Source organism: Lynx rufus, unplaced genomic scaffold (genome assembly GCF_022079265.1).
Source record: "Lynx rufus isolate CCGP_SWC_20201006 ecotype Redwood Valley unplaced genomic scaffold, mLynRuf1.p SCAF_6, whole genome shotgun sequence".
Lineage (NCBI taxonomy): Eukaryota > Metazoa > Chordata > Mammalia > Carnivora > Felidae > Lynx > Lynx rufus.
The window spans coordinates 136,757,014-136,829,102 of record NW_025814878.1 but is presented as its reverse complement, the minus strand read 5'-3'; the positions used below and the strand labels follow the sequence as shown (position 1 = coordinate 136,829,102).

Below are 72,089 nucleotides of genomic sequence, written 5' to 3'. Positions count from 1 at the left end.
AGAAATAACACCAAATCCTAACAAAGTATTCCAGAAAATTTAGGAGAAGTGACTACTTCTCAACTCATTCTATGAAGCCAGCATTACTGTTACCCAAATCAGAGAGAGATGTGAGAAAAACCGACCAAGCAGCCAAGACCATTATCATTCATAAACATAGATGAAAAGCTTCTAAACGTTTTAGCAAATTGAATCCAACAATATATGAAAAGCATTATGATCAAGTGGGGTTTATCCCAGGAATGTGAGAATAGATTAACATTCAAAAGTCAATGTAATTCACCATCGTACCAAACTGGAAAAGAAAGACCATAGTGTCTTCTCAATAGACACAGAAAAAGCATTTGACCACATCCAGCATCCATTTCTGATAAGGACTCTTGGCAAAACTAGAAATAGAAAGTAACTTTCTCAACCTGATAAAGGACACCTACAGAAAACTTACAGATAACAGTATACTTAATGTAAAAGACTGAATGCTTTCCCACCAACATTAGGACCAGCACGAGGATCCCTGCTTTACCACCTCTATTCCACACTGTAGAATAGATTTTTTTTTTCTATTTTACTCAAGGCAACAGGCAAGAAAAGCAATTAAATCATCCTTATTGGGAAGGAAAAATAAAACTATCTTATTCATAGAAGACCCGATTTAACAAGGTTGAAGGAAAACACGATCAATATATAATATGCAAAAGTCCGTATGCAAGAATCAATTGTGTGTCTATATCCTAGCAATGAACAATCCGAAATTGAAGTTGAAATTGAAATTGACGGAAAATACTTGTATGCTGAAAACTACAAAATGGTGTTGAGAGCAATTAAGGAATAACCTGAAGTAGAAAAATAAAACAAATGAATAACAAGTACAGTATGCTCCAATTGTTAGGAAATGAATTCCGTTAATCGGTCACTCCTTTGTGTGTTACCTGCAAGAGAGATGTCTGGTAGGAAGGGCACAAAATGTTAGTCAGCTCTTTCTGAGTGGTTGGATTTGAGGTCTTTTGTTGATTTTTTTTATTATACTTTACAGTGTCATTTGCTTTAAAAAAAGATGCACAATCTTTTAAAAGAATGGTAATTTTTTAACTTAAAAATTTCTAAGAGAAATTAGAGTTGGTGGAAAAAATTCAAATAATTATAAACAACGAGTTGATATTTACTCTATATATGGTATATCTGAATTCAAATGAGGCAACTATCTTTTTTTTATTTCTAAGAGATCTATAAAGAGATATTATGGAGGTTATTTGCATTGCCTATGGCTAAAATGTGGGCTAATTTCACCTAGAACCTTATAATTTTGTTACTCTACATTGTATCTATTGATTGTGAATCCAGTTGATTTTGAATACATACTTGTGTCTGCAAAGAAATTGAGTCAACTCAATCATTCCAATGAAGAAGGGGAAAATTGGCATGGATCATCAAATATGACAGAGATATAGCCCAATCGCAAGATGGCACATCGGCAAGGGGAGTTGCGCCACAGGTCTGACAACTGCATGCTAAGGTCTGAGCACCGCCAAGACTGAGAGCACATTGCTACCCTGAACATTGTGAAGTTAAAAAACAGGAATCAGATGAGCAGATCAAAGATGAGTGATTTTGTCCCCAATTGGGATAAGACCCAAGCCCCAAATATTTATCCAAAAAGTGAAGATTAACTGAATGCATGGCGGAAGACCCCCAGCTACATATGGTTATCAGGTGGCAGTCGCGTGCTGATTCAGCTTCTCCCCTTAGTGGAACTCTTCTCTTTGGTACTTTGTAAACACCTGGGATCTTAGTTAAATATTTTAAGCTCGCAGAAAGTAAATAAATAGGCTAAGAACATCTGGCTTTGAAGTTTTTAAATGTATATAGATATTTAGTATGACTGTTTCAATTAATGGGAAGGAATAAATGGCAGATCACTCAGTCAGTTGGATTTCCTGTAGGAGCTTATGTTAGACAAAGGCAGAATGAAAGCCTGGGTAGTGGTTACAATATCACACCTTTGGTGTTAGCAATGTATCACTCACTGCAGTGCTGAAAGCAGCTAATTCCCTCATTTCTGTACATCTGCTATCCATATGTAACGTACATCTACATCTATATCTATCCATTTCAGTATCTATCTATAAACGTTAATGTCAATTTAGTAGCAAAGGAGATTTGTCTCCGTAGTTGCTTGGGTCCATGGAGACCAAACTGATTGACTATTTCACTGTTCAGCTAACAGTTGAAGATCTAGGAGAGAATTAGGAAGACAGAAGAACAGACAGATGGATGGACGGATAGTTAAAATTGTTTACTTGCCTCTCTCAAGCAGCCCAAGATGTCTGGATAAATCTAGCAGCTCCATTCATGTTTGGATTAAAAAGGCTGGAGCAAGGAAGGTGTTGAACCGACCCAATCCTGCAAAGGTTGTGGGTACATAACTGGAGAAAAGGGAAAAAATTTTTAATTGCTACAATTTGTGTAGATGGGGGTTCTTAGCTGCAAACAATAGAATTCACTGAAGCTACTTGAAGCAGACAAGGAATTTATTGAAGGATCTTGAGTAAGTCCCAGAAGACTCATTTGGACCAAAAAGCCAGATTTTGAGGCTATACAGCCATGAGTGATGCCAACCACACTGAAGCAACTCTCGTGAAACATGCCCACTGGCTTCTGAGCAAACACAACTCTTAGCACTGGGCACTGTTACTCCAGAAGAAAAAAAATATTCCTTACCCCCAAATCGATATCCCTGTGCAGCCACTCCTTCGTGATGGTTGGTTCTGAACCCAAGTCTGTCATCAGTGTTCCAATTGGCTGAAGGCAGGATAATCATTAATACTAGGTATAAGGCATTAGGGGAATATGAATTCTACATAGCTTCCACCTATGTAGAATATTAACAAAACATGAGAAGGTGCTGGCAGCCAAAAATGATGAATGTTTACCCCACTAGACAAAATTTTCCAGGTGACTTCTGTTTCAAGAAGCTATTCAAAGTCATCTCCAGTCATCTATTCTTCTATGGAAGGTAGCAAATTATTTGGTAATGTCTATGAAGTGCTGGAAAAGTGTTACTTATCTCATCTTCTCTGCCATTGGATTGGCAAAATACTTATGAAGATCTTTCATCAGGTCTCTCAAGGGTTTCTAAACAAAGTTGAGCACATTTTCAGCAAATATGACAGATGAGTACATAACCAGGTGGTTCAGCCTATGGAGAGAATCCAACTCACCCCCCTCGGGTATATACTCTTCAGCTCCAGGTTAGAACTACTGTGTTCACTTTGACTTACACCTGGAATACTAAAGTGAGCTGGCTTTGTTAAGGATAGGTAAAAGATGCTAGTTTGCAAAGCCATTTTCAGTCATGCGTACAATCCCCAAGTTGAAGGCTTTATCCAGAAACACTTGAAGTTTTTTCAGTGTGACCCAGAAAGGTGAATGATAAATTTTCTTTGCCCATGAGCATCCATAGGAGACAATGTTTTTACAGATACTGCTCATCTCTTCACCTACCGAAAAAAAAATTCGAGAGTAAGTTGCCCTCAATTGATTAACGATTGTAACAGCTTTGTTAAGTATTCCTTTTAAATCTTCATTCATGCCTCAGGTGACAAGGACTTCCTTGCGCATTCAGAAAAAGAACAGATTTTGCTTCTGGGAAACATTTTTAATACCTGGAACTAGTCCTCATTTTAAACCATCCTGGCATGATCACATTTCTCATCTATATTATTCTTATCGATGTTATTATATTGTCCATCTGATTTTTCACTAAGTTATCAATATCATCTATTTTCAACTTCTCTTAATGTTATCATTTTATATAATCATAGTATATTTGTCAAAACAAAGTTGTTATATTGCTATTCACTAAACTCCCAATTTTATTAGGATCTCATGACTTTTTCCACTAAAGCCCCTTTTCTCTTCCAAGATCCCATCTGGGATGTCACATCACATTTATACATCATGTCTCCTCTGGTCTGTGACAATCTATTCAACTGTGCTTATTTTCCTGATCTTGACTGGTTGCGTGTGGTAGAATGCGCATAGATTTGGGTTTGATGTTTTTCTCATGATCAGATCTGGTTTATGAGTTTTAGAAAGACTGCCACAGGGAGAGGTGCCCTTGTCATCACAGTATATCAGGAAGTATATGATATCAACATGATCCGTCACTGATGGAGTTAAAAATGGTTAATTAGTTAAAAGAGCATTTGTCAGTTTTTTCCACTGTAAAGTTTCTATTTTCTCCTTTCCAAACTCTACTCTTTGAAAGCAAGTACTAAGTCCTCTTGCCTCCTGGAGGAGATGTATGTACATATGTTATTTGGCAATTATTTGGCAATTTCTCTAGGGAAGATTTATCACTTTTCCCTTATTTATTTATTTATTTATTTATCCCTTTGTATCAATATGCTGTCATGTATGTTTTATACTTTAGATTGTATGTAATTCAATAAAATGCTACTAATTTTTTTTTTTTGCTCAATTTTTTCTTGCTTTGACCTTGAGATATTTTTCAGGCTGGCTCCTATCTTCCTTTACATGCTTCTACCATTGTGTTTTGCTTTGACTTGGGTGTTGTTGTTTTCTTCTGTTTTTTTGAGCACTTTCTTATTTTCTGGCACTAGACCATGCTCCAAGCTCACCTTGTATTTTCCTTGACCTAACTCTAGAATCAGCCATTTCACGAAGGAGCCTTGGTTCCCTTTATTGGAGATTGGTATTTAGAAACTAAGATATGAGTGCTGGGCACATGAATCAATAGGTTTTTAAAGCACAGAGAACAAAATTATGCAACACAAAATGTTTTGTTAGACTTTTTAAATTATACAAACACCAAGGTTAGCCAAGTTCAAAGTAATTTTGAGTTCATCAGTTTGCATTGAATAGCATCTGGTTGGTTGTACTTGGGATAATAACCATTACTTATATTTTCTGCAATGATTTTATTACATGGAGACCATAGGTTAATGGGACAGAAGGGGAAGAGTGTAAGAACCCTGGGTGTCAGTGGGAGGGGAAGTGTAGTAACCAAGGTCAATGGAGAGAAGGTACTCTCCATGGGGACAGCAAGGTTGCCCCCTTCAGCCGTCATGCATATTACCTTTTTTAGACAGGGCTAGCCCTCATGAATGCAGTGGGGATATTTATAGGCAATTCTAGGCTTGTCCAGGGAAACTAATCAATTAAAATTTTGGCTTTTAGCCTATATTAAATTATTAGTTACTTTTCATTAGTATCAGGTGGTTAAGACAAAGAATCAGTTTACCAGTAAAGAGCCAGTTATCCTTACTTCAGCTCTACTATGAGAGTCTTCTTTGTTTCGAGCACGTCTCTCAATCATTCAGCATTTCTGGTGTCACAGTAACGTATCTGTTGGCCTGTGACTCAGGACCATGTTGCTGAGTGTCGAAGGAGACAAAGAAGAAGGCTCTGCAACTTGCAAGGTGTGTGAACCGGGGCAAATTGTTTCCCTTTTTAAATCCCCCGATTCTCTACTTGTAAAAAAAAGATCATAACAATAATATTTAACTCATAGAATTGTTGTGGGGATGAAATTAAAGAATGTTGGGTAAGTGCTTAGTAAAATATCTGGCACATAATAAGTACCAATAATAGAACCAATAAGAACCATAGTACATAATAAGAACCAATTTTCATAGCTATATGAAAGAGAGAGAGAGAGAGAGGTCACAAGCAGGGGAGGGGCATAGAGAGAAAGAGAGAGAGAGAATCCCAACCAGGATCCCCACTGTCAATGCAAGGCCCAACATGGGGCTTGAACTCATGAACTGTGAGATGATGACCTGACCCGAGCTGGTCATCAAGATGATGACCTGAGCTGATATCAAGAGTCGGGCGCTCACCTGAGGGAGCCACCCAGGCACCCCCTAGGTACAATTATTAAGGTTAATTTTTTTTTCCATCTCAGGGGTTCGTGTTATGTTATAGGGTATGTCATTTTGGTCTTCCTGGTCATTTTGGTTCCTGCCTTCCGTGCTTCCTACAAAGATGTGAGGGCATAGTGCTCACTCTTTCCTGGGCGGATAAGGTGGAGGCTCTACGCCTTTCAGATGGACTCTCCGATGTCCCTCTGCCCCTTTCTGCTGACAGGAGCCGCGAGTTCTCCCAAAAGTCAAATACTGAACCTGAATTTTATGCAGAAAACATCCGCTGGTCCTTCAAGATGAGTTACTGTATAGTTTTCAAAATATCATGTGACTGGGCTTAAAATTCAGTCCATTCTTCCATAGCAGTAATGTCCAAGGATGGGGGTGGGTGGGATTTTCTAGATGGTCAATTTGAGCTGCTACAGTTCTAACATTTATGATAGCTACGGTTCTATGGGTTTTCTTCTGGTATAGGATAGTAACTCACTATGGTAATAAACAGAGAAGTATCTTGCTTTTTTTCCCATCGCGTCGGAAAGCTTATGGGTTATTTTGATCTTTTTATATGTTCCGTGTATATATGTGTGTGTGTGTGCGTGTGTAAACATTTATGTGTGTGTGTTTCAACATCTTCTAGTCCACTCTTAAAACCTTTCCACTTTTTGCCTTAGGAACTTTGGCTGGTACTGTAGGGGTGATGGGTCTGAGAGATTTGCAATGCCCTCAGGTAGGTCTGCTCAGGCTGCTTCCTACACATGCTAAACACGCTTTAAATCCTGAGAGCGAATGAATGCATTGAGTAGCTATCCAATCCACATTCCGTCTGAAAGTGTTTTACTTCAACATGTTAGATTCAAAGAGACAACTGCTCTCTGGCCTAGACAATGTCAAATAAATTATATGCTTGAACCTGCCACTTGTCAACAGCTCATTTGAGTGTCGTACAAGCTCCGCCATATAGTCTCGAGAGGAAGCAAGCACTTCGAGTCCATTCTTCACTTCTAGGAGGGCACCGTGGGTGTCCTTTGAGAAAACAAAGAAACACGATTCCGTTTGTTATCTTTCAGATTTTCTCTTTAATCTAGACATATGCCAGATTCTAGAAGGAAAAGTGCTAGTTGCCTTCTAGGTTACTGATCGAAAGAAACATTTCCCAAATCGAACCAAACTGGCTTAAACAGGCAAAACTAATATATGATACTAGAAGTCAGGATAGTGGGGAACGTCTGGGGGGCATCGACTGGAACAGGACATCAGTGGTCTTCTGTGCTGAAACAGGTTGTTTCTGGACGTGTGTGTTCATTGTGTGTTTATGTTCATGGGAAAATCCATCAAGCTGTGCGCTAATTATTTGTGTGTTTCACTGTAGGTATGTTATGCTTTATTCAAGAGTTTACTTTTGTGGTAAAACTAGACAATGGAACATTATTCAGCACTCCAAAGAAATGACCTATCAAGCCATGAAAAGACATGATGGAAACTTAAATGCATATTATTTAAATGAAAGAAGCCGACCTGAGAAGGCTATATACTACGTGATTCTAACAATATGACATTCTGGAAAAGGCCAAAAAAGCCCGAGAGGTCATAAAAGGATCAGTTGTTGCCAAGAGTTAGGGGGTAGGGAGGGATGAACAGATGGAACACGGGATTTTTTTTTTAATGTTTATTTATTTTTGAGAGAGAGAGAGAGAGAGAGACAAAGCATGAATGGGGGCAGAGCAGAGAGAGGGAGACACAGAATCTGAAGCAGGCTCCAGGCTCTGAGCTATCAGCACAGAACCCGATGCAGGGCTCGAACTCATGAACCATGAGGTCATGACCTGAGCCCGTCAGACGCTCAACCGACTGAGACACCCAGATGCCCCATCACAGGGGATTTTAAGGCAGTGAAATTATTAGAAGATAATTTCTAATCTTGTGGATAGATACCACAAGGGTGGATACTTATCATTATATAGTTGTCCAAATCCATGAACGTACAACCTTAGGAGTGAACCCGAGTGTAGAATGTGGAGTTTGGGTGATAATGATGTGTCAATGTAGGATCATCTATCATGACAGAATTACCACTCTGATGGGGGATGTTGATAACGAGGGAGGTCTGGTGGGGGTAGGGGGGCAGAGGACATGTGGGAAATCTATGTACTTTCTACTCAAGTTTGCTGGGGATCTAAAACTGCTCCAGACATAAAACTTATTTTTTTTAATCATGCCCACACACATACACTTTACTTTTAAACCAGAGGCTTTCTTTTTTATCTTAAATAGAATTGCCTACTCATCATCTCCCAAACATCTAGGTCGTGCTGTACAATGTGTTAGGAGGGAGATGGGGAGAGGGTAAAAAGAAGCCAATCAGTAACTCTTTTTGGAGTGCTGACCTATTACAAGTGAACAGACATCTTCTTTTTTAATTTGTAAGTGTTTATTTATTTTTGAGAGGGAGAGAGATAGAGAAAAGAGAGAATGAGAAGGGGAGGGGCAGACAGGGAGAAAGCGTGGGGCACAGAGGATCCCAAGCAGGCTCTGCTCGGTCAGCACAGAGCCCGATGCGGGGCTCGAACCCATGAACTGTGAGATCATGACCTGAGCCAAAGTCGGACGCTTAACTGACTGAGCCACCCAGGCGTCCCAGACATCTTTCAAAATAAGCATTATTTTGCTATTGAATGGCTTACTAATACTTGTTATTCAGAGCAAAAGATTGGGTCAAATCGACATGTCTCTGTATGAATTATTGGATACAGAATCCCCAGAGCTTTATTTGCTTTGTAATTACTTAACATAGTTTTAAATTGCCTGGAAGACAAAATGGACAAGGAAGTCACTACATATGCACATGATCTTGAGCTCTTATGCCTAGTGAAATGTCAGGAAACTTGAAGACCTATTTTTAAGAGCTGGTGGGAAAATGTAGCAGATGACTTTTACTGTGGGTGAATTTTGATGGAGTATGGGCCATTAACTCTTCATTCATTCGTTTAATATGTACAAATGCATAGTATATGTCAATTATTGTCGAAAGTACTGGGGTTCCCGTCCCAAGAACTCACAACCCTTGGGGAAAGTCAATAACCGACTGATAATAGCGATAGATTATGATATGTACGATGACAGGGCAGGGTGTTCTGAGAGCCATTGGGCCCCTGAACTAAGCTGGGAGAGAGGTCTTGACAAGCCCGTGGGGGGGTGATGGCAGCCGACGTGGGCCTTGGCATAGAGAAGGATCTGGGGGTAATTGCAGGCTGTTCCCTCAAAATACCAGAGCAGAGGCCTAATGACTTTGCGGGCACGCAGTTGATGAGAAAGCAGGAAGTCCTGAAAACCAGCAAGTTCCCCTGTGTGTGGCTCCAGTCGGCTCAAGAACGATACAGAAAAGCTGGAGACGTGTCAGAGAAGAGTAATTCAAATACGAAAAGAGATTAACTCCCCTTTGGGGACACTGCATATTTCAAAGTATGAGTCCATCGCATGGGCTACATCTGTGTATTTGACCCCTCCTCCCCACTTCCTCCCACCCCCCCCCACCCCAATTACCAGTTGTTGCTGCTGCTGTTGCTGCTTCAATTACCCACGGGTAAATATCAGCTAGCTGTGACTTTGTTTATGCAACGTTCTGGGAGAAGTCATCCATGGGTCAGGTCCTAGTGGCAAGACTCGTGTTGATCTATGTGGTGAAGAGAGGCTGCAATCGGAAATTTCAGGTTTGAAATCTCACGTCCATCTGAATGTACCATGCATCTCATGATGTTGTGCTAGAATAAAAGGAAATTCATGCTGTTTTTAATCTGACGCTTTTAAAATGAAGGTGTCAAGGGGAGATTTGGGTTACATTTTATGAACATCACGGAGAAGAAAGCTAACCTGTGTTTCCACGTGGCACAACTCCAGTGGTACCATGCATCATTTGCATTATGATCAGCACTCCCCGGCCGCTGCAGTATGGCGCCCCTGGAGATGGCACGCATTTGGGTAGCAAATCTCAGAATCCTAGCACTGCGGCAGCCATTGAAGCTGCGAAAATATAAATTTAAGATAGATGAAATAATTTCTATCTAAGAGAAAATCCTAGATCTTAGTTTCTGAAAAAGTGTGCAGGCTGAACATATAAATAGCACAAAGTAAACAATGATCATATTGGAGGATAGCCCAAAGAATAAAATAAATACCCGTGATTCTACAACGATAATAATAAATGATGGTCTAGTTATAGAAGTAGGAAGGAAGAGACAAATCTTGATGCTTTCTCCCGTTGAAAGGGGAGTTTATGAATTCTCTTCCTCTGAAGTGTGCATGGACTCAGTGAGTCACTTCCAAAGATTAAAACGTGAAGGATGACCAATAAAAACTCCACAGTGGAGAAAACCGGCAGACCCAACCTTAACTAAGTGGTCAAGGTCAACAACACCAGTGATAAGCCACGATGACATCATGTGCCTTTAATACGACATGATGAGGTGGGCACCTTGCCCTTTGGTATTTTTTCCAGAACCTCACAACTCTAGTCCCACGTGAGGAAAACATCAGAGAAACCCAAATTGAGGGTCATCCTACAAGGTATTTGACCAGTGTTCTTCAAGACTGTCAACGTCATGGAAAACTGGCAAGTCTGAGAGACTCACGGGTCAGAGGACACTAAGGTGACCTGACAATTAAATGCAATATGGTATCTCAAATGTTATCCTGGAATAGAAGAGGGGCATTGGTAGGAAAACTGGGGAAATCCAAGTAAAATCTGGAGTTTAGATAATAGGTCTGCAGCAATGTTAATTTCTTAGTCTTGACAAATGTACTTTGGTCATAATAAGATGTTAAAATTAAGCCAAGACGAGTGATGGCCATACAGGCTATTCTATGCCGTCTTTACAACTATCCTGTCATCTAAAATTATTCCAAAATAAAAAGGATATTTGAAATACATAAATAGATTCTAGAAGTATTTAGTTGGGTTAGTAAGTGATGGATCCACCAGGTGGACATTACTGGAAGCCAGAGGTATTTGATGCAAAGCTTTTAACTTTGGGGTATTTACCAAGATTCGAAATCAGCCCAATCTATCACTTACTAACATACGCTCTTACACAATTTATGCTCTTTCCCTGACCTCAATTTCTACATCTTTAAAAACTTGAATACCGCTATCTACTTTATCGGATTAAGTGGCTTAAATGAGATAAGGTATATAAAGTGTTTAGCATAGAGCCTGGCATGTAGTAGTCACTTAATAAACAGCGCTTTCCTCCTTTTTCATAATACCTATCTTAAGCAATCACTAGCAGAGAGGATATTAAGTTTTTTTGTATGATATAACTAACCCCAAATGACAATTTTTATAGAAGAATATTTTACCTGTTGGGAAAGAGATCAACACAAAGAGGTTTAGTCTTTGAAAAAAACCTTTTAGTAAGACAGACTGAATATACACACAAATTTCATTTAAGATGTAAGTGGAAATGAACAGAAAACCAACTCAATGATGATATGTCAAAGACATGCATTGAAAAATAGACTAAGTCAAAGAAAGCTTCCTGGAGGAGGTGAGATTGGGACACAGAAGAGAGGGATGCGTTGGTGCAGGTCTTGGGGAGGATCACGCTGGAGGATGGTGAGTCGCTTCTGACGCAAGAGGTCTTAGGTGCTTGGGCCGATACCCCGTAGACAAAATTGCAAACAGTTGAATGTCACCCTAGTTTTTTTTCTCTTCTTTAACAAGGGCCTTCCTCAGTCCCCCCCGATCGGGCCTTTCTCTCCCCTCTTAGTTTGAAGATCTCTCTTGCCACCTCCCACTGCCAAGGACCGTGCCCCATGGAAAGTTATTTTGCTTTCAAAAGCCATTCCACACGCAACCTTCCCAGATCTCTGGCCATTCATCCCAAATTATCAGCCAGGTATCCCATTCCCCAGGGCTTTTCTGAACGAACGTTGGAAACCAACCTTCCTCAGGAATCCCTGGGAGCGGGTGACTATGCTTTCCTGTGCAGAGAGCACATGTCTTCAGTTGTCGTTTTTGTGTTGACCTCCAAGCGTGATTTAAGCAGACCTTTTAGCCACTGTGGTATAGCCAGAGGAAAAAGCTTCTGTGCAGGGACCGAATGTGCATGTACGCACGGAGTCTGGCTGAAGCCTGGATGGAAGAATGGAGAAGTGATGTGGTTAACGACAGCAGGAGCCAGGGAGGGAGGGAGAGAACAGGGGCAGGAAGTGAGTGGAAACTTAACCAGCTAGTGAGTGGAGCTCACCCAGAGGAGGCTTTCCCCTCCTCAGCGCTAATGACCTCTCGGGCTGGATAATTCCTTGTGTGGGGGGAGAGGTGTCTTGTGCACCACAGGATATTCAACAGCATCTCTGGCTTCTACCCACTAGACGCCTGGAGTTCCAACGTGGGACAGGCGGAGGTGTCTCCAGATATCGCCAAATGCCCCCTTGAGAACCACTGGGTTAGAGGGTCAGGCTGTTGTCACTGTGGGTGTTTGTCTATTTGTTCTGCGGATAACGTGGAGGCAGTTTCTGACAAGATATCCTGCTCAGCTAGGTTGTTTCTTGCCTCGGTAGTTTTAATCGTATAATCTTAGTTGATTGCACGTACTCATGTCTTCCTAGGTAGAACTAGTCAATAAAGAGGCGTGAGGCGATTGGGGAGCCTGGCTGGCTCAGTGGGTTAAGCACCTGAGTTCAGCTCAGGTCACGATCTCGAGGTTCGTGAGTTCAAGCCCCGCTTTGGGCCGGTTGCTATCAGCGCAGAGCCAGGTTCTGATCCTCTGTCCCCCTCTCTCTCTGCCCACCCCCCCACTCGTAGTGCTCTCTCTATCTCTCAAAAATAAACATCTTTTTTTAAAGAGGAGTGAGGTGTTGGCAGCTTTCCCATGCTAACGGGAAAGTAATCGCACGAGACCTCTCGTTATTTTCCTCCCCAGAAGGGAGAGCTCCTGGCTGCCTCGTGGGTGTGGACGAGCTGTGTGTGGAAAGGACTAGAGATATGTCCTGCTAAAGCAGGTCTTTGCTTTGGTGTGGGGAGTTTCCTGAAAAGCATTCTCCGCAGCTCCACGGAGGACAAACTGTAATCTGGTAAATCGAGGAGGAAAACACTCAGATTTTGCAGTGAACAAGCAGACCCGGATTGGGGGACGACACAGGTTTAGGGAAATGCTTATCCTTTGCTACTGAGATCGTGACGTTCTCATAAACAGCGGACTCTCTCCTGCCTGGGGGACAGGACGGGACATCAAAATGGAGCCATGGCCACAGCATCTCTCCGTGGGTTTTCTCTTGCCAGTTACCATCTTGTCTTCCTTTACTCCCATCAATATCCAGGAGACCCGTCTTTGAAGTGGACTATGAAAAAGTGGCATGACATTTGGAGATGTGGGGAAGAATTTTCAATTTATTCGAATTCTTGGCAGGTAATAACTGTGGTAACACCTACCACCCTATCTCCTAGTGACCTCTGTCCACCTTTTATGCCTTTCTTCTTCTTGTTCCCTATCTCTTTTCTTTACTATTGTCACATTAGTTATTCAAGAGATAATTATTCAGCGTCTATTACATGCAGAGCCTGCCAGACCAAGAACGGCCAGTACCCAGGGACTCTGGGCTGCCCTCCGGCCACCAGGTGGGACGGGTCACCGGGGCAGGTGGTAGCGGCTGGAGAGGGAGGAGTCCAGGTGAGATGTGCAGAGGAGGCTGGCCACCGGACGTGGGCAGAAACCCCAACCTCAGTTCTTCAACCTGAGCTGGGGCCCCTGAGCTCTAGCCCCGCTATGGGGAAAAGGACCTGACAGGGACCCCTCCTAAAATAACCGAAGTCCTAGGCAACTTATCCCTGTACAGACTGAGCAGAACAAACCAGATCCCAGTGACCAGGACCGGATGGGGCCAGTGCCCAGCTGGCCGAGACCGCAGCTCCCTGCCCGGGGTCAGGACACTCTGGCCAGAGGTAAAAGTCCTTCCTGTTTCTGCCCCTGCTCACTAGCCATCATTGGGGCTGAGTAATACTGAATTCCATCAGCTGCTGGCCTACGCTTCCTCTCATTCCGTTGGGTCGGGAACAGGACTGGCCTCGAGCCTTCAGGAACGCAGCGTTCAAGTGTACCCTTCCCTTCAAGGTAGAAGAGGAAAACGGTGCGGAACAAAACGGGAGAGAGAAGGAACACTGATGGCTTGTGATTCTCAAAAAAAACCTCTGCTGTCTAGCTCACCTGTGTCCTTACAGATGATTCTTGGGTCATCCCGTGCGCATGCGCGTGGGCGCGCACGCGTGCAGGTGCGTGTGAAGGGAAGGGCTGGAGTGATTTGTCCTCGGTTCTCGGGAACGAGTGTCCTTGCCTTGGGGTCCATGGTGGGCTTCAGGAAGTCCGTGACTCTGTAAAACGATACGCACCGGTGAATTTTCTTGTTCTTAGCAAGGAGGTCGTCAGCGCCCCTCGGATCCCCAGTGCGATGCGTGAGCCTTCGTGCCGAGAGAGACAGCTCGCTGGGAAGCTGATGTGTGACCGAGGGAGGGAGGCCTCTCTATTCACATCGCCGCCTTTTTCAGCTTCTCCCTTTGCAAAAGCCCCCGCCTCTCCCCCATTCGCTCCTGCACCCAGGCATTCTCTCACAAATCCATTTTAGAACACAGGGGAGCGTAGACCGGTAATCCAGAGTCTGCTTCGATTCAAACGACACTGAGCCCTGGGACACTATACCAGTGCTTTCCCTTTAAGCTGTCTTCAATGTCACAAGTGTCCTGAGAGCTAGGTGCTATTCCTCCTTTTACTAGGAAACTGAGACTCAGAGAGGTACAGTGGTTTGCCCAGAGACACACAGCAAGTCAGTCAATATCGTGCTGAGACGCAAACGTTTCGGTCTGATGCCGAGAGCGGGCTGTCTTTCCACCACCCCGGGATCCTGCCAGGCTGGAGCAAGAAGACAGAGACCACAGCGACCAGAGGTTTGTACCAGATGGGTACTTCCTCGTGACCACCAAAGTCCCCGCGTCTCCTGAGAGCTGCTTTTGACCAGTATGGAAACTGAGGCCAACAAGAGCCATCGTCAGCCGTGTCAAAAAGTGCAGAGAGCGGGTTTCTCCACCTTTGTTTCTTTCTCCCGAGGCCTTTAAACAAATGACAGTGATGGAGAACGGTTATTAAAAGGAAAAATCCAGCGTACAAAAATCTGCCTTGATAATCTCGGAGTTGACTTTCTTGCATCTCGTGGGGCCAAACGGGCAGTCTACCCAGCTGGGAATTGAGGCCATTAATCAGATTATTCAAGGTGAAAAACACTATTGCTTCTATTACCTGGGGACTTCAGGCATTTTGTTTTTCTTAAGAGACGGTTTCTTTGGTCTGGTTTATCTGGCTAATCCCCTCTTCCTCAGCTTTGTTTTGCTCACTGTCACTCTGATCACACAGGAGCTGATATTTTCGCAGCAAAACCATAGACGAATTTTGTGTGCGTGGGGCGGGGGGGGATCGTGCCGTAAAAAAACAATTTTCCGCAGGGCAAGGACTTCTGTTAAATAGGCTTTACACACACACACACACACACACACACACACGCACGCACGCAATTAGGGATTCTTTCGCTGTGTGCAAAGAGCATCTGTATTTTTATCTATAGACTTTAAGGCTCCTATCTCCTCATGTAGGAATGCTGCATAATATAAACATAGGTCATGTTTATGATCAGCTCATTGTGCCCCTGTTCGGCGATCGCTCTCTCTCTCTCTCCCTCTCTCTCTCGCTCTCTCTCTCTCCTTTTCTGCCTCCCGCCGTTCATCTCTCTTTCGCTGCTCAGTGCTTCGGAAAGCCCCGGCAGGTATCTGAAGAGCGGCGGCACCCCAGTGAAGTCTTCGTTCTGCGATGGGCTCGCAAGACACACGAGGCCAGCGCCGCTCAGTGACCTCCTTGCCAAGCCTCCCTCTCCACCTTCCAGTCCCCATTCCGGGAGCCTATTAAATTAATGAGACAGAAGTCCGTGCTGCCGCGGTCGACGTGTTATTCGTGTACAGAGCCAGTGCTGGTACAGTGTGCCTGTTTACTCTCCTGGGACCTTTAATTTCCGCTCCTCGAATGAGCTGCGAAGCTGTGAGGCCTGGCGGCGTTCGTTCTCGGCACTCTGTGATGCAGATAATGAGGGTACTGATAGGAACCTAGGAGGCTGGGATGGCTCCAAGAGCAGCCGTGGTCTGATAACGCTCTCTGCCAGCGGTGTCACGGCGGAACCGCTATCATCCCTCAAGGAACGGTTCATCTTTATGTGTAATACAGCAGCTGTCACCTAAATGGCTAATGGGGAAGCAAAGTGGAACCTTCGTGCCGGTAATCTTGGCCACTTAATAATTCTAAAGGTATCGCACCGCAGCGTCTCCTGCAAGTTCGAATAAAAGTGCACTTGCAGGGTTTACGTGGTCTGTGGCGGAGTCGAGGTAAATTGAGAAATCGGCGGCGATGCGCCGTGCAGATCTAATTTACTATCGTTTGAATGGCCAGGTAATTAAAATGTATTATAGGTGGAAGATACTGGGACGGTGGAGTGCCTGCGTTTAAGAGGAAGATTTATTGGACTCGCGGCATCCACTGTGAACCTTCTACAGCCGCATTAGCTAACATCTGTTGGAAAATGTCAGGATGCGGGGCTGAAGACATGCACGCAGGATGTATGCTTTCGTGAGCTGGAACAACAAACCGGAAGCATGGGCAGCCCTTGCAAGTTAAATTAATTAGCGATGGGACCTGTGTCTGCGCGGGCACATGCCTGCATGCACGGGGCGGGGGTGTGCGTGTGGCTGTGTGAAGGGGCACGCGTGTGTGCACGTAGGTACACACAAACACACGTCCTTCCTAATTAACATCCAACCCCTGCCGAGCAGGAACTGAAGTCTGATTGGATTTAAGGAGCAAGGTAATAATAATGGGACAGTTAATACAAACAATGTCTGTGTTGACACTGGCCCATTAGTATTTCCTGGCAGATTGTTTTGTTTGCTTTGCCTAAGTGCACAAGATTATAGGAGGTGATTTAGTAGGCCAGGGCGCTGGGTTCTGAAGGCGAGCCAAGCTAATTTCAATCGCACCTACAACCAGACTGCTAATCTTTGGGGAGTTACTGCACCTGGGCTGGCAAAGGTTAAGAGGCGAGAGATTCTAGAAGGCACAGATACGGCAGTCGTCCAGGGGAAGGGGGTAGAGATAGGAGGGGCCCGTAACTCTCTTAGGGGATAAATCGGTGGACGTTTCGAAACCTGAAAAATATGCCGCTGGATAACTGCCAGATATACCACCCAAACAAACGCAAAACACGCTCCAAGAAAATAGTGGTCGGGCGGCCGTCAAGAGTGCTTGCTAACCCATGAAAGATTGTCAAATGCGCACGAAGTATGTTTAAGCAACACCCCGTGTTGCAGCCAACTCTCCTCATCACTGAGCGGTTTGCGCGTACCGTCCAACTGAGGCTCGCCAGGAGAAGAATAACCAGGTGGGACGGGGAAACGAGGTTCTGAACGGTATTTGACGTTCCCACCTCACCTCTGCCCTCCAAATCGCCAGGCTACCCTCCTCCGAAAACTCTGCTCAAAGGTGAGCCATGCAAATGAGAAACTCCAGTGCTGTAACCCACTTCCCTCGACAGGCTGATCTTCCCCGGCTGAACCCATTCAGCGTGGCGCCCAGCCTCCCGAGCGTCAGGGTCCACGGGTGTGAGTGTGCGTGTCTGTGTGTGCGTGTGTGCGTGCGTGGTTCGGGCCCCTCGAGATTCTACCATATTCATATTCCTCTCAGAGGATGCAGTGACAGCTGATCGTCTTGAATGAATATGTAGTTTTAAATAAGGTTTTGAAAAGCACCCTCTGGCTTGTGATGTCTGGGCCAAAAACAGGTATTGACACAAGTGTTGGAAACATTTGCTAACACCTGCAGTCTGTCTCCTCAGTCATGTGTCTCTCGGCAAGGAAGAGAGGCGAGCGCAGCAGAGTCATCAAAAAATGAGGCCGGCGGGGCGCCTGGGTGGCGCAGTCGGTTAAGCGTCCGACTTCAGCTCAGGTCACGATCTCGCGGTCCGTGAGTTCGAGCCCCGCGTCGGGCTCTGGGCTGATGGCTCGGAGCCTGGAGCCTGTTTCCGATTCTGTGTCTCCCTCTCTCTCTGCCCCTCCCCCGTTCATGCTCTGTCTCTCTCTGTCCCAAAAATAAAATAAACGTTGAAAAAAAAATAAAAAAAAAATGAGGCCGGCAAGGCAAAAATGAAAACATTTGCTTTTGCCTAATAGAATCATAACACGGTGGTCAATGTATGTTCCGATTGGTAAAAGTGTCTTCGGTAGTCATTAGAAAATTACGAATCACCAAGAGCTCTCTGGGAGTCCTTACGGATATAATTAATAAGCTGTCCGCAAAATCCAACCAAATTTAGCCTTCATGAACGTCCTCTTAATATCGGATGTCATATTTTAGGTCAGGTCTTTAATTCACTGCCGTTTCTGTGGAAAGCCCTGTGTTAGTGTTTTGAAAATCATGGAAAAAATGGCTTTTCCGACGTGGAAGTTTGCACGTCAATATTGGCAGCATTAAAAAAAAAAAGGAAGCTAACATATCAAATGTCTGACTCCTTCTTCCCTCATTTATTCAAACCAAAGGTTTTGTTCCACATAGAGCACAGAGGTAATGATCAGGCATCTGTTGCCATAATACAGCGAACTGGGGAGGACTAAGTACGTGCAATTCAATAAAGTATATTTAGCATATTTTCATTGCACCAAATATCAGCTGATCCACCTCTTATTAGTATAAATGGCATAGATTAGTGTCAGGCATTTTCAACAGTGAAGAAATTACAGGAGTCTGCAAGGCTCATTAGGCTCTGGCTGCATGTTAACGAGGGGCCAGGCCTTATTAATAAGAAGAGGAAAAGATAAAAACTCAGCTTCGAGGAAAATAAAGGAACAGAGCCCTCCTTTAAAAATTCTCCGGGATTTAAAAGCGAGAAGGCTGCACGGGGCGATTCCTTTCCTTCCTGATTTCCCAGACATTGGTGACGACGGGTATTTTCCTTGATGGAATTATTTATTTTTTGCAAAATGTATAAAATATATGTATTTGCATATATGTACATATTGTGCCGAAAACTATGTTATTTTACTGATTTTACTTTATTTATTTATTTCTGTTAGAAGCTATGTTATCAAACATTTGCTTTTGCTTTTGGAGAGCTGCTCTGGGGTCTGAGTTCGGGGTGGGGGGGCATTTCAGTCTTCTCTGCCTTCTCCCACACCGTCAGTCAATGAAGGTGGGAAGTGACCTGCCCACAGAAATCGAAGGATCTGTGTCTCCTCCCAGCTTCCCCATCTCACTGTGTTCAAAAATCTGAATGGCAGTATTCGAAAAGCCATCCTTCCTCGGAGAGGAAAAGAAGAGGCTTTCCAGGGTGTTGATAATCCAAACAGGGCTGATGAGGGCTTTCTGTTAACCCAAAGCTCCTCGTGATGATGAATTCTGCTTGGAGAAAACCAGCTCTATGAGTAGCCATTTTGTTTCAATGTTGAGAAATTAATCAATATAGGCTGACTCCTTTGTACAGGGAGTTAGAAGAGCTACACACAGAAGAGTAAAACTTAGGGTCTTGGCTAGAGGGTGCGTTGGTTCGGAACTGTGTCGTACCGAAGGCAAATGAAAACCCTCCAGGCTCAGTACACGCGATGAGATGATCTTGAGAAAGGGAGAAAGAACAAACATAAGATATTTCTCACAGAGTCTTTAAAATGTGTGTATATCATATTCACAATGGAGCAATTCTACCGCACAGCTTTTTATTTAGTTTTTAATGTTTATTTATATTTGAGAAAGAGAGAGTGCGAGCGGGGGAGGGGCAGAGAGAGAGGGTGACACAGAATCCGAAGCAGGTTCCAGGCTCCGAGCTGTCAGCACAGAGTCCAACGCGGGGCTCGAACTCACGAGCGGTGAGATCCTGACCTGAGCCAAAGGCAGACCCCCAACCGACGGAGCCGCCCACACAAGCACCCCTACTGCATAGCTTTTTAAAAGCAACAGCAGAATAAATATAAATAATGCAAAATTGAAAACTGCCCACATTTTGCACTTCTGTAGTCTTTCAGTCACAAATATTTCCATGTTTCTTTCAGGCTAAGTTGTTACAAAAAGATAAGTTTTTACATTCAAGGAAAGACAGCTAAAGTAATAGCCTATTGTTGAATAGTCAACAGTAATTAATTTAGAGTTTCTGGATGTTTTGAATAATCCCGCAGTGCCTTTATGCCTAAAACTCCCGTTTCTTTTCTACCCTCTCGTCTCCACTCTGATTCACCTTTTGATTTTTCCCACTGTGTTCAAAATGGAAGCGAAATGATCATAAATCTTGAGGTTCGTTTTGAGCCAACATTACTCCAGCGTCGTGATGCCAACACAGAAATGTTGGGAATCTGGGCACAGAGTGGTGGGTTCCGTCTACATGCTACCGCCTGAAACCGGTTGGGTGCTTGAAGCAGTAATTGTCATCTTAGTCCGCATTATTCTTTTTTAATTTTTTAATGTTTATTTATTTTTGAGAGAGAGAGAGACTGAGACAGAACGAGAGGGGGAGGGGCAGAGAGAGAGGGAGACACAGAATCCGAAGCAGGCTCCAGGCTCCCAGCTGTCAGCACAGAGCCCGACGCGGGGCTCAAACCCACAAACCGCGAGATCATGACCTGAGCTGAAGTCGGATGCTTAACCGACTGAGCCACCCAGGTGCCCCCTGCGTTATTATTATTTTTTTAAATAATTTTTAAAAAGTGTTTTTTCTACTCCACCCAGCCTGTTTTCACAGACCAAGAATCAGTTGCAAATTACTGCATATATGCCATTATATGTTTAGAAATGTTTCCCTCTAATAAAATTCTGTGTATATACAAAATCATATCCTCACATATTTGACTATCACCTTATAGACACGCCGGTTTTTAGGCACTGGATAAGAATTGTCTCAAATAGTTAAATCAAACTGCTAGGAAGCCAATTTTTTTAAATCACTCCACGAATGTGTCCATTTTAACTATACCAGCTTCATCAAGGCAACTGCTGTGCAATAATGTCACAAAAGTTTCTCACAACGTGAAGGAAGTAATTGTCTCTCCTTTCTTTCTGATCTATAATATGGAGACACAGAAATATTTTCTGACCGTCATCTTTCCAAGCAGGCTTTACCGATCGAATTGGAACCCAGCTCGTGGAAACTTGGAAAAGCTCAAACCTCCAAAATCCCCATCATGAAAGATCGTGTGTTTCACTTGCTTTTCCAAAGTGACAAGACGTACATTAAAAAATATTTCTCTTATTGTTACATTTCAGGCACGTTTACTGTTAGCTGCTTGGCTTCATTATGTATCATAGTCTGAATCTACAAATCAAGTATAATTAGACTTAGGGAACTGATTGGATTTCTAATTAAGCTACATTGGAAACAATGCACAATCAGTAAATACTCTGACTAGGTACATTTTAAAGAGCAACTCTTGGGCTTTTTGGTGATGACTAGACACCAGTGTCATTAAATTTGTTGGTGGCAAGCAAATTTTAAAGCTAAAATAGAGGCAATTAGTAAAGATCTTGAAATATTTAATCACGTTTGTCCAATTAGTGTGCAATTAGGCAGTGGTGTGGCGTGGGACAGGCATTCTGCTTCAGTGCTCGGTACAGAAGGATCCCTTTGAAATTTTGCTGTTTAGTTTATTGATATATAAAAAGGAAGTTATGGTTGTAATTTCCAATTTAAAAAAAATACTGTGCAGATGGTCTGACTATATATTTAACAATGTTAAACAAATCCAAACAAGGGAAGCATGTTACCTGAAATTACGCAGCTGTGATCTGTGAATAAGCTCTGGATCATGGTACATTACAGCTGCGTTTATCTCCATCATCGAGCCCGCCAGGCATTTTACACTGGAGAAATCGGGAACCTGATAAGCTCCTCCAACAGGTCTTAAAATGACTGGCTGCCCCTTCCTTGACCAAATGCGCCCTCCCTGGTGCCCTCCCTGGAGCTCCGCTCCTCGGAGTTCCAGTGGTTTACATTTTACGCAGAGGGCTAGCCGGGAAGAGATCCTGCAAGAAATTGATTTGGTGAGTATCGGTAAGTTGAACAGCAACGTTTCCCGGTATTCTCATCGCAAAGGAGTGCTCCTGTCTACTTAGCTGTATCCGGGGATGGGTCAAGGTCAATGGGAGGGTTAAGTAAGGAAGAATGCCTTTTATTTTTTTTAAACACTTAATTTGCATCGCCTTGTCACAGAACCCAGTGCCACTCTCTTTAGCTTTGCTGGAAAGCAAAGAGTATTTGCCTTTCTTTTCCGGATAATCTTCGGAAAGCAACATCCTTTCCATTAAAAAGAGAAGAGCTAAGGAGGGGCCCCAGGGCCCTGTGTGTCTCAGGCAGCTGTCAGACCCAGGGATGAAGGACCTCAAAGATACCTGGGAAGTGTCGGTCCATGGGGTTGTCAGTGCGACAATGAGGTAATGGTAAAAGAAAACTGAGGTACATGAACATTGGCGGGGAGGAGAGGAAGGTGGATTGGGGGACTAGGAAGAACTTTCTATGTACTCTAGTATTCTGTGGAGATTGTTTGGGTCAGAACAATGTCTCCCATTTTCTTCTGGGGTATTGACTTCATGCTCAGATTTAACAATCCAAATATCATCTTAACTGGGAAAGAAAAAGATGTTCATAAATAAATAAACTTGTTTTTCTAGACCCTGGTAACCTAATACATGGAAATATGTTCAATTGGGGAATCTAAGGAGGGGCTTGGGGGATATAGATCCATTTCTCCTAGGTGTGCCGACCTGTCACGTTACTAGATGTAAGTATCTTCTGTTTGGATAACTTGGAAACCAGTGAGAAGAAAATCCCCTGGGTATCCATAGATGTAGAAGGAAGAGTTCACAAGAAAAGTGCAAAAGAAAATGTCCTTGAAAAAAAGGTGAATTTATTTGGAGGATGGGATTAGCATACCCAGGAATACAAGACTTTATAATAGGCTTACTGGGATTTTAGTTTAGGGAGCCTTTATCATATTTATTTACATATCTACCTTCTTTACCTAATTTCGAAGGCATTTTTGTCTGTCTAACTTCCTGGAAGCAGGTTACAATTATCATAAGTCAAAGCCAGCTATTTTGAAACCTTTGGTCATAATTAAATTTTATACGAAATTTAATTAAGTTCTTAATTAAATTCTATCTTTAGATTTTTTTTGTAAATTTGTAATTCTAAATGTAGTGAGTTTTAAATGGAAAAAAAAAACAAACCAACACAACTCAGGACATTAGGGAATAAGTTCGCCATTTATCGTACCTGTACCTTGCTCTTGACCCTGCAGGAAGGGGATCCTAGATCATGGCTTGTTGGCTGCCGTGGGTCATTGCAGGCAGGTCTAGAAGGATAATGTGTCCTCAACCCCTTCTGCCTGCTGTCCAAGCTGCTAAGGGAGGGGAGAGTCTCTTGATTTTTACAAGGACGTGGCAGTAGGTACCTGAATGAGTTTGAGAAGTCAAATAATTTCCTGTTTGGCATAGCCCCGCTTTGTTTGGTGGTCTTTCGGCAGTCTTCCTTGCCTCCTGCCAGGGTCTCTATGTCCCTGTGCTTTTTCCATGCCCCCCCTCCTGCAGCCTGCTCTCAGAAAGCCTTCTGGATAGGCTGAACCAGATTTAGTAAATCAAAATATAGGCTGCCCCGTTCAGTTTGACTTCTGGATAAGCAGCGAATAATGTTTCAGTATAATAAGTGTGTCTAAATATTACACGAGATATACTTACACTCATAATTATCACACACATAATTACACAAATAATTATTTGTTGTTTATCTGAAATTCAAACATAACCGGTGTCCTGTATTCAATTCAGCAACTTTACTTCTGAAACACATTCACACTTAGGCATACATAATTGAGAAAAGCATCATCTTTCACCCAAGGGCATGTATATTTTTGTGTCAGTTAGAAACTCAGGTGAGAAGCAGAGAGCCTAATGTTGAAATTTCAGGCATCCATGAAGGTACTGGCTCTCAATCTTGGCTGCATATTATAATCACCCGGGGAGCTTTTAAAATCACAATGGGTAGGCCAAAACCCAGACTAATTAAATCAAAATCTCTGAGGGTGGGACCCAGGCATCAGTATTGTTTAAGGTTCCCTAGTGATTCCAAAGTACAGCCAAGTTTATAAACCACTGAACTAGGGAAGGGTTCGCAACTATGGCTGCACATTAGACCCACCTAGACAATTAAAAACATGTACTGATGTCTGGACCCCAACCCCAGAAGTTCTAACTTAATTGGCCTGGGTGGGAGTCTGGCATCCATAATTTTGAACCTCTCCGGGAGATAGAGAACCACTGAGTTAGAAGATGTGCAAAAGGGTCTCTTGAGGAGCGATGGGTCATCCTAATACTCTACAAATCACACCGGGGTCCTAATGTGCTCACATCTAGAGCTGTGTGCGATGCTTGGTTTCTGTGAAAAGACTCCATCTTCCCTCCACGGCACTGAATTTGTCTACTCCCCAGTGTAAATCAGGGTCTTATATTTCCAGGGACACTTAGGATGCCCCTGAAAGTTGCCTTGGGGGAAAAAAAATCAGATGTGACCGTGAAGTATGGAAAGCATTTTTTTTTTTTCTAAAGGCTAGAATAAACTATATCCTACTGGGCCAGATGGGTAGACTTGCCATGAGATAAACGATTATCAGGAGATCTGGAAAAACCAACAGGAGGAAGAGATTGGACATGAAAATATGGTCAAAGGAAAGAAAAATTCCACAAAAAGATCGAGTGGGATGGGAATGAAAATCTTAAGGATCCAATGAACCAAATTAAGCTTAGCCTGGTAGATTTTTTTTTTTTTTTTTTTTTTTTTTGCCACAAACCAAAACAAACCTTAAGAAATTGATGTGTGTGAGTGACAAGTGGCCACTGGGAAGGACTAGCACCTCTGGGCAAAGTTGGCTGAAATCAAACTGACAAATGCTGTTGAGTAAACTGACAACAGACAGGCGATGGGTATCGGCTCCGTATTATTTGTAACCCACACTGTTACCCAATGTGGCCTCACACCAAGACCTATTTGTTCATTTATCATAGATTGTGCAGTTCAGAAGATGGGAACTCCTTCAAAGTACTAGCCCCGAGGAGAGAGTAACTAGGCGAAGAACATTTGGCTGAGGTCAGATGCCAGGAAGGACACAGAGCAGGTACCAAAGCTCCGTAGGAAGAAGAGTATGAACAGATCCAAAGCCAGCCTGAGGTCAGGGTCTGATCAAGAACAGGAGATGTTAAATCCCACTGTGTGCACGTGTGTGTGTGTGTGTGTGTGTGTGTGTGTGTGTGTGTTGAGGATCTCTGGTGAGGGTCAGCAGATGTTGAGGCGTAGGTAAAACAGAAAAACTTGGAAATACACACTAAAATTATACAGCAAGTTGCTGGACAGCTTCCTGCTGGGTCAGAGCCTCCATCCAGACTCCTGTGCTGTTCCTCCGAGAGCATGGTCCTGGGGCCAGATCCACACTTAGATGTGGAGCTGCACCACCCTGGTGTGAAACACCTGCCTTGGGCAGAGTTTCTAGGGACTGAGGCTGCCTTGCCCAGGGCCACTGAAGAAGGAGCAGCCGCCACGCCCATATTTTATGCCATGTGACCCCACCTGTCCCACAGCTGGTCGGGATAGGAGTGGGTATCCTACGACAGGACAGGAGGCCCTGGGACTGGACCGTACCTAGAACTCTGTTCAGAAAAAGAGAAGCAGAGTCCATCAGATTTCTCTCTTGGAAATATGAACTAAGATATTGTAACAAATATATTCAGATGGTGGGAAGGGGGCTGCTCAGGGTAAATCAGGGTCAGGGGAGGCCATGGGGGGTCGTGTTTAAGGGGGTTGGAAACATTGATGAAACAAAGGCGGCTGATGATAGAAAAGAAAACGGTGGAGATACACTGAGAAATGAGGAGCCGTGGACAGAAAAGAGATAATGCCGCCTTTGAGACAGAGAGTAGCTGATCCCGGGAGCTGTGTTAATTTCTAGAGTTTTGCAGCTTGTGGTCCAGTTCCAGTCTGTGAGTATCCTTACCACAATGCTCTGTCCCCTTTTCTTGTATTCTGAATGGATCTCTGTTGCCCTAACCACAAGCATCCAACGAAAACAGAAGGACACAGAGCAGTTTGTGGTTCCCAGTAAGAAGGGCTACTACCAAATGGGGTCTTGAGAAACCGCCCCCCCCCTTCTCCACACCCTGAATGGGTCACCATAGTGACAGATCTGGAGTGCCATAGCAGTGCTCTGGGCATCTTCTTGGGGGCTGTTTGTTCTCTAGTTCCTCAGAGTGTCCCCTCCCAGAAGCCTCCTGGCTTGTGGCTATTCCGCCAGCTCTCCCAGGCTTCCGACTATAGGTTGCTATAATTTACAGTCTCACAATATTTTAAGCCATTGTTAATTTCATCCCCAGTCCCAACTAGAATACCCATCCAGATGGTCTTGAGCAGTAACTCAAGTAGTTGTAGAGCCAACTCTTGGGTTTACATGAAAGAAGTTCACATCACCTTGACTCATCCTTTCTGTGCCTCACATTCCTTAGCTATAAAATGGTGATCATAATCGTAACTATGCAGAATTAAATGAATTAATACACGTGAAGCATTTAGAAGAGTATCCAGGGAATATTAAACCCTTAACATACATGTGCGATTATGTTGCATGCGTGCCCCCCTCTTACTCTCAGGGACTTCCATTCTTTTTATAAATGCACCCACCCACCTCCCTAACTTGGATGCCTACTAGAAGAGAGGGTGTCCCTTGACCTAACGCCCTGGTTATGCCGAGTACCTTCTCCTTCCGTTGCCAAACTTACTTTGTATTCCATCTCGTGTCTGGAAGGCACTTACTGTGCTTTTGGAGGGGCGCCCATTTGACCGTTGATTCTCTGGAAACAATCTCCCACCTTTGTTGACCAACCCATTTCGAATTCCAGTGAAAGGGAGTTCAGGCTACTCAAAGTAGGATGGTTTTAGGCAATTCTACCCACAAAGTGATCATAGACCCTCACTTTTCTCATTTGACCCAGTGGTAGACTATAAAGCATGGCCATTGTGTCAACACCCTCGCTCAGAATGAGGCAACGCTAATCGGCATCTCCTCTGGTTGTTATCTGGGCTGCTAAAAAGAGCGAAAAGCTAAACATAACAAAATGACTAACCACGACCGAGTAACATCAACAAAATAATAATGACCATTTGCTATATATACCCACCCAAAACAAGGCATTATGCTGACCGCTTTCTGCAAATTATCTCCTTCAGCCCTTCAATAAGTCTGTGAGGTCAATGCTTTCCATTTTATTTTTATTGATGGGAAAACTAAGTCCTCAGGAGGGTCAATGACTCTTCCAAACTGAACGGCGAGCACGTGACAAAGCCAGGATCTGAACCCAAGTCTGTCTGCCTGCGAAGCCCAAGTTCTTGGCCTCCATACTACATGAGACGTGATAACCCACGTGCTTACGACTTGGAGGTGATGTAGCATCTCCAGTCTACGTGTGTGTGAGTCCTATTCTGAGGACTTAGAAGCCACAACCAAGAGGAAAACAGGCTTTGGGAATAAAGAGGGGGATGTGGAGCCCATTTGCCCCTTCTTTTTTTTTTATGTTCTGTTTTTAAGGACAGAAGTAAACCATCAAGCAGATTCTCCTTTTTGGACAATTGGATTCTAAGCTAAAACATCACGTGTACGTTGGGGAAATCCAAAAGGTGTAGAACAGAGCTTTTAAAAACAAAGTAGGTCATTGATATATACTTTGACACACGGCAAGTGAATTTTATTTGGTTGTGAGAATTCTCTGTGAATTTCCAGAGGCCCCTTCAAGTAAATGATGGCCCTCTGGAGGGTTGTAAAAGCAGGCAGGGAATCTGTGTCTCTCCTCTCCCCCAGCCCCTGCCTCCTTGGTACCCCTGCTCTTGCTACACACTTTCGAGAGGGAGGGAGTGATTATATGCAGCTTAAATTTTGTTCGCAAGAGTATAGAAGATGGAGAGGCAGATAGCTTTTTTCTCCCCCCTAAAAGAGTGATTCTTAGCTCTGTGGCTTAGTCACCATGCTTCCTTCGTGAGATGCTCCCGGGGGACTGAACATGGTACCCGTAAGGATTACAGTTTTTGCCAGTTCAAAACTTTTTGGTGGGGAGATTGTACATCGAACTCAGGCCTTCCTACGGTCACAGCAGTTGCCTGCCAATCTTCCCAGCTGGCGGAGGACTCAGCAATTTTGATATAAAGAAAGGAAGGAAGATGACTTTCTCTCTTTGCCCTCCCCTGCCTGCCCCCTCCCCCCATATTGTACACAACCATGTGGATTTGCTGAACAGGTCTGTAAAGTTAATTACACTGTGAGTGCTTGGTAACCAATGAATTGTAAATTGTGCATTATTAAAACAGCATCAGAGCTCTGACTGATCTATTATTCTTGGGGGAATGAACAAAGATAAGAGCTTTATGTGCTTTGGAGGTCTTTCTTGCCACCATACAGCAGGCATGGAGAGGAAATATCAAGTAGTTCTTCGTTTTGTTTTGTTTGTCTGCAAGTTGGATTCAATAGAAAGAGTATCTTTTTTTTTTTCCTATTCTATTATTAAACTGTTATATGTGCCCTCCCCCCCTTCTGTTGTAGCGTCTACTATGATAGTGGGCACTTGGTAAATGCTATTCGGCAGTGATTGTGATAATGGGCACCCAAAACGCTCCTACACAAGCACAGTGCCGTGTCACCCGAACGTGAACAGGAGATATATGATATGACGCGGCATCGTAATCAAATAAATTGTGTTGATGTAGTGCTTCTGTGCAGCGACTCAGGAAGAATTCAGAACAAACAGTAGGACACAGAAAAAATATCGGCTGAGTATGTATGTGCCTTGGGCCTCGTGGCTTCAGCTGAAAAAAAAAAAAAGACTGGAAGAAACAGTTTTTCTTGTCTCTTCCTTCTAGACACAACAGGATCACCCCTGGGACTTGCTTGTGAACCTCTCTTTTTACTGAACTATCTCCCCCATGCAGAATTTCTCCGTGTCTTTTTCCTGGCCGTGATGATTCCTTCCAGGCCCTTTGCACGGTTCTCCATGGGCACTTTCTCTCTCCGTAACTGACCGAGCCCGCGGTCCCTGGAAATGTAACTGCCAGCCAGCCACGCTGCATTACCCTTAAGCAGGCGTTCTAGCCAAGAGTCCGAATCAGGTCCAAGGCTACCACGCGGCATTCCACGCCCCCTGCCCCGCCCCCCAAACGTAAACCTGTACAAACCCACCATTTCCGGGGGGAAATAGGATGCCTCAGGACTGGGCTGTGCCTGAATGCGACGCAGGAGCAGATCCGCAGCTCGTGGGGCACAGTGCAGAAAGACAACGTGGGCCCCTTACTCAAACAATTGTGAGGGATGTCAAGACAGTGACGGCAGAGCATTGCCCGAAGTGCAGGCCCCTTCCAGAAGCACAGGCCGCACACCCAGGAGTCCGGCCGTGGAGCAGAGAGGGCCGTTTGCCCAGTGGTTTGGGAGAGCCCCTGTGTGTTGGGTGCATTTTCATCTCCTAACGGCCTAATTGGACCTTTAGGCACTTTCAGTATTCTTCCCGGAGGAAGACAGTGCTGCTCATTCTTTTTCCCACTAGGAGCTGCGGGGGGACCACATCTCCAAGTCTCCATGCTCAGCACGGGACTGCTATGGCCCAGAGGGGGCCCAGGGGGAGCGGTGTTCCAGCACCTAGTCTGCGAAGGCTCTGGGGGTAGGGCGGAGCTCAAAGCAGCTTGAGAGAGGCAGACAGACACGCAGACAGATTGCCATAGAACCATGGACAGAGATCAGCTTCCTCATAGAACCTGATCTTAGACGTCGCCTCCTGGTTTTTCCGACCCTCCATTGCGGCCGCCTTCTTGTTCTCCAAAGAACGCCTGTGATTTTGGAGGAAAGACGACAATAGATTCTTTAGTTTTATTGTTCGTGAGCGTATCCTCACCTGTTCCTTCATCTATGAGTTTGGCACAGGAAGTGGGGGTAATGGCCAGAGGACGTGGGGACGGAGATGCCGTTAGGGAGGGCAGGGGAAGGAAGCACCATGCAGATGGTTTGGGGGTGATGAAGTCACAGCAGAGCGTAGCTGGTAGAGGGGAGCAGGGGGGGGCAGGGGGACCCTGGCGCCAGTAAGCTGTACCCAGCCCAGCAGGCCTAACGTCCTACAAGGCCCTCTGATCTCAGTGTGACCCAGCCAGCTCTGTGAGGTCCACCACTGCTGGCTGTTGTCCTCAAAGAACAGATGTGTTTAGCCGGGCAGGTGTACGGAGTGGATTCAGACATCGAGTCTTCTTCTAGATTCTTTGTCACGAGAACCTCATGCGCGCAATTTCAGGGAATGAATAGGTCAGCCCAGAAGGGGCAGTGGTCCGGGTGATAAATTTGATTCATAGGAAAATTCAAATGAAAACAAAAGCGCAACAGCATGTCTAATCGTTCATCGACTGGTTTGTGGCTGTAGGAGATGGGTCTTGCTTTCGCCCCCAGAACACCAGCAGAAGACATCATATTCGTGGGGGTGGGGAAGCTGAAAACAGTGTTCTGACGGCGCTGGACTAGCCTTTGCTGGGCATCAGTAAACTGAGCCAGAAGGTTCCACCTGCCCCAGGACACGGAGCGGAGGCTCCTTCAGGCAACAGGCCCTATTTATGGGTGCAGTGCGTCCTAAAATTCAAAAGAGGGCAGCAGATCACTGACACAGCCCATAGCACCAGGAAGGCATGGAACTTGAGGAACGTCAGCAGGAAAATTTGCTGGCTTATCCAAACTCTCGTCATGCAAGGGTTAGCCATGCCAGAAATTTGTGTTTCTAGAACCGTGTGTTTAACGTAAAAGCAAATCATTAATGGAAGCTCACAAGCTTCGGTGTCATTGAGGGCAAGTGTTGGCCCGTTGGCCACCACAGCATTATTCAGGGACGCGAGATCTGTGATGGCAATGCCAGGACATCAGGACCCCAGGACAAGAGAAATGGCCACACAAGTGCGAGGTGGAGAGACTGCCTGTACGCTTTGTGCTGGCCTGGAAGTGCCTTTGCTGATTCTCTGAAATGAGCAGGACCCACCCCACGAAGGGTGTACAATCCCCTCCTATGCAGTCCATTCCACAGAGTGTGAGACACGCAGGACGTGGGAGAAGGCGATTCTCTTTGATGTTTCTAGTGCTTCCAGAAGACTGAAAGTTCGTGATAGGAAGAACAGGCCCCAGCTCCCTGGAGATTGGGATTTCGGGGGAGGTTAGGGTCACATGGGGTAGAGGAGAGGAGAAATTTGCTGGAGGGGAAGACAGCTGAAGTTCTCAGTCTTCAACCCAATCCTGCAGAGTTCAAGTATTAGGATTTCATTCTTCGGATCACGCAGTGGACCACTTTATGATCCGTTTTCCTAAAAAGAGTGGTGATCGGGTGTCGATCCCCAAACACAGCTTCACAGAGAAGTTCTTCTGTGTCTTTGGCAGGGAGTAACAGTGAACAAAAAGGAAATCTTATTTTTAACACATATCCTGAAACAACATTGCAAGGCTTAGGAGGCCTATCATAGTCTTTCTTATTTAAAAAAAAAATGTTTTTTTCATGTTTATTTTACTTTTGAGAGGAGAGAGAGAGCACAAGCAGGGGAGGGGCAGAGAGAAAGAGAGGGAGACACAGAATCCGAAGCAGGGTCCAGGCTGTGAGCTGTCAGCACAGAGACCAACGCGGGGCTCAAACTCATGAACTATGAGATCATGACCTGAGCTGAAGTAGAACCTTTAGCTGACTGAGTCACCCTGGCTCCCCTGTCACAGTTATTCTTATTTGACCTGGTTTGAAGTAATTATTTTCACCCCTGATTTTTTTCTAAAGCATTTTAAAATCATTTCAATCTACTAAGCCTCAAACTACATAAGAAATCTAGAAGAATTTGCCTCTTAAAAGTTGAACTCTATTTTTAGCATGTTTGCGGTTTCTAGAAAGAACTGAAGATGTTTTTTTACTCCATCAACAAGTTAGACTATTTAGACTGTGAAGAGTTTCCATTAAGACTTGAGAAAATGCACATGATCTTTTTTTTTTTTTTTTTTCTAAACCTAAAAATTAACAGCTGCTATCTTGCCTGGATATCCACACCTGATGCCAAAGGGTTTCCAAGAAACATGCCCTAAAACTTTGCGCTGATTTAATATTAAACAATTACTATGGAGCTGAGGAAACCAGCCCCTTTATAGATGCTGGTGAACAGAAGATTCTCTTTCTATGTATAATAATAAAAACCAGACGTGGCAAGAGTGAACAGGTCCACGGTGATTGTGCATTTCTTTGTATTCTCTAAAACAATGAAGCAGGAGATTATTTTTTACTGGTGTTTCACATGCCACGAAGTTAGATCTGCAAATTGGTAAACAAATCGACAAGCTCCCCAATGTCCTGTAGGATCACTCGGGACTTACCAGGCTCTGGTAGGTATCCTTGGAGTTCGCTTGTGGAATCATCTAGGATGATCATGAGATCTTTCACTTTGAAATAACTCTGGATGAAAAGGTTCCTTTCTCTTTTCCAGAGTAGTCATCTCTAGAGTTAAAAAAAAAAAAAAAGTTCTGTTCTCTTAGGAACATAGCCCTCCTGAGAATGATCTCAGTACTCAAATTACAAATGCAAAAAAAACACAAAAAACAAAAAACAACAAAAAAAAAACCCAAAAGGTTGGGTTTACAGAAATTTTTTAAAAGGAAAATGAACTGCAAGAAAGAAAAAAGAAATACAAATTGCATGCATCAGGATAAATGGGAGCTGGATATATAAATCACTGTATTCTCTATTGAACTTACTCAAGTAAAGGACACTACAATTTCAAACACCTAAGCTTTGCTAGCAACTCTGTCCTTATCTTACATCTTCTTACAAGAGGCCCATTTTTACATTCATTTCCGAGCCTCGGTTTCCTTGTCAGTAAAATGAGGGCATTTGATTTTTTGTCAAAATTCTTCCTTTACGATTCAGCAAAGTATTGCAATCGACACGGCAAACTCCCAACCCTTGTTCTCTGTACCCTGTTGAATTGATCTTGGCTCTGTTTATGGCAAAGTGTAGCTACCAGAAACTATGTTAAGCATATATCATCAAAGGCATACTTTGCTAAACCATGCAGAAATGTACAAATTCGAAGCTCTTTTCAACCTCAGTCTGTCTCTTACATACCACTTGGTCTACTGTGTATCACTCCAGTGTTATGCCTCTGGTTTCAAAATTGTTTCTCAACCAGGAGAATGTTATTAGGGTCCCAGATAATTTAGCACTGACTCTGGGAATTGGTGCGTAGGGTTCCTCCCCTGACCGCACCCTCAGTATCTGCCTTGGTCCGGCAGCGTTTAGCTATGTCTCAGAACAGAGATCAAAAGGCCAACAAGCATTCTGCTTGACCATGTTAACAGCGAAGTCACAGCGGTTGAGACCCACGTCTTAATTTCCCGTAATCCTCTGTTGTCCTCTGCCTTCTTGCCACTGAGGTTCCTTCTTGTTCCTCAGACTCCAATCTTTCCTCAAACCCTTCTTTTTCCCATCACTGTTTACACCGCTCTGTGTCTTCTGTGCACAGAGTACCTCTGGCTTATTCTGGAGAGTAAGAAATGACCCAGAAAATAGTTTCTGCATACAGAAAGTTGAAAATCAGGGTCTCCCGGAAATGTTGGCCCATTTACCGAATTCTTTGCCATCCACATTGAGGACCCGGTTGCACAGATGCTCCTTGCTTCTCCATTTTTTGTTAACCCCATTTTCATTAGGGTTAGAGAGCACGCACATATTTAGGTCTTACAGGATGAGTATGGCAGGAAGGGTGTGAGGAAAGGAGCTAAATTATACTGAATGGCTCACATGCCTCCCTCTACAGTAGGAGCTTTGCACACATGACTCGCATAAAGACTCCTATTGCCAAATATTGAGACCTCCTCCTATAAAAGAAAGTTTAGATAAGGCTCAGAGGGGTAAAGTACCTTTCCTGAGAGCACACAGTAAGCAGCAGAGCTCAGAACGCAATTCCACAGACTTACTGATGTTTCCTTTTATAAAGCTCTCATTCAACTTTTGAAGAATTAAAGTTATTCTCTCCACTGCTTTCAAATCCATAAAAATCATACACAATTCCACCAAGGAGAAATCTGTTAGATGAAACTAAGGTACCATTGTACTCTACCCCGATTTTACACGCGTACAGTATTTTAACATTTGATAGCTATCCATGAGGACAGCTCTAAGGTAAGCACAGCCGTTGGAGAAAGACCAGTTTCCTACATCGTGTTATCGGTCGTCCCTTAGGGTGGTATAATATCCTGGGGGAAATGAAATATTCTTTCTCTAAATTTGTTCACCCATTAAAATAATTATTACATTAATGCAAGTATATTAATTAAATAATATTAAAATATGATTACTCATTGCTGCCTGAACAGGCATGGCTTCTCCGAACATTCTTTTTGTTTTTAGTTTTTTTTCATGTTTATTTATTTTTGAGAGAGAGAGAGAGGGAGGGAGGGAGAGACAGAGAGAGAGAGACAGAGCACGAGTGGGGGAGGGACAGAGGGAGAGGGAGACACAGAATCCATAGCAGGCTCCAGGCTCTGAACTGTCAGCACAGAGCCCGGTGCAGGGCTCGAACTCATGAACCGTGAGATCATGACCTGATCAGTCGGGTGCTCAGTCGACTGAGCCACCCAGGCGCTCCTTTCCGAACAGTCTTTAGCTCACCACATTGATATAACGAGAGAATGTAATGATTTGGCATGACCTGTGAAAGGGTGAGAAAATGTCCTCCTGCTTGTATGCCTTTCTTCAGAAAATTTAAGATTTAACACACTAGGTAAAGCAAGGGTCGTCACGAATGTTTTGACTCAAAGAAAGATTCAAATAAGAGTAGGGAGGACCAGCGTCTTGATGGCAGACTTGTCTCAGGGACCACGCCACGGTCTCATTTTCAAAGCAGCTCCCCTTCAGAGGCATCCCCTACTGGTACTGACTTCCTTTCTCCCACTGGATATTTTTGCCATGACCTTCTGTTGACGTTATATCAACCTCTCCGCCTCACTTGATCGGAGCGCCTGCAAAATTGGAAAAGTGATGTCCAAAAGTAGGAGAAATAAACCATGTGTGTCATAACAGCCTAAGGCTCTGTAACATCTTATATTTTACAGAATGATTTCTCAAAGTGAGGTTCCCAGGAGACTTGCCTCAGATTCATCAGGGAGAAGCTACAAGGCAGGTTCGTGGGTCCTACCCCACACCGGATCAATCAGAGTCTCAGTGGTAAGAGGGAGGGACGGGTGAAGTCAGGAATTGAAAAGTAAAACATCTCTCAAGATAATTTTTATATATACCTAAGTCATAACCATTGTTCTAAAATATTTTCATCTATGTTACTTTCTTTGTATCTTTCAAGCCCCCTCTGCGCTAGGTAATTATTAATATACAGCCATTTTACAGATGAGGCCATTGGAACTTGGAAAAGTTGCTTGCCTGAGGGAATATAGCAGGTTGTGGAGCTCTGAGCCCGTCAGTCTGTGACCCTTCGCCACACCACGCTGGCCCTGTAGACTGGAGGGGGTTCTGGCCACAAAGATGTGGTAGCTAGAACTGCAGGTGATAACGTAGGGCTAAATTCTTTCATGCGTTTGGAGCTGTATCTAAAAATTCATCACTAGACCCAAAGTCACAAAGATTTTCTCCTACATCTCCCTCTAAAAGTTGAACCCTTTCGTACCTACATTTAGGTCTAAGATCCATTCTGAATTAATCTCTTTGAAAGGTCTAAGGTGTCTGTCGAAGTTCAGTTTTTGCATTTGGACATCCAGTTGTTCCAGAATCATCTATTGAAAAGACTGTCCTTTGTCCATTGAATTGCCTGTGCTTTTTTGTCAAAGGACTTTGAAATACTTGATGCTTGTTATAAAAGTACGTTACCTCTGTTTTTTTTATTTTAAAAGGCAGACAGGGGCGCCTGGGTGTCTCAGTCGGTTAAGCGTCCAACTTCGGCTCAGGTCATGATCTGGCAGTTTGTGAGTTCAGGCCAGAGTCGGGCTCTGTGCTGACAGCTCGGAGCCTGGAGCCTGTTTCGGATTCTGTGTCTCCCTCTCTCTCTGCCCCTCCCCCACTCATGCTCTTTAATAAACATTAAAAATTTTTTTAAAGGCAGACAGACCAGACCTACCTCTAATGATTATTTGCTTAAGATTTGGGCCCCAGCTTCTTAGGACTGAGCATGAGGCAAATTGTAGACCAGAATATATATAGACCAAGGGAAACCACGTAAGTAAGAGGAAACTGGAAAATAACCCATCCATATGAGGCTGTGGTGCTGGATTAGAGATGGAGAAACCAGGTTCTAGATCGGACTCTACCCCTCCACTTTCTAGGTTTCTGTCTTCTTCACTGGACGATGAGAGGTATGTCACCAGACATATTCCAGGTCGCTAGTCATATGAGTCGACTTCCGGGGCCCCGTATCGTAGGAGCGGAAAGGAAACTTTCATGCCTACAAGGTTTTCCCATTCAGGTGGCCAGCCTGGTCCTTTCCAAACTGACTCGTGAGGACTCACTGCATTTGCTGCGATTGATGTAGCCCATGCCTCTTTCACCGATTGATGAGAACAGAGGCCAAGGGCACGCCTGCGGAGACTGATGCTACAGTCTTCCTGAGTGCACCCTGCCTGCTGCTCCCACCCCATACCCCTCCCCACCTATGCCTGTGGGGTCCTCCTTCCTTGCCCCATGTTTTCGTCTCGAGGGGTGTGTCCTAACTCACCCCAGCTTAGGTCAGTCCTATTATTTTCTTCGGCGTACAAGATCTGCTCTGCCTCTCTCCTCTCCTTCTCAATCTTTCCTTCCGACTCTCTGCCCGAGGCTGACCACACTTCCTCATCCTCAGGAACACACAGCTTGTCTATTTTTCATGTTTAAGGTGGCCAAAGGCTTTCAAAAGATAATAATGAACACCCCTCAACCGCAATTTTGAGTTGCAAAGAATTTGCTAGATTTGCTGGCACAGAGAGTTATAGGAATGTTCTTCTGGTACTTTGTGGTCTGGAACTCCCGGGCTATCAGGGCTCTACAGGGAACACAGACATGTGAACATAATTACACGATAGCACGGGTGTGTGTGTGGATGTTTTGGGGGTGAGGAAGAGAGGCGTCTTATAGTTTTTGCAGAAGTAGTGAGAGACGAAGGATGGTGAGGGGTTTAACAGCCAGCCCACACTGAGAGTAGGGGTCAAGGGATGCAGACAAGGGTACCACCATATGCAAAGGAAGGGAAGCATGAAAGAGCATGTCGTTCGGGATGTGGATGGGTTAACCCTTACCCGCAGGTGGGGAAGTTAGCCTGCATGGCTGGATGAGCAGGTGACCCTCCCTCGGGCCCATATTCCACGTTCCCTGTGTATCCTTCCTGAGCCCATGCCCTTCTTAACTCTCAGGAAATCAACCTTACGCTGTCCAGACTAGGGAGATAAGCATGCTTTGCTGTGTAGGATGTACAGGACAAGACCCTAGTTGTGGCTGAATGTGTGCTTGAGGGCAGCCAGAAATGGAGGAGAAAAAGGACGGGTCGGCAATGACATTCAAAGAACCTTTATGTCCAGGGCATGGGGGCAAGGAGAGAGCCTTGCTTAGCTCCGGGTTCTTTTTGCATTTGATGGTGCCGCTCTACGGAGGCGGCCACGTGTCACGTGTGACCGCGGAGATGGGAAGGAAGCACGTGGATTGCTATGCTCAGCCAGCAACCGCGGTGACTTCTGGGCACCTCGATCTGGACTTCCTGGCCTCCAGAGCCGTGAGAAATAAATGTCCATTGTTTAAGCCACCGGGTTTACGGTACTTTGTTACAGCAGTCCAAGCTGACTGAGACAATGAGGAGTCTCAGACAATAAGGACTTACGGGGAGACCATAAAATCTTGTTTCAAATCCACTGAGCTTCAGAGATAGGACCACGAGGTGGTTAGATAGGATGGTCCGACGCGGCTGTGATTCAGTGTAGATAAAAGGCCAAGAAGAAATAACTGAGAGCATGCCCTAGGGACTCTCCCAGGGGACCATTCTTCATTCAAGTCAACACATATTTTACAGGGGCATCTGGGTGGCTCAGTCGGTTGAGCGTCCGACTTCAGCTCAGTCGTCATGATCTGGTGGTTCGTGAGTTCGAGCCCCATGTCGGGCTTCGTGCTGACGGCTCGGAGCCTGGAGCCCGCTTCGGATTCTGTGTCTCCCTCTGTCTCTCTGCCCCTTCCCTGCTCATGCTCGGTCTCTCCCTGCCTCTCAAAAATAAAGGAACGTAATAAAAAAAAAAAATAAAAAACCCACATGTTTTACAAAGCTCTGGTTAGGCACCCGAAGACACACAAAAAGGAATCACACACGGTCTTCTACTTCAAGGAGCCTACCTTGTTTTAACTATGGCCACCGACTCACGGTCAATATGCATGAAAAGTGTTTCCAAGAATTCTTGCTGACGTAAGGTGTCAAATTCAGGTCTACAAGTTTAGATCTGTTCCCTGGGCTCTGTGGGTTTGACATATAGAGGTATGTCCCTCTTTTTTTCTTCAGATTACATATGAATTTCAACCCAATTCTAGCCTATGATAAACACAATTGATTTCCTTGCTCTTTATTTTCTGTCCCGCTTTATGCTTAAACATAACATGATTGACTTATAGCTGTCCAGGAAAACGGGGAGTGCATTTTTATGGAAATCTTCAATCTTAGGAATTAAAGAAGAGAGAAAATGGAAGAAGGTTGATACGGCTTATTTTTTTTTAAAGGCGACTCCTTTTTGAAAATTATTTTTCCGTGTGTTCATTAACTATTTTTAGGTGAACACACACACAGGCATACACACAACTACAGTCTCTCAATGGACTGCCTAAGTTTATGAAGGAAATAGCAAATGTTTTAGAAAATGCTTAAAATATTTAAGGTAATATTTAAAACATTTAAGAAAATATTTAAATAAAATTTAAGAAACATGCTAAAATATACGAATTTGCATGAGGAATTGTATGTAGATTGCAATTCTTCCATTGGAAATTAAACTTTGTAATGAAAGAAAAATTTCAACATGTGAACTCAATATGCACATCAAAAGTGCTAAAATGCACCTTATATCACAAAGAATTGAGAAACCGTAACTTGAGGAAGTAACGGCATCTTGTTTCACTAGGAATTTCCATATTTTGCCAATGCTTATGTAATGAATCTCTTAGAAAATTCCTTTCTAAACTGTGAGATTTCTTATTGGAAAAAATTCTTATTGGCATAGAAAATTGGGCTTGCGGGGGCGCCTGGGTGGCTCGGTCAGTTAAGCGTCCAGCTCTTGGTTTTGGCTCAGGCCGTGATGTTGGGGATGGTGGGTTCAAGTCCCTCATCCGGCTCCGCGCTGACAGCAAGAAGCCGGAGTAGGGATTCTCTCTCTCCCTCTCTCTCTCTCTCTGCCCCTCCCCCCTTCAAAATAAATAATAAAACAAAAAAGGAAGTTGGTCTTGCAATCTCTTTAAACATTTTAAATTCAGTTCCTCTTCAGCTACATCTTTGCTACTAGAATATAGGGAACACCTTTTGTTCTTCCTGCAGAAACGGTGTGTTTACTTTTACGGACTCAGAGGGGCTTTTCAAATTAACGTCAATTTTTACGGCCCCTTTTTCATATCCCGTGTGTGAATTTACTGTGGACACTTATGGATGATGGAACTACCTCCAGCAGGCCACTAGTGAGTTAAGTGGCTCACGTGAGTGTAGAAAACCTCAGGCAAAATGGCTCAGACCTGAGTTTCAGCACCGAGGCAAAAGTTTTTAGAGCCAGCCAGGATAGGAATCAATATAAAGGAGGCACTTGAACACAAAGCACGCTTAAAAAATTCGTTGAAAATTTGAGAGCATTTTCAACCAAGTAGATGTGATGGAACGTTGTCTCCCTTGAACAAATTCCCGTTTGTCAGTTTTCTTTATCTTTTAAAGTACTGATTGGATCAATGCTCAAGGTAGAACTAGGTACAATTACAATCCTAAAACCTTTTGGGCAACGGTTCTAATTAATATAATTAATATTGTAGCAAAACATCATGGGTTGTAATTGAAAGAAATCATCTGGGTCTGAAGGAGACCTACTGAGGGCAGCCTTGTTAAGATGAACTCTGAGGTGTGTAAATTAATTTCCTGGATTCGCAAAGCAGGAAAGGGGAGGTTTTCCTTCCTTAGGATACTGGAGGGTTTGGTGGTTGGCCCTGTTGAGACCCCCGGGGCTATCTGTGCTGATTAACATATATGTAATTAAAGTGCACCAGCTAGAAAGGGAACGAGTTTTACTTGGCTCTGTACTACTGTGAATAATTTCTTTCTGTCTACGTTATTTACCTTCTGTGTATGTGTGTGTGTGGCGGGGGGAGGTAGGTCTAGTTTCCCTGGACATCCTACTGCTGTCTTGTTTAGGATTATTGCTTCTTATTCTAGCAGACGCCAAAGAACAGACAAGCTTTCCCCTAGCATTCAAACTAGATTTTCTTTCCGTTCATATCACCAGTTTTAAGCCACGTTTTTCTTCACAGGGTAAGAAACACTGTAAATAATTGAGGTGATCCATCAAGAGACCCATTCTTGATAATGAAAAATTGCATAACTCCATAGAAGTCAATTAAAAACCACAAACTTCAGACCCCTTTACTCAGAGATTTATTTTTATAGGAGGCATTTAATACAATAGATTATGGGAAGGGGGTCAAATTTTTTAAAGTTCTGAAAATTCAGTTAAAGCTTGACAGTAAACGTAAGATTTATACAGTTTCGAAGTATAGAAGTCCTTAGAGTGAAAAGGGTCCCCCCCCCCTTCCTTTTTGAGGTATCAGAGATGTTCAGGACTTTATGACCGGATCAGAAATGACATCCCACTGTGGGATACTTTTTCATTCTTTTCAAAATTTTAAATGCTTCTTACACTTTGCTAGTCCCTATACAATGAAAAGTAGATGAACTAAGAAGGCAGGATATTTTCATTTGTAAAGCCAAATATCTGAATACTTAGGACTAGACAAATGACTCAAAATGTTTTTGTTGTCTGGTTGGTTGGTTAGGTCACAGGCAATACAATAGCATGTAATATCTTATACATGTCCATGTAATTAAAACAAAATGACAGTGTCGTTAGAGATAGCCAAACTATGCAAGTGGCCAAGGTGAAAATGCCAAGTGTGTAAAATGTAATATGCCTAACGCTTTTCTTCCCTTTCAGTGGTTTTTCATGCCCCAAACATAATATTAACTAAGAAGCAACACCTATCCTCAAACACAAAAATACTTAACCATTTGTTTTAAGGTTAGTAATCACCTGCTATAAATTTAAACTGTGCCTAACGGCTTAAGTAGGGTTCAGCAGTCAGGCCCGGCAGATGCTTAACTCCAACCAGCAGTGCTCATGCGACTTGCTTCCTCCTGGAATTAAATGGCTAAGGAAAAAGGACGGATTGTCCCCTTTATTTAATAACAAAGAACACAATCCTTCGAATTCTTCAGATTTGGAATTCCAGCAGTGTTTTTCTGTTTTCCTCTTGGTGTGTGACAAGAATGAATAATATCAAAAATAAAAATAAACCTCATCTAAACAAGCAGTCCTTTGACTTTATAAGGCTCAACACCAAATACATCAAATTCTAAAAATACCGAAGAGCAGTGAAATGTCAAAGCTGGGGGGTAACGTGCTGTGGACAGGACAGATTTTTAAGCCTTTCGATGTATCTGAATGTACTGGCATTAACTTTGTTCATTTATGCTGACGGTTGCCTCTTCAACTGACTACTAGGGACCATGATATTTCATATTCATATAAATATTTGACTTTGACCCCAGAAAAAGTCCCTTGGGTCTGTAATACTTTTATTCTTGTATAATCTGAAACAAATCCTTTCTTTTTAAAAAATCAAACAGACCACATTACACACACAGTTGACTAACTATTTACAAAGCACCCAATTAAATCCTACTTAATTCTCTCTCACTCTAAAAATTCCATCTAACTGGTGTGCAAAGTACTGATCACGCTAAATGCACAATGTTCACAAACTCTGATAGTCCTACACAACCAAGAAAACACTTTGTTAAAGAGAAAAGAAAGTCTTAAAAAATAAGTAAAGGGTTTTGAAGAAACGAGACCAGAAATCACAGTACAAGACAGATAAATCTACTTTAATATTCACATGTAAAAGTTACACATCACAAGAGGTTGGACAGTAGTTTAGCAGTTAACTAACATAGCTATAGTGAAAATCATTTTTATAAAAAAATAATCTAGATGCGGTCATCAGAATTTTTTGGTCTACTTAAGTTAATGTTTGAAGATCGACTTTTATCCCTGCTTGAAGGATTTGCCATTATGCCTTGTTTTTTTTCTCCCACTGTTGCCTATTAATATTCTTTGGAGGAAGGAGAGCAGAAAATGTTCATTTCCAAGAGTCTGTCCTTTGGTAGCAAGCAGAGAACATTTTTCATTTCTATGACTTAAATAATCTGTACAGACATGAAACGCAGTGACATTAAGCTTTAGTGTAAAATGAAGAATGATAAGCATTTTTCTTCACTTTCATAAAACAGTAGATTTCATAAACTCCTTAAGGATCCAAGCATTTCCCCATTCCCTATGCAAAACCATTCAGAATCCATTTTGACCTCGGTTGAAAAGCAAACACTTAACTCTTTATATATTACACTATCGAACCCTGTACTTAAAAACTGATAAAGTAGATTTCCAACAGGTAGGTTTCAAATACAAAGGTTTCAATCTAGGTTAAAGAAAACACATTTGAATGGACTCAGAACAAGTTTATTTTGTGATTAAACATCTCATGCAGTCATGCTGGACCACTAACTATTACTTCCAAGTCCACACGACACTGGATAAAGCAGAAACAAATTAAATGCTAGGCCAAACAGTAAAGACATTCAAGATATCAGGAGCTCTGCAATGGAGCTGAAAAATAATTTTCCAAAAGAAATAATCCCATAGATTTTAAAAAAACACACACATAATATTTACAAAAAATATTTAATTAAAAATATCTTATAATTACAGTAGTCTATTAAAGCATATACTTTCTCACACTTATAGAACATCTCTATATATACATGGTATGAAATGTCACTCAGATATCTATACAATATGTAACATTCTTGCAGGGAAAAGAAAGTTCCCTGCCCCCCCATTATAATCATCTATTTTAAACAATAGATGTCAAAAAAAATATCTACAATGCTCTGTTATATTAGTAAAGCTTCAAAACAAAAATTGAGCTCCTTGGTCACAAAGTAGGCTTCTAAAGTTGATTTTCTCTTGATCTTCTAATTTATCAGTTCTGTCACACTTAAGCTTAGAAGTTTAACTCCACCTCCAAAAACACAGAAATGTACATTTCACAGCGGTTATAAATGAAGAGACAAAAGAGAGTACATATGTAGAATGTTTATGAACGTGCAAAAAAAAAAAAAAAAACAAGAAAAAAAAAACGATGAAAGTTTTATCTTTCTTCCCCCCGCTCTTGGAATGACAAATGTAACGTTTCTAGGATTTGCTGATTTTTTGTTTTCCTTTCCTTTCCTTTCCTTTCCTCGGGTGGCTTTTTCTCTAACTTCTGCTCTTTCCCCCTCCCTCTCTAGTGCTCCTGGCTCGGGCGCAGGCGGCCGCACACCTGTGGAAGAGGAATGAATAAGGGGGTGTGTGAACCTTCCCGCTGCAGACTAACGGGCGCCACCGACCAAACTCAAGACATGCTTGATCAACAACCCAAAACAAACCACCGGGTCGGACAACAGCCGCAGCCCGCGGCCGGCCAGGCGACCGGCAGGCAGCTGCTGCCCCCATCGCCGCCCCCCCCCCCCCGCCCCGCCCCAGGAATCCCGGATCCGGCATCCGCTCGCAGGTCCGGCCCGCATCCCACTTTGTGGGTGTCAGCGCGGGGGTGGGTGCACATCGGACAGTCTCCATGCTCACGAGGGTGCCCTCCCTCGGCGGGAAGGAGGGCAGTTGCCCTCCGGTCACCGGTGAGGCGCGGGGGTGGCGGGGACGGGGGGGGGACAGGAGCTGATCCGTCTCCATTTAGAGTGAACCCCAATTACTAAAGCGAAGTACGCTTGCACGGAGGGGGGGTGTCCGCCTCACTGGGAGTTCGCCCTCAGAAATGTTAGGGGCGAAGAACACTGCGGCGCCTGGCACCCGCAGCCCCCGGGGACGGGCGTCTCTGGGGACCGGCCCCCGGAGGAGGGACACGCGCGCTCACCTGGACAGCGCGGCTCAGCGGCACAGAATGCTGTCGCCCTGCTTGTTCACCGCGCCGGCCTGGAACAGCAACGGAACACCAAGGGAAAGGTTAGCCGGCGCGAACGTCGCCCTCGGCGCGGTCCCGGACTCGTTCTCGGAAGCCAGGCTGGCACCCACCCCCACCCCCACCCCAGCCAGCAGCCGCGGGGGGCTCCCCCACCCCACCCCACCCCACCCCGGGCGCAGGCTGGACTTGACAGCCCGGGAGGCGCACAGCCCCAGTCCCGCCCCGCGCGCGTCCACCCGGACCCGCGCTCGCCGCGCGGAGCCCGCGGCCGGCGGCCCCGGGCGCCCGGAGAAGGAGTGGGTGCGGGGGGGGGGGGGGTTGCTGTCATTCCCCGCCGCCCCTGCCCCGAGGAAGGGGAGCGCCCGCGGCCGGCCACCCCGCCACCGCCCTCCCGCGGCCGCCGGCCTCTCACCGGGTCCGTGTTGAGCGCCGTGAGCGGGGTCCGCGGCGGCGCGGCCGGACAGGTCCCGGCTGGGTGGTGCGGTGGCGCGGGCGGCGGCGGCTGCCTCAGCAGAGCCGGGTGCGTCTCCAGCGCCAGCTGCAGGTCCAGGATGTAGTCGATAACGTGCTGCAGGATCTCCACTTTGCTGACTTTCTTGTTGGGCGGGATGGTGGGCACCAGCCTCCGCAGGCGGCTGTAGCAGTCGTTCATATCGCACTGCAGGCACAGCGCCGGCTCGTCGGCCGCCGCCTCCGCCGCCTTGCAGCGCGCTGCCGCCGCCGCGGCCGCCGCGGCCGCCGAGCCACCCAGGCTGTGGCCGTGCTCGGCCAGGCAGCGCAGGGCCAGCTCCCCTCCGCCGCAGCCCGACGGCGCCTTGCGGCCCGAGGGGCGCACGGGGCTCACCGCCTTCATCGCGCGCGCCCTGCGCCCTGCGCGAGCCGACCCGCTGGGGCGAGCGAGGGACGCAGGCAAGCTCCGGGCCCCCGCCCGCGGCCGGCTCCGCTCCCCTTGCCTTCGCGCCCGGCGCGCTCGGTCCGCGCTCGGGGCACCGCGAGGCTCCCGGCGATCCCGCGCCCAAGAATTGACGGGAGGGTCGCTCCGGGAATCTCCGCTCAGTGGGCGACACACTCGGCGGGGACGAAAAGGCAAGAAAAATCGAGAGCACCGGAGAGAAAGCAGCCCACCGGGTTCCCTAGTCGCCCCCTTCGGAGCTCCGACTACAGCCCGGCCGCCGCCGCCGCCGCCGCCGCCGCCGCGCTCCCCTGCCCGGAGGCGTCCCCACCGCCCCACCGACTCACTAGCGCGCCTCCTCTACGCTCTCGCCCCGCCGGCCGCGCAGCTGCATTTATAGAGCCGCGCGCCCCGGGGGCGGGGCCAGCGCGCTGGCGGGGTCGCCGCGCGAGCCGAGAGGAGCTGGGCTGGGCGCGCGGGCGGGTGCGCGGAGCGAGGCGGCGAGGGCGGAGGCTCCGGGCGGCGCTGGAGGGAGGGTAGGGGACGGTGGGGGGAGGGTGGGGGAGGGCGGGGAGCCGGGCAACCCGGGCGGACGGGTGGGCGGGGGGTCGGGAGTGGCCAACCAATCGGGCGGACGGTGCCACCTCAGGGAACGACGCTCGGGCCAATGGGAAGGGCACTCCATTCCGTCAACGCCGTGGGTCGGGGTTCTGAGAAAAGAGAGCTGAGTGGGAGTCGGGCCAGGCTGGTGTGCGCCCTAGGGAGGGGAAAAGAGAGGGAGAAGTTCCCGGGAAGAACTGCGGGAATGTGCGGCTGGAATTCACTCTCCCCCGGCCTGGGCTGCTGGGGAGGGGGCGCCGGGCCCTGCCGGAGCATCTCCTGCCACCCCTCGCAGCAGCGCGGCGACCGGGGACCCTCCGCCACCCAGCACTCCAGCCCGGGGATTCCAGTGCCTTGAGAAGGACGCCGTTCGAGAAGGCACGATCGTTCTCTCCTCTGTATTTTCCCTCTCAGGCTCACTATTCGCCTTTTGACAATCGCCGAAACCATCATGATGGAATGGAGTGGAATGTGCAGCCTTTCCGTTTTCCTTTTTAAAAAGGTTAAAGCTTAGCAAGAAAAAGGAAAACCACACACACACACACACACACACACACACACACACACGCACACACACAAAGGAAAAGAGTGCCGAACGCAGATTTTTGGTGAAGGGACATGCAAAGAAAACAAGAAGCGTCCTAAGGTTTTTCTTTTACCCGTCTAGATGCACAAGTGGGCTCCAGAAATCCAAATGCCCGAGAGCATTAAATTAGGGCACGTAAATATTAAAAATGCATGGGCACTGAGTATTTAAAATTCCACCATGACATATAATATTAATCCGTTTTATGTAAAATTCATACCTGTAACTTAATGTAGGCCATTAACACACAGCCCCACGTGTTAGTCTAAGTACCCCGCTTTAAATAAGATGCTAAGAATGTCCAAAGTCTCCTCCTTTTGCAGCAAAGCATTAAAATTCACACTTCTAGTCCCTGGAGTCCTGCTTGGACCACACCCTGCAGAAAAGTCTGTTAATTAAGGACGTTTCTGTGATGTCTGATAGAAAAGCTGTCCTTTAAAGGTTCAAATAGAATTGCACAATGAACTTTGATAGGACCTGGTGTGTGTGCATCAAGGCAAAATTGAGCCCTTCGGTTGAGACATGAGCTCAAAGAATCTCTGGTCAATGGGGTTATAAATTTTGAGTGTCTTCAGCCTGCAAACCCCCCGCCTTTAGACACGCTAGAAGATGGGTCAGCTCAAGAATTTTCGTTTGCGTGCATGATATAGATTGATGCCTTCATTTTTACAGATCGTCAGGAGAAAGAGCTATGGACCTTACCTCTTCCTGTCCACCCTCTGCAAGGAAGCTTTCCCTCTCTCCCAGCACTGTAATACCTGCATCAGGCAGGTAGGTATTTTGTTTAGCCGCGTGGGTATTTTATAACTATTGCATGACTATTTCCCCAGAGCACATTCCTTTTTCCTGATGAAATGAGGAGTAAGTATTTAACGCTGGTTTCACAGGAAGATGCAACAACCCTCCTCTCCCATGATCCTTATACATTACTGCCGCTAAGAATTGTGTCAAAACGAGGGACATTCTCATTCACTTATGTGCATACCTACCTAGATGGTCCACAGACAGACTTGCCAAGAGAGGGATTGTAAAACCCCAAAGAAGACTTTCTTCTAAATACAGGCATAGTTTTACATATTCTTAAAGTAAATAAACACAGAGAATATTGTCATTTTAGACAGAAAGGTGGGCAAAGAAGCACCAGTGGGCGTTAGCTACTATGTGGGAGTTTGTGATATCAGCACAGATGATAATAGTAAGGGGATATTATGTATGAATGCTTTTGTTCCACTGATATTTTTCTCTTTGAGTTTTTTTTTAATTTTTTAATGTTTATTTAAGAGAGAGGGAGAAGGAGGAAGAGAGAAAGAGAGAGAGAGAGAGAGAGGGAGAGATACAGCACTATCAGGGGAGGGGCAGAGAGAGAGGGAGACACAGAATCCGAAGCAGGCTCCAGGCTCTGAGCTGTCAGCACAGAGCCTGTTGCGGGGGTTCGAACTCACAAACTGTGAGACCATGACCTGAGCCGAAGTCGGATGCTCAACCGACTGAGCCACCCCGGAGCCTCCGTTTGTTAGAATTTACCAGCTGCTCGAAAATTTAAAACCTCAGATTTTTTTTTTTCTGGCAAAGCTAAAGTATGTTAATATACCCAGGGCACACTCATTTCAAAACTTTACAGATCATAAGTTGATTAAAGCTTAAGTTTTTAATCTGTGACGCGAAGAAACAAGCACATCCATCTCTCCGGACTTTGCTAAATCTCAGGGAGCCATACCCTGGGTGTGACAAGTGCCAAACAAGTGGCAGAGTTTCAGGTTTTGTTGGAGTAGCTGTGTGTTACTGGCTTCATGTCAGAATAGCCAGGGTTACCTTGGAGGCTAAGTTCAAAGGAATGTACCCTGGCCACATGATCAAGAACACCCAGGAAAAATGGGATCCCCCGAATCCTGCCAACAGAATAGGCATAAGCAGTTATTATGTTCCTCGTTTTTGAAGGTTGGAAGATATTAAACAATTAAAGGCTAGGAAAGCATTCTCCAATGGAAAAAAAAAAAAAAGAATCCAATCCTGTGCTTTTTGGCCTACAAAACCTGACCGTCCTAGGAGCGAAGCAATGTATGTTTTTGATTCTTAGACACCATCACTGGCATGACGTCAAAGCTGAAGTCATAAAAGACTCCCGTCACTGGTAGTTCAAACCAGAGTTTACTCAGCAATTACGGGATTTGGGGAAAACTTTGCAAGCTGCATTATTTCTACCGTGTGGAGAAGGAAACTCTGTTTCCCACGACTCTTACATCAAAATGCTTCCCTTGCCCTTGCGAAAATAAGACGGGCCAGCCAAGAGCCCTTTGCCACGGAAGTGCTACAGGCTCCCAAAATGTTCCTCTGAGGGATCCCGGAATGAAATAGTCCGAGGAAAATTGCTGGGGAGCCCTGGTGACCAGAGTCATGTGCACACCCTTCCTTCAGACAAAGAGTTCTGCAGCCCTTTCTTGGGATGCTTTCTAGATGCTAATCAGACCCTTGCTGAACTGCAACCCCCAGGCTCTTAGAATTCACAATCGCCCTGTGTTTACACGAAGCCAGGGTATCCGAGCATATTGTGCTATTCAGTCCAAATGCCTTTTTAGGACTTGATACTTCTTTCCCTATGGCTTGCGGTGAAGCAGTGGGTGGGCTCAGACACACAGATAAACACGAGCGTTCCCATGCCTTGCTGCCTCTGAGGATGGAAATGGTCACTGAAGGAGGCACATACATTTTTTCCGGGCACGAGGAACCCGTACGTCCTCTGCTGCAGGACCGTCCCTTGCTCCAAAAGAGTAAACTGGGCAGCGTGGCAGTTCAGGCTCAAGGCTGCTTTATCTGGCACTGACTGTTACAGACTTACTTCTGCTACCCTTGGACAGCTAATACCAGTCCCGGAAACACTGATAACCTTTCGATTCGCCCAGCCTTGGAAAAGGCTTATTATAAGAAGGGGACATTATATATTGAACATAGCCTAGCTGATGTGGCCATCAAAAATGCCTACTTCAGGAATTTTGAAAGGTAGTCTGTTGAAATAAAAAGTAGCTGATTTTGGGAAGAAACAGGTATCATTTGTTTTTACCCTAGGAGATACAAAGAGCGTGGGCTGAAAAGTCAGAACGCCTGGGCTCCAATTTTGGCTCCTTGGTTTAGTTTTATATCATTAAGCTGGATTTTTAAACTCTTGTGCCTCTCATGTATGAAATGAGGATAAAAACCGTATCTACTTTATGAAGTGTTCATGTATCTCTCTCTATAAACTTGTGTGTAATTCTTAGAACAGGATCTGGCACTTAATTAGTGTTAAACTTTATTATTATTTTTGGTAAATATTATTTCCCAGTCGGTGGCTTGTCTTTTCATTTGCTTAACAATCTTTTGAGAGCACAGGTTTTTAATTTTGATGATGTTCATTTTATCAATTTGTTCTTTTGGTTTTGAATCGAAGAAATCTTGGCATAACCCAAGGTAAGGAAGGTTCTGTCTTGTGTTTTGTCTAGATGTTTTATAATTCTTAGGCCCAGTTGGTTTCATGGAACACAACTTATGCAGCCACACAGGGTCCCAGGCTTGGTTTCATGCCTTGATGTTACCATCTTGAAATTCTCAGCAATTTTGAACAGGGGGGCCCGTGTGTTTTCATTTTGCACTGGGCCCACAAATTACGTAGCCAAGTGCCGGTTTTAGGTTTTATGTTTAGGTCTGTGATCCATTTTCTGGTTATTTGCGTATGTAGTTCGAGATGTGGATTGAAGTTAATATTGTTGCATACGCATGTCCGGTAGACCCAGCACCCTTTGTTGGAAAGACAATCCTTTTTCCATTGGGTCGGCTTTGTACCTTTGTCAACAATTGGTTGTGTATGTGTATGGTTCTATTTCTGGCCTCTGAATCTTGTTTCTTGGGTCTGTTGTCTGCTTTTACACCACACTTGCTCGGTTCCTATAGCTTTATAATAAGTCTTGAAATCAGGTAGCGTGAAGTCATGTAGCGTCCATTGACTGATTCTCCAGCTTTGTTGTTCTTCATTTCAAAGCTGTTTGGCTTTTCTGGGTATATGTTGCATTTCCATATGCTTGTTCAAATCAGTTTGTGAGTTTCTTCAAAAAAAATATATAAAGAGCATATACTGAGAACATATAAATGTCTCTCAAAACTCAATAGTAAAGAAGGAAAAAACCCAATTAAAACGTGGGCAAAAGACTTGACCAGACAGTCCACTAAATAAGTTCTACATGTGACAAATGAGCACAGGAAAAGAGGCTCAGTGTCACCAGTCATTTGGAGGATGCTTCAAAACTACTATGAGATATCACTACACACCTGTCAGAACAGCTAACGGTAAAAAAAAACCAACCATACTAAAGGTTGGTGAGAACCCAGAGCACCTAGAATTCTCAGCACTGCTGGTGGGAATATAAAATGAGAAAAGCCACTTTGGAAAACAGTTTGGCAGTTTCTGAAAACAAAAACAAAAACAAAAACATACACATACTACGTAACATACGATAATTCTGTTTGGCGTCTATCCAAGAGAAATAAAATAATATGTCCATAATATATCCAAGGGCCATGCAGGGACACAAGAACAATGGGTATGTTTATTATCCAGATGGTGGTAATGCTGATGTCAAACGTATCAAGTTGTGTGATCTATATATCTCTATCTCTCAGTGTATCGTATGTGGTTTTACATTTATGACAGTTATATCTCCATAAAGCTTTTAAAAAGTATTAATTTTTAAAATTAGCCCTTGGATCTTAGAAGAGCTTCTTCCATGAATCCACCAGCTTTCATTCTCTAACTTCTGTAAATAGACATTTGGTAGTCTCTCTCTCTCTCTCTCGGTCTCTCTCTCTCTCTCCCTTAACTTCTGGCTCGTAGTGCTGTCAGGGGTCACAGCCTTAACCGAATGCTGGTGAGATACCCTCCAGAGCAGGCGTGAGGCATGTGCGATTTGATATTTCAGCTGTCATGGTTATCCATTAACATATTCAGTCTCTCGCTGGAAATGGACTCTGCTAAAACCATATCCACTCCTCCCTGATTTGTATTGTTCTCACGTGGCATGGATTTGAGGCTCCGAGGAGGAGCTCTCGACCTGATGATTTGAAAGACTTGCCTTGTGCAAAAATGAAAGCTAGCTTCTGGACTCTCATCTCTGTGCTCCGCCCCAGCTGCAGCCTCTACTGACTTGGTTGCTCCACAGTGGCAGCTGCCTTCGGGCAAGCACACGCTGGATGGGGAAGATAAGAAGCTTCCTCCTTCCATATTCAGGATGCTTACCGTTTTCTCCTCTTCACCCTTTCTGTCTCAAGAAAATAAACAGATCTAACAGGATTAAATGCATTCACTTCCAGAGCAGGGAATAAAAATAAATCTCAGTTGGCACCCTATTTTTGCCTCTAAAATCCTATGGCTCGGTCTATTAGCCTCAACTTCCTCATCTGGCGAGAGGAGGCCTTTCTAGGGAATGGAGACAGGATTGCTGCATTGAAAGCCCCAGGAGAAAGGCAGGAAGTAAACCATAGGGGGCGGTAGACTTGTGTATCATAGATACTCAGGGCCCATTGACGTCTGTGCCATTATTGAACGGGCTTGAATAGGTAAAATGGTTATAAAGATGCCAAAGAAAACAAGTTCTTGCTTTAGTTCAATCTTTAGGAGAGAAATTCAAGACAAGAATGGTATGTATGTATGTATGTATGTATTTATCAGTTAAAATTCATCCCAATAAATACTGATTGTATCTGTCTGCTACATCCTTTGAGCAGGTAATACCACAAGGGAAGTCACTACTGAGATGAGTTCTACTCACAGCACAAACTGGTGCCAGATGTATACTGATGACGTCTTTCAGCTACATTTCCCTTTCTCTGCCAGTGAATGCAAAACAATCCCCTGGTATAGAAAAAGCACACTTAACTGTATTTCAATTACTTAAAAACACTCACTAAACGGTACTTTGCTTCACGTCTTCGATCTGAATGCCGGACATGAGCCCGTCACAGTAAATCTGCCTTTGCTTAGGATGTTGATATCTAGGTCACCGTTCCTAAGAACGGACACAATGTTCAAGAAACAGTTGCATTTTTTTCCCCAAAGAGGAATTTTTGAGACATTTTTTGCAGATCTCACACAGTTGTCATTGTCGTTGGATGGCTCACGATGTCCATGAACTATATACCTGCATTGAAAAATGGCCCCGGAATGTAGACAAAACAGTATGAAAATTCACTTGCATGTGAAATAATTGAACTAGTACATTTTTCTGTTAGCAAAATATGTGCCACAAAACACTAGAGGAATTAAAGATGCACCATTAAAGGAACAAGGGACTGAGTTAACTCTGAAGTTTATCAACTTTGGTAGCCCTATGTGAAAATAGTCCAGTTCAAACAAAACCATCCCTTTGGGAGGGATTATAGTTAGAACTATTTTCCCTTGAATAGAACTAAATGATATTTATAATCTTTAAAGACTAAAAGCCTTAATGAAATACTTTTTCATAAAAGTCTCTTTGACAGAATAATCTAAAAACTTGATAAAACATTACATAATAGGGGCACCTGGGTGGCTCAGTCAATTGAGCGTCTGACTTCCGCTCAGGTCATGATCTCGCAGTCTGTGGGTTCAAGCCCCGCATGGGGCTCTGGGCTGACAGGTCAGAGCCTGGAGCCTGCTTTGGATTCTGTCTCTTTCTCTCTCTCTCTGTCCCTCCTCTGCTCATGCTCTGTCTCTTTCAAAAATAAATAAACGTTAAAAAAAATTACATAATACTAGTTGGTCCGAGGGAACCATATTTACCATTTTAAAAACATCTTGTTCATTAGGTCACCATCAATGATCATCCTTGTTTGCCTTCTGTTCTAAAAATGGGTAAGACTTATATTATCAGGAAAATTAAGACAGTGACTGTGACATCGTAATAATGCTACATACATCATCTTTGAGGCTTTGGGGAAGAAGATTGGAGTTGTGAAGTTGTATGATATCCAAGTGGCTTGTTGAAAAGGCTTTAACATTGGTCATCAACCCACTGTTCTGTCTTTATCAGGGATCTGCAACTTGTACTACATAAAATGAGTTCACCCTTTAGCAGATTATTAAATGGGAAAGTTTGGCGGCTACTCACATTGTCCATCAACAGTCTTCCCAGAGCGGCCAGCTCTTGATCTCTGGTGAACACGGTTGGAAGAACAGGAATGCTTTCGTTTCATCCAGCTTCTAGGAAAAGCATCCTAATATCCCAAAGAGATGCATGCTTAACATTTCTATATTATGCATTAAATAAACCTAACTCTTCAGCCTTCGTTTTGAGGCTCTTTGTCAACTAATCTTTCACCAAAACTGTTTCGATTCAAGTCGACTCGGGTCAAGACTACAAAGCACGTATCGTACGTTTGTTCTATGACGAGACCGTGTTTAAGATACATAAGTCTCTTGCCCTCATGGAGCTTGCTGTTGACATAATGGCTGAAGCAAATTAAAAATTAATTAATGAAATACAACGCATTCTGTGTGATAGTTCAGGCCTGTTTATGGGCCACACTGGAGGCCAAAACCAGAGCCTGAGGCAAAGGAAACTTGGAAGAGGAAGAGTTACTTGAGCTGGATCCTGAAAGATGACTTCATCAGTGGTGAAGGCTTTCCAGGTGGAGGCAACAGCAGGTGCAGAAGCTCGGAAGGGTGAAAAGCGAGGGTCTTCCTTTGCCGTTCTTTCTGCTACTGTTCAAACACTCAACTTTCCCTGCTTTACATTCCACTCGACTTTCTTTTCTCATCTCATCCTAGTCTTCCCATTGACACCATTTTTCGTTTTCTTTTCTTCCGATCTACAGCCGCCAATTCTTTCAAAAAGCATCATAGGACTTGGTACAATATGGCTTCCGCATCCACGAGGCCATCTGTCATGAATTCCCCCACTCTAATTATTTCAAAGCAACTTTACTGGTTTCCCACTTTATAATCAAGGATATAAAGATCGAGGTATAATTCAGAAACTGCAGAAAACCATAAAGACGAAAATAACCCATGCCTAGAAATAACCACCATTGATATTTCATTGTGCATATTTCCCCACGAATACAGATATTATTTCTTGAGCCAAGATTTTTAACGTGCAATATGCACTTCATGGAAATCTAAATTTCACTTTATGTGGCACGGGTGTAGTTTCCTACCCATAGTTACTTGTCTTGGTCATCATTTTTGTGGTCGCATAGTATTCTATTATGTGGCTATGCCACAACTTCTCTGACAAACTATTATAAATACGTTTATTGTTTCCAACTTCGGTCTGTGATTTCTCATCACATCTGACACCCTTATTTCAACTCCACAGTACATGGTGGATTGTGTCTGTCGGCATGCTACAGTGCAGTTCTCTTCAGGCTATGTTGGATTGGATCTTCAGCTGCCAAAAGCATCTTAAGGCAGGGCCAGTTCCTCCTTTGGCTACTTTTTATGGGTCGGTAGAGAGATTTATTCATATAGAAGTGCTCAAGTGGCCCCTCAGGTGGGCTGGCACAGTCTCCTGGGGTGACATCCTAATGAAGAGCTGCTCTAGAGTGACCGGCAGATTTTGCACATACTCAGGAGGGCCTGGCTTGTCGAAATGGGAAGAGGTAGGGTTGGAGGCAAGTAATGGTGGATCCCCTTTTCAGAGACCACAGAGATCACTGGGTCAGCTGACATCCCAGGAAGGTTCTAGTTTACTTAGCAAAAAGCTTTAGGAAAGCAGCTAAAACTTTGAATTATGCCTTTGCTGGGTATCTCTCCAGGGAGGGAGGTGGGTAGAAAGCGGAGCATGTGGTCCGCAGGGGTGAGCACTGGAATTATGAGCACCATGAGTCAAATCATGTCAGTACTTCTATTACCGCTGGTTCTGTCTCTACTCAGGGTTCCGTTCTAGGCTGAGCCTCTCATCCCTTCCTTTCAACTCTTTATTTTCTTACTCTATCACCTCCTACCCCCCGAACTTAAACGCAGCTACAAAGAGTGACGATGAAGTTGATGTCCCCTCTGCACACCGCCTAATCATTCTATTCACCCACGTTGACCCAAAGCCTTCTATTCCTCCAGGTCGAACCAGTCTTCTTTTGAAGTCTGCAGTGAGCATCCTACCGTAACCTGGTAGCAGAAGATAAACCGCTTGTCCCATTGGTTAAAATGTAAACAAGGAATAAGTAAATAGAGAAAAAAACATTTTTATCAAGTTTCTTTTTGGAGATTCAGGCATTCATTCGTTTTATTGAACAACCAAGCACAGAACTATGCAACTCAAGTAGGTGTAAGGGTCCCATTCAACAATATGAGTTTAGAAATGGCTATTATAACAATGCCACCAATGTAATTGTTTATTTTGGCAAATTTTGTCTTGGAATAGAAGTGATTTTAGTACAAAAATGATTATTTTCTCAACGTAATATGATTAATGTTTTAACTTGATGAGACAGCAGTTTTATAACCCGGGTGGTCAGAATTCCATTATTTAATTTCTGAGAGGACACAAAACAGCAATAGCGCAGCACTCTTTTTCATCCCGCCTTAGTATATTTGCTGAGCCATCAGGCTCCAGATGCATCTTTACATCTGTCCTGCGGAACTGAGGAAGAGTGGTTATCACTCTACTAAAATGGCGGCACTAAGGTCTTTACAGCAGGCGTAACAAGGGATCTCTTCCTTCCTTATGACTTGGGTAACCTAAAAAAAAAACAAAACAAAAAACAGTGTTATCTGTTTTACGTCCTGATCAAACTTAAATTGTTTCAAAAAATGTGAAGAAGTGTTGGCCACAGCTGTATCTCTTCAGTTCTTGTCAGTACCTTTTCAGATTTTAGAGGTGGGTAGGCCCATGGAGCATGTACAAGAGACCATTTCTTTTTTTTTTTTAATTTTTTTTTTTAACGTTTATTTATTTTTGAGACAGAGAGAGACAGAGCATGAACAGGGGAGGGGCAGAGAGAGAGGGAGACACAGAATCCGAAACAGGCTCCAGGCTCTGAGCTGTCAGCACAGAGCCCGACGCGGGGCTCGAACTCACGGACCGTGAGATCATGACCTGAGCCGAAGTCGGACGCTTAACCGACCAAGCCACCCAGGCGCCCCACAAGAGACCATTTCTAAATCAGCTTGCTAGTGGGATCCAATATAGCAGAGGAGGGAAATTGGCTGAAGGTCTCCCTGTTAGTTCTCAGTCCCTTAGCATGAATAAAATCACACCTCTAAAACAATATGGCTTTTCCTCTTGGACATTTAATTTTTCTATTTCTACCAATGATTGTAACATGCTAACTAAAGGCTATTTTACAGCCAGCAGAAGAATTTGGATTAGTGACTGGGAGGTATCTGAGCACTAACAGAGCAAATAAATTTCTAAGAGCAAACTTTTCAAAGATCACAGAGAAACTAAAATCTGAGAGGCGGGGCAAGAATCCAGGTCTGACATTTAGGAAAGTAAATACAAGGAGGCAAAAAAATATTACAGGTGGTATTTTGAACCAATGAGCTATTGTAATCAGAGTCGCTAGCATATGAGACAAATATTTACTAGATAAACACATAGAATTTTCCCTGTATTCACATATTTAAAGCAGAATATAATGATCTGGGTGGAAGGTTGCAGTGGAAAGTATCTATCTAGGTCCCTTCCAAATGTAAATGTCTGTGATTCCCTGGCATTCTTCTATCATTGTGCATGCTGTTCCTTCTTCATTTGAAATCTCCAGTTAGCTTTGCAATTATAGTTTTAGTAAAATGTTTCACTGGTCTTCACTTCAATGCCTAGCTAATACCACTCACTTCAGTACAGGCAGCAAAGAGATAAACAGGTACCTTGATGATGAAGGTGTCTGGCTTATGCCAATAACAGAAATACCTCATCTTGTAAGAGATACAGCACTTATTTCAAAGCATCCTATTTGTTTGGTGCTTGCCTTGTACATTACCATCTAGTCCCAGAGTCTCATCTGTAACTTGAAAGACTTTTATATTCATGTAGTGGATATATTTTTGAAACACAAAGTATGAGTCTGTATTATCAGTTCTGATTTCCATAAGTCATCCAAGAAAACTAGTCTCATTACTCCACAGTCCTATTGCACAGATAAATCCTGGTTATCTTCCCCATTTTTATCGACTTTTTTTTTTTTTTTTTTAAATTTTTTTTTTTTTTTTCAACGTTTTTTATTTATTTTTGGGACAGAGAGAGAGACAGAGCATGAACGGGGGAGGGCCAGAGAGAGAGGGAGACACAGAATGGGAAACAGGCTCCAGGCTCTGAGCCATCAGCCCAGAGCCCGACGCGGGGCTCGAACTCACGGACCGCGAGATCGTGACCTGGCTGAAGTCGGACGCTTAACCGACTGCGCCACCCAGGCGCCCCTCGACTTTTTTTTTTAGTAGAGTCTATAGTTGGAAACGATATGCAACAACTCACCTCATATACCACAGCACATCATTGGACTCATCTTCTAATTAAAGCAGGGAAATAAATAGCCAGTTTCCCCAGAACGATGTCACTCGGAGGTCACAGTTTAGGGCAAAGCATGCATTCACTCATTCATCTCCTCAAGTACGAAAGGATTCAAACCTGAGGAGGCTTGAATCCATTGTATTATAATTCATTCATTACCTACCAATTTGCACTAGGTCCTTCTATCTCCTCTGGAGATTTCAAATCTTTCTTTCTTCCTTCCTTTCTTTCTTTCTTTCTTTCTTTCTTTCTTTCTTTCTTTCTTTCTCTCTCTCTCTTTCTTTCTTTCTTTCTTTCTTTCTTTCTTTCTTTCTTTCATATTTAGTTACTTTTGGGAGAGCACAAGTGGGAGAGGGGCAGAGAGAGGGGAAGAGAGGATCTAGAGTGGGCTCTGTGCTGACAGGCTGACAGTAGTGAGCCCGATGTGGGGCTCGAACTCACGAACCACGAGATCATGACCAGAGCTAAAGTTTTGTTTAAATGTTTATTTATTTTTGAGAGAGAGAGAGAGGCAGAGAAAGAGAGAGAGAATCTCAAGCAGGCTCTGCACTATCAGCGCATAGCCTGACGCAGGTCTTGAACTCTTGAACTGTGGGATCGTGACTTGAACCGAAATCAAGAGTTGGATACTTAACCAACTGAGCCACCCAGGTGCCCCTACTCCTGTGGAGATTTAAATCTTTATAATCATAATATGTATTTCATTCCTATCAGTAAGTTCTAGAGAATTATACTCTGCAAATATGGGTTACTTTAAGGATGAGGTAAGATCAATCCCTCTTTCACTATCTTAAAAATTATTGGCAAGTGATGGCATCGATGAAACATGGGAGGGATTAAAAGACTAACTCTGTTCCTAAAAGTTGGTGTCCAGAACGATCTCCTACATACTTTCTTTAAATACAGATATCTGAGAACCATCCCTACCTTATCCAGCTTCAGGTGATTCAAATGCAGTGATTCAAGGACCACATTTTGAAAAATATTGGTCTAATCAACAGTGAGTATAATAATAAATTAAAAAAAAACCCACCATATATATGAGATGTCCTCAAGCCTGTAGGTAAAGATAAATGATTCAAGACAGAATTTTTCGAGAGTTAGATGTTCAGAAATTTCAAGGAGTTGACACACTATGAACGGAAATAAACTGGAGAGGGAACAAAGTGGAGACGGATGTCAATGATGACATGACAGCATTTACTGAACTGTGACTATGCACTAGGCACTATGAAATGGCATCACATATAGATATATCATTAATCTTACAGTTCTGAGAGGTATCTCAAAATGAAGGACTGAGTAAAACTAGTTTTTACTCAACAGAGTAAATGTAGATTAGGAACTTTAAAAGAGAAAACTTTAAAAGAGAAAAAAAAAGGTGAATCAAAGACATTGATAATCTGCATCTATAACCATGTCAATATCCTATGTATTCATTTTCAGATATTGGAATACGAACCATGTAAATACTAGCATTCATGTGCACTCAAGTTTAGAATTAAGCCAGGCATTAACCATGGGGGTGAAATGTTAAAAAAATAACTATAAAAAAAAACAAACCAACATGAGCAGGGTGAACTGGTTCTCCAAATATAGACTCTCAGGAGTGAAAGGAGTAGCATTTACCCAGCCAAGTTTCCCTTTGCAGAACTCCCAGTACAGAATAACCACCGTGGCAACGTTGACATTCCCGTTTATTGCAGCCAGCGAAGAGGAGGGTGGAGCCCATTTTCGGACAATGAAAATGCTTCACAGAGTTTGGTGAGAACAACACGAGCTCACTTCCCAAAAGATCTCAAAGTTCAACAAGACTATAAGTCCTGAAAAACATGTTACTGACTCTAGTATTTATTTTAAAACCGAAGTTACACGCGGCATCCTTTCCTAAAGCTGAACTACGTAACTTCTGTAATTATAAGTTAACTGAAGATAGATTCGGAGGGCGCAAAGTGTCGGTTACGCGAGATGAATGAATTCTAGAGATCTGCAGATAGAAGTAAAGCATAGTACCTTTGGTCAACAATGCATTGTGTAGTTAAAAATTCACTAAGAGGAAAAACGTTACGTAAAGTGTTCTTATCGCGCACACACATACTGCTACTACCACTAAATAGTAATAATAAAGAAGGAGGAGGTTTGGGGCGCCTGGGTGGCGCAGTCGGTTAAGCGTCCGACTTCAGCCAGGTCACGATCTCACGGTCCCGGAGTTCGAGCCCCGCGTCGGGCTCTGGGCTGACGGCTCAGAGCCTGGAGCCTGTTTCCGATTCTGTGTCTCCCTCTCTCTCTGCCCCTCCCCCGTTCATGCTCTGTCTCTCTCTGTCCCAAAAATAAATAAACGTTGAAAAAAAAAAAATAAAGGAGGAGGAAGTTTTTGGAAGCAATAAATATGTTTATGGCATAGATTGTGATGATGGTTTCATGGATGTTCACTTATCACCAAACTCATCAAATGGCTGTACATTAAATATATATAGCAAACAAGAAAAAACTCAGCTAATTGGGGAGGGGGCTGTGATTTACAATTTGCAAGATATTCTGAAAAATTCCTGGATTGCCGGCTCTGGAGAAGTGATAAGGCCAGCACAGTAAACCTCAGTCTTAGCTGTACTGCCAACGGGGCCAAGCTCATCTGATCTTTTTGCCTTTACTTCCCGGTCTGTCCATGCAATGAGAGGCTAGAGCAGCTTGATCCCTAAGGTTCCGTGCAACTCCAGCATTCCATGCTTGTGATAATTAATTTGTTCATTTGGGGTGTAGTTTCCAAAAAGAGGTTGCGAGCCATCGTGACTTACCTTCCTGAAGAATAATAGCAAAGCCTTCAAGCTAATTAAAAAAAAAATTTTTTTAATGTTTATTAATGAGAGAGAGAGAGAGAGAGACAGACAGAGTGTGAGTTGGGGGAGAGGCAGAGAGAGAGAGGGAGACACAGAATCCAAAGCAGGCTCCAGGCTCTGAGCTGTCAGCACAGAGCCGGGTGATGCAGGGCTCAAACCCATGAACCGTGAGATCATGACCTGAGCCGAAGTCAGACGCTTAACAGACTGAGCCACCCAGGCGCCCCTGCCTTCAAGCTAATTTTTAAGTAGTGGTCAAGGGGATATTGAGAAACATGGTGGAGAGCCTGTGGCTTCTGTGTTGACACCATTCTATAGGATAAAAGGACAGGTAGGCAGGAAGCTGCTGTTATAATCCAGGCTTTGACCAGGTTGATTCAGCAGAGGTGGTGAGAAATAATTAGATATAGTATTTTGAAACTTTGGCCTGAGGTATTGGCCTATGGAATGAATGTGGGTTGTGAGAAGAAAGAGAAGTGAAAAACTTCTGTAGTTTTTGATCTTAACAACTGGAAGGATGGAGGTGACATTTATTGGTGGAGAACTCCATGTGAGAAGCTGGGTTGGGGTAAGAACAGTTTAGTTCTGTGCATCTTCAACTGAAATAACTGCTAAACATCCAAATTGCACTGTTGGGTAGGTAATTGAATATCTAAATGTGGAGTTCAAGGGAAATGTTTGTGCTGGTGATGTAAATTTGGGAGTGATTGTCTTCACGTCAAGGGTGTGTAAGCCAAGACTGGACGCCATCTTCTGGGGAGAGAGTGTAGCTAGAGAGGGCCGGTCCAAGGATCATGTTTTGTATCAGTGTTCACAGGTTGGGGAGATGAGAAAGGGGTAGAAAACAGTGTGAGAAGAGTGGCCACTGGAAAAGGGAGTCAAAGGAAGAAATAATTTCAAAGAGCAGGGAGTGCCTTAGGCAGGTCAAATGCTGTTAACTTGGTACAGACTGGAAGAAATCTCACAAGGGAAAAACCCACTAGAAATGGGAGCTATTTTATCTACCTCATCGTCCAGGTTATCCTTTGTGCCCTGGGACAGCAAGCATAGAAAAAAGGAAACCTTCTTAATTTGATGTATTCACACGGAAACATATGCGTTTGCATAAAAAAAAAATTACCACCTGCTTCTAAATTTAGTCTGTGAGGGTACCGTGTAGTAACTTCTTCCAAGAAGAGACTTTTGTTCTCTGTTTTCAGCGATTTGATGGGTTGATGCAGCTCTCCAAAGAGCCTGCTTTCCAACTGGTAGAAGGCATTGTAGAAAGATATTTGTTTTAATCTCTGAGTAAGAAAAAAACTTTCTCTCTCGTTCTTACTCATCATTTCAATGTATCCCTGGATTTCCTTGTAAACAGGATACACGAGATGAATGAATGAGCTCTAATGGAGTGCCTGTGGATTAATGGATACATTCTCTCCTCAGTTTGGCACAGCTCTCTGTGGCAGGCCCAGGGCACCTCGGGCACCCTCTGCAGCCAGCACCCGTTGACAGTGAGGTCTGTTATTTAGAACACCTTTTATCTGTCACCCTCCTTTCAGCTCTGTCTAGCCTCATCAGGTGTTTGCCAGGTGTTCTGTGAGGTCACCTGTAGTTTTATACTTCCCTGACTGTGGGCAGGAAACAGCTCTGAGAGCCACCCCAAAACTCTGGTTATGGGTCTGGTCTCCTCACTTGTCCATTTGCTCTGTAGGGGTCAAACAAAATTCTTCCCATTTGGGTCATCCCTCTAGTCCCTCCTCTCTTTGATCCTTTTAGCCTGTGGATTTGAGAACCACATATATGAGCATGATATTTTCCCGAATTCTGGGGAAGAGTGATCTTCTTGGTGGCTTTGGGGAGAAGAGGCCCCTTTACTGGCTTGTGATCTTTGGAAGAATGGATCATTTACTAATTTTATTACGTTTAAAAAATTTTTTAATTTATTTTTGAGAGAGAGAGAGAAAGTATAAGTGGGGATGGAGGGGTGGGGGATGGCAGAGAGAGAGAGAGAGAGAGAGGGAGACACAAAATCTGAAGCAGGCTCCAGGGTCTGAGCTGTCAGCACAGAGCCCGAGGTGGGGCTCGAACTCATGGACCATGAGATCATGACCTGAGCCGAAGTCGGACACTTAACCGATTGAGTCACCCAGCCGCCCCACTAACTTTATTATTAAACTTAGCTTCTCTGCAATGCAGATTATACAACCAGTTTTGCTAATTATCTGAGTTGTCAAGTCACTGGATGTTTAAAATGTTGGTTCTCAATTATGCAGATTGTATTTGTATAGGCGCAAACCACGGGAGTAACCTGGTAAAACACGCTTCCTGCTATGTTAAGCTGTGTATTGTTTACCTGACGTTCCCTAGAAACATCTGCTTATCATAACATAATTCAGCATTTCGTTCTGTTTCCACAGTCACCTTAAATGCCACATAATGACAATACATTGAATGTTTCCTTTTCCCCTTATTTATCAAATTAAGTATTCATTTATAACAATAAAAACAAAATAATGCTTTGTCTTTACTCTCTGAATTTTTCACAACGTGAATTCCACAACACGAAACATGAATTACTGGTACAAAAAAAGAAGAAAAGAAAAAAAAGAAAAAGAAATACACTGCCAAAGAATTTCTACCGTAAATGTTTTATATTTTTTGCTGTCCTTCCTTTAGTGTTATTATTAAAAGAATATGGCTTACTTCCCAGTGACATTTCTAGTTTAATGAGGGATCCTGGGAATATCAGTTCTAGGTGAAGACAAGAAGCATAAAAAACAAGACACGTGAATTTTCCCGAGGATACAAATACAACGGGTGATGGGTATGAAGGAGGGTACTTGTGGTGAATGCCAAGTATCGTATGGAAGTGTTGAATCACCATACTGTATACCTGGAAACAAATATCACACTGTATGTTGACTAACTAGGATTTAAATAAAAACTAAGAACAAACAAGCAAATACAAATATAAAATCTCGTCAGTTTGGAAGGCAAAGAGAGCACAGAAGGATGTTTGTAAAGGAAGCCATCAGTACCCTGCATTTTAGGGGTGGGGGAGCTAAGACATAGCACGTTGCAGGATTATATCATGGGTCAAACTCTGAGTGAGTTTGATTTCTCTGTAGTTGGTCGGTATGCTCTGAACATAATTCTTATAACACTCCAACTTTTTTTTTTTAAAAAAACATCAACTTTTTACTTGGAATAGTTTTAGGTGTACAGAAAGTTGCAAAGATAGAACAGAAGGTTCCTGTGTAGCCTCTACTCAGTTTCCCCAGGTGCTAACATCTTACAAAACCATGGTACCTCTGTGATGATTAATAACTTGATCTTGTTATATTACTATCAACTACAGACTTCCTTTGGATTTCACCAGGATTTTCAGTAATGTTCTTTTTTCTTTCCCCGGATCTGATCAAAGATACCAAATTGTGTCTAAAACTCCAACTTTTAAGGAAAATTGGGACCAGAGTTAGAGCTATAAAGACCTCAGACCTAATGGACAGTGACCGAGATTTGGAATCAGAAAGAGTAAATAGAAATAGCACAGATGGAAGCCTGGGAAAAACCTTGACTTCAAGGATATAACTATCATTATGTTTTATTTCAAGCCATTTATATTGGTGATGTTACTGTCAGGTCATCTGGTATTTTCCTTTATTATCAGAACTTAATGAGGGTTCTTTTAAGTCGAAATATTGAAACAGCTATTTGCTAGGATACACTCCTGGATTTAACTGAAGAATAGTATCTCAGAGATGTAGCAGTATCATCTAAAGGAATATGTGTATATAGTACTCTGAGGTATAATCATCTTTTTTACATAGGTAGTACTTTGTGTATTTCATTTCCTTCCAATTTATCTATTCTCCCTTCACCTCTAGCTATAGTAAGCATCACGATGTTCCTTTTGATTCATTCATTCACCCCCGATAGATATTGGGAACATCTCTGTGCTAAGCGCTGAACTGCGCTATATAGACCTCTCGGTCTTTTAAGTGAACCCAGATCAGGGTCACCTGGGTGGCTCAGTCGGTTAAGCATCTGACTTCGACTCAGGTCATGATCTCACAATTTGTGAGTTCGAGGCCCGTGTCAGGCTCTGTGCTGACAGCTCGGAGCCTGGAGCCTGCTTCGGATTCCGTGTCTCCTCCTCTCTCTGCCCCTCCCATGCTCATGCTCTGGCTCTCTCTGTCTCTCAATAATAAATAAACGTTAAAAAAAAAAAAAAAAAAGGAACCCAGATCAGATAATCAGGCTTTACTGCACAGTGGGCAGGTGCCAATAGAGGTATTTTTAGAGTACTGTGGAAGAAAGCGTAGAAGCCATGCATGGGACAGAGGAAAACACATGCAAATGACATGGAAGCGTGACTGGATGTAGGGGAGGGGGCTCGAAATGACAATGGCCTTGGATATCAGTTGAAGGGTCTGAATTAATTGTGGAGAGGATGGGAAACCAATGATCGGATTTTGCTTTGGAAAGATCAGCACAGAGAGTGGATCGGCTAGAGGAAAGAATTCGAGGCAGGGAAACCAGAGGGAGCTTTGGGGGAGTACAGTTTACACAAGAAACCATAAAGACCTCCTTGCTCTTCTCTACCTAACACCTAAATCATCATTTTAAGGGCAGATTGAAATGCTACTTCCTCTGTGAAGCCTTTTATTTTTCCTTCCTACTCTTCAGACGTACCTAGTCCCTCCCACCACTCTTTGTTCCTAACTCAAATTATAATATTCATCATGGAGTGTTGCAAAGATTTTTTTTTTTTTTTAATGTCTGTCTTCCTAATAAATGAGCTTCTCTGGTTCAGGACCTGTGTCTTATTCACCGTGGCATCTTCAGTATTTAGGACAGTGCCTGGCATAGGGTGCCTGCTCAAATGTATTTGATGGGTGAGAGACAGAGTGAATACCTGCCAGTCGTGGATAGAACGCACGAGAAAGTTGGCCTTTCCTCCCAAACTGAACATTCACTATCACCCAAATTAATTTTTGCAAAATTCCATGCACAAACATTTAATTAGCTCAATTGAGGAACCAAGAAAATGAGACTCAATTAAAGGACAAATTGTAAGTCTTTAAGCAATTGATATAGATTAGAATTGCGTGGTCATGATTGAGAGAATCAAAAGTTGTGAGTTAGTAAGTAAGAAAGAGATGTTTATGGATGCAAACTTGTTGCAGAATACATTACAAAAATGATGTTGGTGATTTACCTCAACTATATTCTGTGGACAGAAATTTCTTTAGTTCTGAGGGTTATCAGTGGGGGTAAGCAAAATATCTGTTGCTGCTGGGTGCTAATTCTCTGGGAAAGGAACTTGATTTAGCCTTTTTGGATCCCTGTTGCAAAACTATAAACAGTCCCTGGAGGTAGGGGTCACAAAAGTAAATGTCGTTAGGGGCCAGGCAAGTAGCAGAAATGAACAGTGGTGACCGGTGTAATAAACTAGGCTGTCGGAAAGCCTTGTGAACTAGAATCATGCCTGATCCGTCTCAAAGTGACAGCCCTTACTCTGATCAGCAGATTGCTAACATGCAGGAAACTTGGGTCAGTTTACTATAACTTTTATATTTTTATGAGAAGCCAAATACTTTAATTTTTACTGGAAAGTGTATTTTTATATTGATAATAAATAATTTAAAAACACAACTGACACTGTCTGGTTAACAGACTAGGTTGTTTTGGACCTATCTTCCCACCAAGAGCAGCTAGAGAAGCCAGACTAAGTAATACAAAAATTACAAATCTAACATCATTACAGAACCAGCCAGGCATGAAGAACTGTGAGGTCAAGATCTAACAGAGTATGAAAGTCCATAGAGGTGCACCTGGTATCTGGGTCTCCTTTTCCCTAAAGGTAATTGGGGATTCTTTCCTTTTTCTTTTCTTTTTTTTTTTTTTTTAATGTCTATTTATTTTTGAGAGAGAGAGAGAGAGAATGGGGGAGGGGCAGAGAGAGAGACACACACAGAATCCAAAACAGGCTCCAGGCTCTGAGCTGCCAGCACAGAGCCTGATGCGGGGCTCGAACTCACAGACCATGAGATCATGACCTGAGCCAAAGTCGAACGCTTAACCGACTGAGCCACCCAGGCACCCCAAGGTAACTGGTGATTCTGAAGTCTGTGGCTGAGATGATACAAACTGAGAAAGCTTTCACAGATTCATGGAGGTGGGAGACCAAAAATTGGAGGTCACAGTTTGCCAAGGAGGAGGATCTTGGTAAACACCTTAGGCAGTCAGTTTGGACGCTGAAAGGCCATACCCAGAAACAACAGTGAACAGAAGCCCAATTTCAGATGATGTGTAGAGGTTCCTAGCGCTCTTAACCTAGCTGTCTGGGAAAAGCATATGCGTGTTGTCTCTGGAGGAATGTAGCATCGTTCAGAGTCTCTTGACAATTTCCATATACAGTGTCTGGTGAGCAATAATAACCAGGCAAACAAGGTGACAAGATGCCACCAAAATCCAGAAGAAAAATAGACAAGAGAAATAGACCCACAGGTGATCCAGATAATGGAGTTTTCGTACATAGACTTTAAAACCACCACCACTCATATTGTAAGAAGTTAAAAGGCAAGATGAAAAATGTCTACAGAGGACTGGAAACAATAATACTGAACCACAAGAAATTTAAAGAATTAAAACTTTCTGAGCAATGGAAACATATACAGGAAGTCAGATTTTGAGTACTACTATAAACATTCTGAGTGCAGCGGTGGCATTATGGTATCAGTGCAAACACTGCAGATTGCTCTGGTTTATGATATAGCATGAAGCACTTGGCAAAAGTAAAGAAATCTTTCTTTATGGACCAGAAAATACAGCAAAGATTATAGATCAAAAAAGGTAAGGGCATTGATGAAGTTCAATTAGCTTCAATAATGAGTTCGATGTTCAATAACTCTTACAAATATGAATTAACTTACCAACATCTCCAATCTAAAATCATCATTTTGACAGGGAAACGTGGAGGGATAATATAGTAGGTTCCATAATCTATGGGATCAAATAGATCTAGGTTTGACACTGGGTCTACTTCTACTACGTGGGGGCGGGGGGGTGACCTTGGACCAGTTACTAAACTCTCTGTCACAGTCCTCATTTCTAAAATATAGGTAATAATTAATTTGTTAAAGTTGTGAAGAAAATTATAAAATGTATGTAAAATTCCTAAGCACAGTAGACCCATAGAGTAGGCATGGTGGCTCACTCATACAGTTTTTGGCACAGATAAGGTCTCCACCCAGTCTTTTTTCCTCTCTCTCTCTTTTTTAAGCTTATTTATTTTGAGAAAGAGAGAGATAGAGAGAGAGAACCAGCAGAGGAAGGGCAGAGAGAGAGGGGGACAGAGGATCTGATATGGGCTCTGAGCTGATAGCCAGAACCTGATACGGGGCTCGAATCCACAAACGGTGAGATCATGACTTGAGCCAAAGTCAGACACTTAACCAACTGAGCCTCTTTTTTAACCCAGGTGCCCCTTTTTTCCTCTCTATATGACCTAGAGCTCTTTCCACTCTGTTGCCTGTAATAACACTTATTTCTTCGTTCTCTCCTTTTACTAATTCCTCTTGTTCATTTTAAGAGAAAAATGGAGAATCCATCTCATGCGATTAATTAGCATCATCTGGGATTAATATAGTTTAATATATTGTCTGGAATATATTTTCATGTATACCTGGAAGCAAGTATATTTTGAAACATCACTGATTTACATTTATTCTGAGAGTACCAAAAAAAATAACCTTTCTCATTTTCTTACAACGTATCAAAAGAATCAGTGTGGATTGTCCATTCAAACTAAGAATCTATTGGGTCTTTTCACTTCCTTGCCAAGGAGAGAGGGTTACAGCTATATACTTGTGTGGTTGATAGCCTCCCTTGTGGTAAGCAAGACAGTTTAGCAGAGTCCTGAGTCATCAGCACGACCCCAACTGCTTTAGTCAATGCACAGAATGCTGGCAGAGAACATACTTTTGAATTCATTATCTGAAACCTTTATTTTTTTGGCCATCTTTCTTTTCTTCCACACCTTCCCCTTCTTTTGAGTGTAAATTTCTACCAAATTGCTATATTGAAAGACAAATATAATGAGATATACAAACTTTAAAAAATACGATGTCTATATTCCAAATTATTTTGAAATACTCCTCATAGGAGAAATGCTACTTGTGATCAGTATCGTTTGCCAAGAAATCTTCACTAAACTAAAAGACCTACAAGAGAACAATTTCTATATCAAAAGTACATTATGCGAGCGCTTTCTATTTTCACTCTATGTACTTCACTCTATGTACTTAGGAGAATTTTAATATGTTTGCTTCCTTTTATATGAAAAAGAAATTGAGCCTTCACTCTTTACTTAAAACTATTTAGACATTTTATATCTGATCTCTATGTATTTTCTGCCTCAGTTTTAACACCTCATTATTATAAGGATGGCTTTCCTCCAGGTGAATATCAGAAAAGGGTAACATTCTTGAAGAATGGAGGTTGATTTTTTTTTTTTCTTCACTACGATAATAGTTTGCCTTGTAACTTTCTCTCTAAATGTCAGGGCAAACTCTGTTGAACTGGGTAGCCCTACAAAATTTTTTATCAACTGAAGCAAACAAAACACATTTTATAGTTTTATTTATCAGCAGAAGAACATTCTCTTTACTACCCCTTGCTACTTCCTTATTGGAAAGAAATTTTAATTCAACAACTATGCACCGATGCATATGGAGAGCAGACCCTGGGGATATCAGCACGAATGGGTCCTGCACACATGGAGTCATGGCTGCAGGTGCCTTGGGTACTTCTAGTGTCCTTAAGAGTTTATGAGGACATCCTCACAGGTTAGTTTTTTTTTTTTCTCTATTTTCTCCTCCTTCTCTTTTTCCTTCTCCTTCTCCTCCTCCAGCGCCTCCTCCTCCTCCTTCTTCTTTCTACCCCTCCTTTTCCTCCTCCTTTTTTCTTCTTCATAAACTTTAGTTGTTAGAACACTTTTAGATTTACAGAGACATTGGATAACATAATACAGAGAAATTCCATATACCCTACACACTGTTTCCTCTGTTGTTAACATCCTACCTCAGTATGAGATATATATATATAAATACATATATATATATAGTATGTTATATATAGCTATATATCATACTAATTGTACATATAATTGATGAACCAATTCTGATAATTATTATTAACAGAAGTCTACACTTTATTCAGATTTCTTTTGTTTTCATCTAATAGCCCCTTTCTCTCCCAGGAAATCACCCAGAATACCACATTACGTTTAGTTGCCATGTTTCTGCAAGACTGTCTTGCCTGTGACAGTGTCTCAGACACTCCTTGTTTTCGATTATCTTTGATAATTTTGAGGAGTAGTTTGTGCTTGAAAAACAAAACAAAACAAAACAAAACATAAGACAAAAGACTGAAGCTTAGGCTGAGGGTCACACCCCATGATGATTTGTCTAATAGCTGCAGGCGTCCCATTCAACTAGATGTCTCTGGTGAGGGCTGTGCTGAGCTGTCTCATTATGGCTTCTGAGCACTTCAGCAGTGCTCCTCATAGGACTCTTCCCCAGCCCACTCTGGGCACCTCCTGGCAGTGGTTATACTTTCAGACCACTTTCCTGATTCTGGGCAGTAATGTTTGGCCTCTCAAAACCTTCTGCAGTCTACCTCAGTCTCTCCAGATTCCAAATATTTCTTTATGACTAAAACCCTAATCATTCCTTTTAACTAGCAATGACGTCCAAATTTTTGTCAGGCAGAAATCCCATATCTCCTTATTCAAGGGCAGAAAGACCAGAGTATTCAAAAACCACAATTTCTGGAATCTGCTGCCTGGACAGGAGAGGGGTCATTTGTCTTTTATCCTTCTAGAACTCCTCTAACAATTTCTAATGCAGCAAAGAAAAGACAAAACAGTTGAGTTTACATTTCCAAATAGATTGAATGTTCATACTCCGCCAGACATAATCCCAATAGTAGAGTTAGCACTGTTCACAGAGATGTGTGCAAGATGCTGGGGTAGCACAGAGGAGAGAGACGCTCAATCTCTTGCTTAGGAAAAGGAAGAAGGGGAAGAAAGGGATCACCAGAGACCGTGAGGCTTCTCACAGGCGATACGTGAACCAAGTCTTTGAAAACATGTGGTCGGCAGTTATAGAAGGAACAGCCTGAACAAAGACACGGAGGTGTGGAGTAACAGCGTCTGTTTAAGGAACTGCCAATCATTGTGAGTGTAGAGGGGATATCAATGAGGGTGAGGTAGGAGATAGGGCTGGAAAGGTACTCGGGAATCAGTCAGACTGGAAAGGGTGTCTTCTGCCTCTCTGAGGTCTAAGAATGCTGTTGAATGCTGGGGCGTTAGCTCACCTTGGTGGGAGAGCAGTGAGGTGTACGAGCTAGAGGAGAAAGGGTTAGGGTAAGAAGGTTGGGACTTAATGTCCTTGGGAGGAGATCTCGCCATTTGGTAAAATGGTGAAAGAGAACATTTAAATCTTGACTTTAAAAGTTTTTAGCTTGCGGAGACTGAGGGTTGACTAAAAGTTGACGATGCCGATTTAAGACTAGGTTTATGAGACATTGAAACTTTGGCTGCCTGGAGAGATGCTCCTTGGTCAAAGAGAAGTCCAGAAGGCTATTTGCCCTCTAGTGGCAACCACAAAGCATTTTCTACTTTGCTAGCAATGGGACTAGAATATACAACACAGAACATTTCCTCTCGGGAAGTCAGCACTCATTATATACTTCGTGAAGCTATTTGAATTAGTACCTGGATTTGAATATCTAGCTTTAATACATAAGCCTAGTATGAGTTAGTTGAAACAAAAGAAGGTGATGTTTAATAGTAAAAATCCATCATACATTCTGCTGAGTTATATAACTCTCATTGAAATGACTACAATTTTTCTTTTTATTATTTTTTTTTATGTTTTATTTATTTTTGAGAGCAATAGAGACAGAGCACAAGCAGGGGAGGGTCTGAGAGAGATGGAGACACAGAATCCAAAACAGGTTCCAGGCTCTGAGATGTCAGCAGAGGGCCTGACGCGGGGCTCAAACTCACAGACTGCAAGATCATGACCCAAGTCGAAGTCGGATGCTTAACTGACTGAGCCACCCAGGTGCCCCTACAGCTTTTCAATATTATGTTTAATAGGTGAGAATGTAGCATTGCATAACAAATTATATCTTTACCGAAAATTTTTAAGTGTAGTGATTTATTTATTATTAATGTACAGCATAAGATATTTGGAGGTAGAGAGAGAAATTTCCCTGCATCTCCAAGAATCTATTTTAGGCCCTCTGATCTATTCCCTTCGATTTTATTTTATTTTTTTAAATGTTTTATTTATTTTTGAGAGGGAGAGCGTGAGCAGGGGAGGGGTTTGGGAGAGGGGGACAGAGGATCTGAAGTGGGTTTTCTGCTGACAGCAGTGAGCCCAAT

The 72,089-nt window shown here is 43.5% G+C and overlaps 1 protein-coding gene across 1 annotated transcript; it reads right to left on the bottom strand.

Annotated features, from left to right (window-relative positions):
* Positions 1-44,247: 44,247 nt before the first annotated feature.
* Positions 44,248-45,134, bottom strand: ID4 (inhibitor of DNA binding 4). The gene is made up of 2 exons (XM_047101756.1): positions 44,694-45,134; positions 44,248-44,292 (listed from the first exon to the last, which is right to left on the bottom strand). Exons 1-2 carry the CDS (start codon positions 45,132-45,134, stop codon positions 44,248-44,250), a joined length of 486 nt encoding a protein of 161 aa, XP_046957712.1.
* Between the last annotated feature and the right edge of the window lie 26,955 nt (positions 45,135-72,089).

What these genes read in the sequence shown, in the direction of transcription:
- ID4 (XM_047101756.1), bottom strand. Translation starts at nt 45,134, where the DNA reads ATGAAGGCGGTGAGCCCCGTGCGCCCCTCGGGCCGCAAGGCGCCGTCG. An exon ending in CGGCGCTCAACACGGACCCG is followed by an intron (nt 44,293 to 44,693) that starts GTGAGAGGCCGG and finishes TTGCTGTTCCAG; the next exon opens with GCCGGCGCGGTGAACAAGCA.